We start from the raw sequence: 53488 nt of genomic DNA on the forward strand, positions 1-53488 counted from the left end.
AATCGGTTAGATCTAGCTTATTCATGGTTGAATGAAGTCAAGAACATGAAGTTCTTGATGAACACCAAGAACACCATGATGACATCACTCAAGAACACCTAGATCTTGGTGATTTCATGGTTGAAATTCAAGTTTTGAAAGATAGAAAGGTGGAGAATCGATTAATGAACAAAAACGTACAAGGATTAGAGCGAAATACTTACCGGTTTGAGAGAAATCTGAGATTTAGTGAGAAGAAGAGGCTGGTCGGTCAGAGCTTTTCCAAAAGTGGAAAGTTTGACAAGGACAGCCCTATTTATAGGCTTCCAAAAGAGGAAAGGGTCAGCTGATCGAACAGCATCCCTGATCGAGCAGCTGCTCGATCGAACAGCCTGTTCGATCGGCTAGCCTGTTCGATCAGGTTGCCCTGTTCGATCGGCTTGCCTGTTCGATCAGGTTGCCCTGTTCGATCGGCTTGCCTGGTTTAGAGTGTTTCGCGACGATTTTTGATATTTCGAGTTTGATGAACGATGATTTGAGAATGATAGAATTCCTAATCAAATTACTTTTAGTCTCAACTGCTATATCTAACATACGAGCATCCTTACAACCATTTCGGGTTCGATTTCCATTGAGTTTGATTCACCTTTGAGTCTTGGTTGATTTGATTGATTCACCACACACTTTAACATAAAAGTAAACATGCACAAGTAACACATAAGGCACACACACACGTATAAAAAGTACTAAAATCCCCACACTAGAGTTTGATGATTGATTTGATTAGCTTGATTATTGATTGACTAGCTTTATTGCATTGTTACTTCCTATCATTCACAGTCGGTCGTTGATTCACAGTTCGATTATCGGCCGATTAGTTTGATTACACAACACTTACTCCAAATAATACGAAAATCAAAATGAAACTAAAATAAAATAAATCTTCATTGATCTTTAATTCCAATAACAGTCAACCCTTGACTTTGACTTTGACTTTTGGAAAACACGGGGTGTTACAAAAGGCCTTTATAAAAAACAAAATATAACGGATGTTTTAGGGATGAAGTAAAATACTCACTCAATATCCTTAACTCTTATGTTCAATCTCTTGCCTTTGGAACCATCTTTTTTATCCGTGTCTTCCATATTAAAGCAGACTTCAACATACCCTATGAAATCTATATAGAAGGGAATAATGGTAAATTGGAAAAACAACCAAAACGAAACATACTTCAAACATAATTATAAATCTTGAGTTAAAATATTTACCAACGGTTGTGCCAACATCAACTTTATTTTCAACAACATCTTTGAAATTCACAAAAGAGAAAGAATACTTGGGACCACACCAATCAACACTTTTTTCAATCTGACTGAACAGAGTAAATGTTAACTTCCGCTTATCATTGGTGTAGTTGATAGTTGCATTATTTGGAGCAATAGATGCCCTGCTAATGAGAAGAACTTCGTCGAGTTTAAAATGATGATCAAACCTTGGCAATATCTTATGAAGACAATTTGCCAAAATCATATCACCGTGAAAATAAATAAATAATTATAAAATTTTATGTCAAAACCTATTAATAAACACATCAAATGTAACTAATACACTAAATAATTTAACAATATAAAAAACAATATTCAGTAAAAACCTGTTCGTCCATGCATATCATGTCAACGCGATATGTCACATTGGGGCGTCCATGCATCATCTTCCGCCACAACGAAACTATCTTCAACCTCAATGTATAGTTATTCGACATAGCATTAACCTTAGACAACATGGTTATTTTTTTGGTTTCCATCGCGAACTAAGTTTATCAATTTTGGTAGAGAGAATAAAAGTGATAAAATGTGGTGATAATGAAAGTTTACAACAGTGTATTTATAATCGATACATACAGGTATACAGAAAGTTATTTTAAGAAAGTGTATTGACATGTAAAATAAAAATCAAATATCGAATATGTTAATATTGCCTTTGGAAATTATTGAAAACTATGTTTGGAAATTTTCAAAAACGATGACTCTTTAATTCATTAATTAACAACTCTAAAAAAAAATTTTAGATTGGACGAAATCTTGAAAATGATATTTTGTAAAGGTTGACCATAGTTAGTTTCCGTAAATAACAAAACTACCTTGTAGACTTTTAACAATTTTCCAAAAAAACCTAACAACAACTATGGAATCAAACTTAAATTTAGAAGTGATTAAAGTTAATCTTTAATTTAATAGCCAACTTTCCGTTTACTCGATGTCGTGTTAGTTAAATAATGGATGTGTATTCAATAATAATATTTTTCACTGACTGGGATTTAATAATTAAAAAAAAAATTGGATACTAACTTGTGTAATGATACTTACATTTGGAATGGATTGATAATTAACTTTAAATTTGGAAGTTAGAAAACCATCATATTTTATAATTGATATTCGACAAATATTGAAATCTACATCTTTATCAAATTAAGAGTAACCAATTAAAAATTTTGTAATGCTAACTTAATCCAATTTTTAATAATTCAAAAAATGGTCGATTAAATTAAAGCATGGAGGTTCCACCTTCTTGATACATTATTTTTTGATTGAGAAATTAATAGAGTAAATGAAGATGATAAAGTTACCTTATTAATACATCGTCTATTAAAAAAGTGTCCATATGTATAGTATATTTGTTAAATATTTTTTCAAAAATACACCTAGATAATTTTTTATTCGATATACTAAACCGCATAATAAGATAGGTATAATTTAATGTTTCTGATGATAAATAATATGGTCAATGAAAATAAGTAGCAAACAAATTTCAATACAAAAATTGAGAATACATAGTTTAATGGATCTATGTATTTGTATAATTAGATGTATTTCTCTTATTTTTTTTGAAATTAGATGTATGCATGTCGTAATAATCATTTATAGTTGTATAAACAAACATAAAAATAAACATTCAAAATATACACAACACTTACGCCCCATACAAAAATCTATTAGGAGAAAAGTCCATTAAGGTACATGTTCAAAAGATGGTTACCAAAACAAAGACCAAAACGTTTTTCTTGAGACAGTTTAACAAAGATAGGTGCACTATCGCTTAGACATATCGGACATTTTTTAAGATGACGGTCTTCTTTGAAGTCAAATAAGTAAAATCAAGCATGTCACCATCATTTAAATTGTTTTCCGTCATAAATAAAGGCCAGTTTATGACTGAATAGCGTAATGCACTTCCGTTTTTTTCCGGTTTGACTTCATAAACAGTAACCTGCCCCTGCAGGTTTTCAAACTTAAGTGTATGACGCTTCTTTGAAAACCCAGCACGGTTTGATACCCCGACAGGAAGACGCTGCATGTAACAACGTGTATCTAACATTTTACTCTTTAAACATCCAATAATAACATTAATTTATTTAAATGTAAAGATTATCTGAGAAAAAAAAATACCAGCCTGTATTCCCCTTTACGTGTAAAATTCAAAAACTCTGGATCTTCATGAATAGTGGGTTTTCTAGATTTGTTTCCATGCAGACGCTTCTTAGTCTTGGAACTACCAGCAGACCTTATATTTTCCTTTACCTTTATGATTACCAAATTTGTTAACTTCTCAACGACACCATATTATAGTTAACAAATTAATATTATTTGTATAAATCTCATAACTTACATCATTTTTGAGAGATTGAGATCCTTCATCTATAATTCCTTTGGAAGTACAATCAAACTCATGTTGTTTGGCTTTAATTGTTTCTCCAACTCGCTCCTTCATGGCAATAGCATCTTGTTGCTGAATGCAAAGATCTTGTTAAAATGGGACATTTTACATTAACATCAAAAATGTACATGAGAACTGTTATTGCTAAATATCATATGAACATTATGTAAACACATACTTTTATATAAATATACGATTACCTGGTCGACATTTCGTTCTTCATGTGAAAAAAAGAAACCATAATCTTTACGTAACGCCTAAAAAGGAAGATTTGGTAACTTAAATACTGTAATATATCAATTAACGAAAGACAAGTTTATAGATATTACTACTTTACCTCGTCTACTTTATGAACGTACTCATCACGAGATATTTCAAGAACATCATCATCGGAATTGTCCCCCATTATCAACACAACCAGAAATTGAACTGCCAAAAGTGTTAAGCGTAAGAGAGCATTAGAAATATTATTAAATATAAATACATATTCATCATACAAATTACTTTTAACAAAAATATTATTAAAAAAAACCAAATCTTATAGTTAACTTATGTCATACGAATTTATCTTTTGGATAGAATACCAAAAAAAAATAAATTTCTCAACTGTATAAAAAAAAAAAGACAAATACATACATCTATGTCTGTTTTTTGAACCTTATATATCAATATGACGACATGCATACAAAGAAAAAAATAATTTGATAAAAAAATTATCAATATATTAAAAAATAAATCACAAAAAATTTCAAATAAATATCTCCTTGTATAAGATCCAAGACATAGATTAGTGCACATAGTAAGATAAACAAATCTTCCATAAACAACCATCAGCTTTAAAAAGTAAAATCAACTTGGTGAAAACAAAAGAACAAAGTGTTTACATAATGCCGAGAGTTTCAAGATTAATCAAAACTAAAATATTAAAACGAATAATATTTCTATCAAAACCAGATCCGTCATTAAGAAATAAGATACAGCAACAACAAACTGATACGGAAGAAAAATTCTAAAAAAATCTTCATGAACAAATGCAACCAAAATAACACTACGTATCAATAGTTAAGAACTTACCGATTACGATTTTCTTGAAGATTGGAAGTAGCGGTTGTAGAACAAAGGGTTTCTTGGGTGTAGTGTAGGATAAAACTAATGATATAAAACCAGATGAACTTTATCTCATGTTTAGATGGGTCGGATCTTTGAATAACCGGTAGGATTAATATTTAAAAAAAAAAAGAAAATTGTAAAAGTACTTTGACAAGATATTGTAGAGGTAATCATTAATTTACCTTACCAATGTTAGATATTATGCAACTACCAAGTAATATATATTAATTTAATTCGAATCTATATATATATGTATACTAAATCAGATAAAAAATAATAAGTGTTAGCCGAAAGAATTATGTTCTATGAGTAATAATTTAAAATCTTTCTAAAACATATGTTTATTGTTAACGATAATTGTGGTGTTAGAAATTAATATCTATATTTAGAAACATCAAATATATATAGATAATATCTATACAACTTTTGTATTTTTTTTTTGGATTGATTTAATTTCAATTAGGGTATTTGGTAATAAAGAAGGCATGTTACCACAATGAATGATAAAATATGTAATTTAATACAGCAATTTTTTTAAAAAAAATTAAACATGACACATAATAGACTTAATTCTTTTATTATTAAACTAAGGAAAAGATAAAACGCAAGATACTTGAAACAAATTACATAGTTCGATAAACAAAAGATGAAATAGTATCAATTTAATTAAATTTTTCTAACAGAAAGGCGAAAGGATTGTCTCGAAAAATAATGCGCCTTTCGGTCCGTTGTAGCAGTCAACATGTTGAATATACTTCAAAGAATCGTTGCAAAGGATAACTTCAACAGTATCTCCCCAAATACTGGTTATAAACCACTTGTTGTCTTGAATTATATTTGTCCTTTCCTGCGGCTCCAAATGTTCAACAATGCGAGCCTTATTGAAAGAAAATACATTGATCCAGTCATTCTGCTCATACTTGACCAAATCTGCAATTAGTTCACCTGCATATTGAACGACAATGACATGTAGCTTGTTGGAAATTGATAGAAAATGTGCTTGGCAAGGATTGACTTCAATACGCTCGGGAAAACGAAGTATACTAAAGGATTCAGATATAACATCAAAAGCAACAATGTTCCTTTCACCAGGTGGAATCCAGTAATTGGAAACAGTGAAGTATATTGTTTTTCCCGAATAAATTCCAGGAGACCATGAATAAAAGTTTGAACCTAACATAGATCCGTTCAAGAAATTCAACTTCCTCCATGAGCCATTATGTCGTGAATATACACGAGCAGTAACTGCCCCCCAGTAACAGTTAATATGAAGCACCTTCAGATCGTTGTGCTCGTCAACGAACATCCCACCCGTATCGTTGTGTCGACCAAAATAACGACTAAAATAGTCGTCCGATATCAACTTAAAACGCCTAGTCGTTGGATTCCAAAGGACGAGCTCATTGGAATCAGTCCTCTTAATGCAAAGTAAAATAAGTCCGTTAAACGAACCTATAATGCTTAATAAGGATGGCTCGACATCGTATGGAAAAGTGACGATTTTTCTGGTATCGACTTCCAAGTTGCCAGATACTATGTCGTCAACGACAATGGAATTTTCATTCAAGGAGATCAGCTTCTTTTGTGGTAAGTTTGAAACTCGTCGAGTATGTATTAAAACAAACTTTGGTGTAGATAACTCATAACACCATTGTTTAGAAACACATTTGAAACGACAAACTGCCTTTGCAGGTAGTCTCGATAAGATCTCTTCAAAAATCATGTCATCCCCAATACGTTCCATGATTCGTAATAATCTGAAACCTAAATAAAAAAAAAGGATTGTATAAAAAGTTATTGTATAACAACTTGACAACTATCAATGGAATATAAAAATTTGAATAATACATTATACAATACCTAACCGTGAAAGTGGAGGTGTTGTGTATAAGAATTGAAGAATGAGAAAGAATTACACAAAAAATTGGTATTTATAGGACTTCAATTATATATTGGAAATCTGTTAGTATTAAAAAAAATATATCAAATCTGTTTCATATATATAAATGTTGCTAAAAAAAGGATTTAAAAAATAATTATATTAAAAGTCGTTACTTATTACTTGTTTTAACAACTTTTTCAATAACTATTAACAATCAATTTATGTTTCTGTTCTAATAAAAAAATATCTTTGGAAACATTACAATTTACTATACGATATATTTGATATATATTAATATAGTTAATTTCAAAAAAGTACAATATCATCAACTTAAATGTTGGTATATTATTTGTAAAAAACGCGTATTTTATGTAAAACTATTTATGATATTATAGAATATTGCAATAACATTTAACAAATAGATGATGAAAATTTATTTACATTGAAAATGTATTTAAATTATGTATTTACATATTTTGAATCAAATAATTCAAAAGTTATGAAATATGTATTCATATAGTCAAAAAAAAACAGAGCGATTCTCATCTAAATACGAAAGACTTATGGTTTAGGTGAACTTGATTATTAATGTTTGTATTATGATTTTTATGGATATCTCGGTTGAAATTAGATTGGAATTCAATCGAGATTCGATTGAAATTCAGCACAAAGAAAACCAACACACAATATAAAAAACCTCGGTTCAATCCCAAACATTGATATTGAAGTACCAATTTATTTTGTCAATAGCATGTAATGATTGATAAAAGTTGGATGATTATCCATACATAATTGAAAACATCTATTTATTCAATAAGAATAACACAATTACTCAAATTAAGCGCCGTTCATATTATCAAATGAGATAAGGATCCGGATAAATCCCTTCTTCAAGAAGTTCATCCAATCTACTACTAACACGGGCAGAATGCTTCATCAGAAACTCAAAACTTCGTAGTGCCTCATACCAATCCTTACATACAGTTCTGAATCGACCAACTGATTTGAGAGGAAGCCTAAAAAAAATTTCCATGAGCACCAAATCGAACGGGATATTATCCATAGTACCAACAAACCTATGCAAAATAAAACACATATAATAACATGTCATAACTTATTTTTTTGAAATCAAATTTGAATTGAATATTAGATAAAAGATTTTGAAACAACCTTCTTGAAGAAAGACAAAGAGATTAAAAAATATGATATATATTGGAGGGAAATGTTATTGTTTCCTATACAAATCTTTATTTATAAATGCAATGAATGATGTTCAATGCGATAAGAATATGTTTAGAAATTATTGTGAATTATATTTGGAAGTTTTTTTAAAACATATAAGCTCTTAATGATTGGTAAAATAAATTTGATTAAAATGTCAATTTGATTAGCTTGATCATAAAGTTAATCCATGAATAGAAACAATATATTTCCAAAGATAAAAACATTTCTGCAAATGTGTGTAAAAAATATGGAATGAAGTTTGAATATCGTCTGGTGAATTTATTCGGTATTCAATATCAAGTTAATTAAAGATTGAATTTGTTATAAATAATATATAAAACGTTAATAAGCTCTTAATGATTATTCGGTATTGTAAATTATATTTGGAAGTTTTTTTAAAACATATAAGCTCTTAATGATTGGTAAAATAAATTTGATTAAATTGTCAATTTGATTAGCTTGATCATAAAGTTAATCCATGAATAGAAACAATATATTTCCAAAGATAAAAACATTTCTGCAAATGTGTGTAATAAATATGGAAGGAAGTTAATATTCGTCTGGTGAATTTATTCGGTATTCAATATCAAGTTAATTAAAGATTGAATTTGTTATAAATAATCTATAAAACGTGTTACATATAATATGATATAAAATTCTTACAACATATCAATTAATAAAAACTTATGATTCGTACCATTATCATACAAATAACCAAATTAGTAGCATTAAACAATTAAGAAAACATCATCCAACACGTTAATAAGCGAAGATAAAAACAAATGTACAATACATGAAAACCGTAGTAATCTGCCCTATCGTTAGTAAAACAAAAGTACCGTAGCAACATAAACACACGTAGTTCACAAAATAACCAAAGACAAAAACATAAATCCATTGTTTTGTAATCACCAAAATAGCGTTATACGGAATTTAACCACTAACACATACCATCTAACTTCACCACCTCAACGGTAAATCAACATACCTTTACTCTTGACATAAACCATATTAAACTCTTCATCCCATCCCAACTGTTTGTCTCGAACGAACTGATTCATGCCAGAAACGTTGTACCTCGGACATCCTTGAGAGTGCTCGACACCAATGGATACGTTCCAAGTCAAACCAGCGGAGTCCTGTATAATCAATTCCATCTTACGATCCAAACCATGGGCTTGTGCCCACTTCTTTTTCAGACGCTACGAATGCCAATAAAACAAAATAAACATTAAAGTAATTAAAAAGGAATAAAAAAATTATAAAATATATTAAAACACAACATACATTAGTACTATGAAAATGTAAAAATATATAACTTACGTAATGATTGTCCACACGAAATACAACCGGTACTTCGTCATCCATATTTTCTTCAACACCAACTACAGGAATGGGTTTGGGCAAATCATCATCAGAAACTTCAATCAACTCATCGATAGGTTCTATTTTTGTATCATGTAGTTCTGGTGGTAGAGTTAATAGGGTAGGCTTGCAACAGAAAACACTCAAATCATAGTTCCTCAAATCAACCATCTCAATTACAACCAAATGATGATCAGTAATAGACATCTCCTTTTTGATGCGACTCCAACCAGTTGTGATATAAACTTCATCGTCAAAAACCTCCATACGGACCAACCATTTACGATTACCTGACGATCGTACCACAGCAGGATATCTCGGAATAGTATTGAACATTTTGTGATGAACAAACATCCTATCCACATACTACACGTGATATGCAAAACACATAAAGAAAGTCAGATGATGTCCATACATAAAATAAAATGTGAAACAAATGTTCTTTAAATTGGAAAAGTACCATGCAATTATCTCTGTCCTTTAGATGTCCAGGTTGGTAGTGGAAAAAATCAGACGGCGCAAGAGATATATCTTGATAAAAGTAGATGAGGCGAAAAGAAGATAAAGCTTCTTCAAATTGAAAAACCAACCAGGAATTGGATGGTAGCTTCAAAGAAGTTACCATATCAAACCAACCGTTATAAAGATAGTAGTTGTACGCGAGCTTAATAATTTTTACTTTAAAAATCCTACCATCTAAAGTGCGGATACAAGCTTCCTTTTCTGGGTAGTCAAATTTTTTAATCCAGTCCCCATACAATGCCGGAAGTGTCTACACACAAACATAGAAGCTAATGTTAATAGTAATTATAAGATGTATAATCACAGACAACATTTTTAAAGAATAATTATCCAGGACAAACATTGTTATAGGATTAACACTAACCAACGATTTCCTGACGTTGTCACGGATACACGCAGCGAATCCATAAACCATTTCAGCTTTCGACTGATGCCTGGAAAATGACACGATAAAATATATAATTAGATCATCAACACATAAGTAGTTCAAGAATGATAGTTAAAATAATATCTAGAATTAAGAAAAAAGTTGAATACATTAACAAAATCCCAATTCTCTTTCAAATACAGTATGCAACCAACAGAAAAATTCAACTTAATCAAAACACAATCCATTACTACAAAATCAACAAATATTAACCTAAGTTTATATCATACCCACTAACATCAACAATAAACAACAAATAATCTCCACAATGGTTGCCGGTTCCCGTTGAATAATAAATAAAAGATCAAGAACAAAAACAGTTCGTTGTATAACATTGAATATATATAAAGTAAATCGGAACGGAATCAAACACTAAAAGTAATCTCGTAAAACACACAATTTTTCAAAAACAATCTGCTCATACCAATAACAGCACAAACACAGAAGAACAAAACAAACGAACATAGTTTGCGTTTCCGGTTTAATCAAAAACAAAGGAATAAAGAACAACAACAAAATCCATTTATAATACTGCTAATAAATAAATCAACAATATATGAAACGGAAACAAAATCATTGAAAATGCATTACTTAAACAACATAGAGAAGAATGATATTAGATTTCGAATAGATTAAGATTACCGATGAAGATCTCCGACGAACAATGTTTTACTGGTAGAAGAAGAAAGGGTTTCTTGGTTGGCGTGTAGGAGAAAGATCAAGAATGATATTTTAAGTGAATATTACGAACCAAATCTACTATATATATGGATCCGAATTTGTTTGCATATCGGGTCGAAAATAACTAATCCGGATCCCGCCTAACCCATTTACATAAGAAGGATTTTTTTGGAGCCAAAACCATTTTCAAGAAGCCCTATGGTGATGCCACATCATCTCTCAAGCCCTTACAACATGACACCTCAGCCCTTATTTAGCATGTTTATATATATATATAGATTAAGTATAATTATATCGCCATTCATATTTGTATTATTATGGGTTAAGTTATTCTATAAAGGCTCCTAAAAATAAGAATTGTAAGAAGACATTATAACCTAAACACCTACCTAGAGGTGTACAAAAAACCAGTTTTAGAACCGAAACCGGGAAAAAAACCGAAACCAGTTGTTTTTACTGGTTTTTTTATAAGCAGTTTTACAACCGAACCGCCGGTTGTAGACCGGTTAGGATTCTTGATCTGAAAAACCGGTTAATAACCGAAACATGTTTTAAAAAAACCGGTTAAAAACCGATCCCAACCGGTTACACCGGTTATTGTTTTGGACTTGAAAAACCGGTTAGTAACCGAAACCGGTTATAGAAAAAACCGGTTTTCGTTTGGTTAATAACCGAAACCGGTTTTTGAAAAAAAAAACGATTTGTACACCTCTACACCTACCCCAACCCAAAAACCTAACACCCCCCCCCCTCAAAAAAAAAAAAAAAAAAAAAAAACTATATTTCATCAAAAAAAAAACCCCAAAAAATCTAACCCCCACCCCTGAAAACCCTAAGAAAACCTAACAACCCCCCCCTCCCCCCGGCAGAAAAAAAAGGTGATGGTGGGTGGGGGATTTAGGTTTTTGGGTGGTCGTGGTTGTTTAAGTTTTTTTTTTTTTTTTTTTTTTTTTTTTTTTGGTATAATGAGTTTATTTTTAAGAGTCTTTGTACACTTTTTTTTTTTTTTTTTTTTTTTTTGGTATAGTGAGTTTAAACCATAAGTTAAAATATTGTTAACTTTGAGACTCTGGTACGTCCTTCAATAAAAACATGTATTTTTAGAAGTGACATAATATTTTAATATTCTAAACGCATGATAAGTTGTATTTTAATGCTTTATAAAAATAAACAAACAAACCTAACTCCAATAATTTGTATGATAAGCAAAGCAGAAACAGAAGCAAGATATCCCTCTTTGTTTGTGCCGTTAAAGATTCTTGTTAAATTAACTTAAGGCAATTTGGTAATTCAAGTTGCTACATAAATAAAAGTTGTTACATAAATAAATCATTTAGAATAAAATGATTTTTTATGTTGGTTTTATCTTGTAACTGATTTTGTGCTATTGTTGTATTAGTTGTATTGTTACAGGGGTTGAAGTGAAACATTTCTATAAAGTCGGTGCAATTGTTTGAAGTGAAAGGGCTTTATTGAAAATGTTAAATTGACTTAATATATAAGTCATTCAACAGTTGTTGGTGAAGTTAGTTCCGGAATCTTCTTCATCTCTCTCATCAGGCGATTAGGGTTTGGTGTATTTTGTTTAGATCTATTGTGATCTCTGGTTTGTTGTTTCTGATCTCTTGTGAGATCTTGTTGTACTTTGTGTATAGATCAACTGATATTCATCAGTTGATCATATCTTGTTCTTGTACTTTGTTATAGATCTCACAATCAGTGAGATCTAGGGTTTCTGGTTGGGTTTTTTGGTTTGGGTAACTAATAATATTTTTCAGTCACGTTTTGTCGCTATTCTGTTGTTATTCTTGAGTAGATCTGTTTCTTTATACCATTTTTACATGGTATCAGAGCTAGATCTAGCTCTTGTCTACTGATCTTTTGTTTTCCGCTGTGTGATAGGTTTTGTTTTAGGGTTTGTTCTTCCTGTTGTTAAGAAGAAGTGGTCTTGGGAAGTGTGCTGGTTCAGATCTATTGATTTCTGGTGTTCCAGAAGATTCAAGGAGTTTGAACAACTGGATCTTATTGTTTGAAGGCTGTGTTGGTCTTTGAAATCCTAGAAGATTTCAAAGCAAACTGACCAGTGTTGTTGGTATTTGCTATTCTTGTATGATCTGTAACCCTAGAAGGTTACAGAGTTATACTGCTTGGATTGCAAAATCTGTAAGATCGTTTCATTCTCTCTCTTTACTTTCTGTTGATTGGTTGACTAGTTGAAGTCGGGGTAGTGAGGACCGGCACCCTTGTTTGTTTGTTTTGTTTTGTGATTTGTTGTTTTGTGTTGATCTTTTAGGTTATGGCTCCTGGGTTAAGACATGTCCAGGCACCTTTTGAGTGATGAACCTGGAGTCTTGACACTGACCCAGTTTCGCCTTTAGTTGGTGTTTCTTGTTTCTGTTATCTCTGTGATAACATCTTCTTGATTGTGTTTGTTTGATTATTGTTTTTCTGTGCTATCTGTTGATTGATAATGGGTGATACTAGTAGTACATCTCAGACCTTGATAAGTAAACTTGATATAAGTGACCCATTATATCTTCACCCTAGTGACTCTAGTGCCTTGACCATTGTTAGCATAAAGTTAAAGGGCACAGAAAATTATTCTGTTTGGTCTAATGCTATGAAGTTGGCTTTAGAAGCAAAGAATAAATATGGTTTCATTGATGGTAAGTGTGTTAAGTCTGAAAGTGATGCTGTGTTAGCTAGTCAATGGGACAGATGCAATTCTGTGGTTCTTACTTGGTTACTTAATTCTGTGTCTGAGGAGCTTTACTTAGGTCAGGTTTTTTCTAAGTTAGCTTCTGAGGTTTGGACTGATCTTAAAGAGTCTTTTTACAGAGTGGATGGATCGATTGTATATGATTTGTATAAGAAAATAAATTGTGTTTCACAAGGTGGTACACCTGTTGCTGAATATTATAACAAGCTGACAACAATGTGGAAGCAGTTTGATGCTATGCTTCATCTGCCAACATGTTCTTGTCAAGCTGCAAAGGATTATAATGATTTTACAACCTTAATAAAATTGATGCAGTTTCTAATGGGACTTGATGATGTTTATCAATCTGTTAGAACAAATCTTTTGACAAGAGATCCATTACCTACTGTAAAAGTGGCCTTCTCTATAATTTCTAGAGAAGAATCACATAGATTGTCTAGTGGTGGATCAAAACCTCAGAATGTATCTTTTGTTTCAAAGTCAAATCAGGGTGTGGATCAAAGAAGAAGAAACAATAGAAATACTAATACTTCTTTAAAATGTACTCACTGTAATATGTTAGGGCATACTATTGATAGATGTTTTGAACTTATTGGGTACCCTCCTGGTTTTAGAAGAAGAAGTAATAATAGTAATCAGTCTGTGAATAATAATAATAAATCAAATATAACTAGTAATAGTAATAAAACTAGTTCTGTGAATAATGTGTCTTCTTCTGTTGGAAATTCTGGTTTGCCCTTTACTACTGAGCAGATTGCTAAATTGTTAAGTTTAGTAGGAGAAAAAAGTGGATCTGATGCTCAGAACCAGAATGTTGGAGGTGAGAGTTTTTGTATGTCTAGTTTTGTAAGTTGTTCCAGTTCTGTTAGTTTCAGTATGAGTGGGTGGATTGTTGACTCTGGGGCCAGTCAACATATGGTTAGAACTGATAATAACTTGATAAATGCTATTGATGTGTCTGAGTTTAATATAACTGTTGGTCACCCTAATGGAACAAGTGTTAAAGTTTTAAAAATAGGAGACTTAAAATTAACAGAGGAAATAATCTTAAAAGATGTTTTCTATGTTCCAGGCTATAGTGTCAATTTGTTGTCTGTACATAGGTTGTCTAAGGACAACAATGTCAATGTAGTGTTTAATGAAACAAATTGTGTGTTTCAGGATTCCAGTTCAAAGAAAATTCTGATGAGTGGTAGTCAAGATTGTGGTCTGTATTTTGTTGGCAATTCTGGTAATTTGAATAATGTTTGTTTTAACAGTTCTGTAAAAACTTTTACTTGGCATAGTAGGTTAGGTCACCCTTCAGACCAGGTTTTAGCAGTATTAAAAGATAAACTTAAAATTCAGTCAAGTGAACATGATTTTTGTGATGTGTGTCATAGGGCTAAGCAAGTAAGAGTTCCTTTTCCTTTGAGTGAACACAAGTCTAAGTTTGTAGGTGATCTCATACATCTAGATGTGTGGGGTCCATATAAGGTAACCAGTTATGATGGTTACAAATACTTTCTAACTGTTGTTGATGACTTCTCTAGAGCTGTGTGGTGTTATTTTATGACTAGTAAAAGTGAAGTTTTTGAAAATTTTAAAATGTTTTATGAACTTGTGTTGACTCAGTTTAAAAGGAAAATTAAGATAATAAGAAGTGATAATGGAACTGAGTTTGTAAATAGTCAAATGGATAATTTGTGTAAAACAAAGGGAATTTTACATCAAACTTCATGTTCCTATACACCACAACAGAATGGTGTGGTGGAAAGGAAACATAGGCATTTGTTGAATACTGCTAGAGCCTTGATGTTTCAGGGTGGCCTGCCTTTAAGGTTTTGGTCAGATTGTGTCTTGACTGCTGTTTATCTTATTAACAGGTTGCCTTCTTATGTGTTAAGTGGTAAGAGTCCTTTTGAAATGATGTTTGATTGTGAACCCTCATTGTCTCATCTTAGGAACTTTGGGTGCTTGTGTTTTAGTACAATTTTGCATGATTCAGATAAATTTTCATATAATGCAGAAAAATGTGTGTTCATTGGTTATTCTAACTTTAAAAAGGGATATAAGCTGTGGAGCTTGGATAGTAAAAAAATTTTTTTCTCAAGAGATGTAAAATTTTATGAAAGTGTATATCCTTTTAAAATAAAAACATTAGATAACCAAGAACTTGAATTTGATAAGCAATTGAATCATGCAAATTTCTTTGATGTTGGTATACCTGAAGTTTCTAACATGCCCTATGATGAAGAGGGTACTAATGGTGCACAAGGTCTTCATGGTGATGATCAGCAACCATTGATTCCCTCTACATCAGCCCCTGATTCAGGAGTTGAGGTGGCTCAACACACTGAACAGGTGAGTAGTAGTGGACTGGGATCAAATGAGAGGGCAGAGGACACCATGAGGTCTGATGGTGATCATGACCAATCTGAGGGCAATTTGAATGTTAGAAAATCTTCAAGGAACACTACTATGCCTAGAAGATTTGATGATTTTGTTGTTGAGGGTAGAGTTAAATATGGGATAGAAAAGGTAATAAACTATGCAAATTTGTCATATGAAAATAAGTGTTTTGTTTCATCTTTGAATAAAACCTTAGAGCCAACATCTTATAATGAGGCTGCTAGGGATGTTAAATGGGTAGAAGCTATGAACAGTGAGATGGAAGCATTATATAGAAATAACACTTGGGTTTTGGTTGACCTTCCAAAGGGGAGGAAGCCAATAGGATGTAAGTGGGTATATAGAGTTAAATATAAAGCAAATGGTGAGGTTGAAAGGTATAAGGCCAGGTTAGTGGCTAAGGGTTTTAATCAGAGAGAAGGAATTGACTTTGGTGAAACTTTTTCACCAGTAGTCAAAATGGTAACTGTTAGAGTGGTGTTAAAACTTGCTGTGAATAATAACTGGCCTCTTTATCAAATGGATATAAACAATGCTTTTTTGTATGGAACTTTGTGTGAGGATGTTTATATGGCTCAACCTCAGGGTTATAGTTCAAGTGATAATAAAGTGTGTAAGTTGGTAAAGTCTTTATATGGGCTTAAACAAGCCCCAAGACAGTGGAATGAAAAGTTAACAACTGTGTTAACTTCTATGGGTTTTGTTCAAAGTGTTTGTGATTATTCATTGTTTGTTATGTCTAAAAACAATGTGATTATTATTTTACTTGTATATGTTGATGATATAGTTGTAACAGGAAATAATAAAGATGAAATTGAAAAGGTAAAGGCAAGCTTAAGAGAAAATTTTAAAATCAAAGATCTTGGGGTACTTAGGTATTTTTTAGGAATAGAAGTCTTGTACTCTGATAGTTGTGTTTGCTTATCACAAAGGAAGTACTGTCTTGAGTTGTTAAATGAATTTGGTTTATTAGGTTGCAAGCCAGTCACAACACCAATTGAGCAAAGTTTTTTGGTTTCTAGTAAATGTGATAAGGATGCTAGTGTTCTTGAAAATATAAATGGTTTTCAAAGACTTGTGGGCAAACTGTTATATCTGTCTTTAACAAGACCAGATATCAGTTATACTGTACAGTTTTTGAGCCAGTTCATGCATAGTCCTAGTAAGTCTCATCTTGATATTGCTCTAAGATTACTGAGATATTTAAAGCTTTCTCCTGGAAAAGGAGTTAGCTTTAAAAGATCTAGTGACTTAAAGCTCTCTGGGTTTGTTGACTCAGATTGGGGTAAGTGTCTTAAGACCAGAAGGTCTGTTACTGGGTTTGGAATATTTGTGGGAGGAACACTTGTTTCTTGGAAAAGCAAGAAACAGAGTGTTGTGTCTAGATCAACTGCAGAAGCTGAGTATAGAGCAATGTGCTCAGCTGCCTGCGAAATAATGTGGATCAAGAATGTTTTGTTTGAGTTAAAGATTACTTGTGAGTTACCTGTTAAACTGTACTGTGATAGCAAGTCTGCTATTTCTATATCTCAAAATCCTGTGTTTCATGAAAGAACCAAACATTTTGAGTTGGATCTGCATTTTTTGAGAGAAAAAATAGCAGCAGGTATTATAGAACCAGAAAAGATAAGAACAGATTTGCAGGTGGCTGATGTTTTTACAAAGGGTTTGAATGCAAGTCAACATCAAACTCTTTGTGAAAAACTGGGACTTTATGACATGTTCTCAACTTGAATTATGGGGGCATGTTAAATTAACTTAAGGCAATTTGGTAATTCAAGTTGCTACATAAATAAAAGTTGTTACATAAATAAATCATTTAGAATAAAATGATTTTTTATGTTGGTTTTATCTTGTAACTGATTTTGTGCTATTGTTGTATTAGTTGTATTGTTACAGGGGTTGAAGTGAAACATTTCTATAAAGTCGGTGCAATTGTTTGAAGTGAAAGGGCTTTATTGAAAATGTTAAATTGACTTAATATATAAGTCATTCAACAGTTGTTGGTGAAGTTAGTTCCGGAATCTTCTTCATCTCTCTCATCAGGCGATTAGGGTTTGGTGTATTTTGTTTAGATCTATTGTGATCTCTGGTTTGTTGTTTCTGATCTCTTGTGAGATCTTGTTGTACTTTGTGTATAGATCAACTGATATTCATCAGTTGATCATATCTTGTTCTTGTACTTTGTTATAGATCTCACAATCAGTGAGATCTAGGGTTTCTGGTTGGGTTTTTTGGTTTGGGTAACTAATAATATTTTTCAGTCACGTTTTGTCGCTATTCTGTTGTTATTCTTGAGTAGATCTGTTTCTTTATACCATTTTTACAATTCTATCTTTAGCAATAAATGCATGCATGTTTCCTGAAATTATTTATGACTCTTAATGAGGTTATATTTTCTGAAACAAAACAGGAAATCCTAGAAATGTTTATAGAAGGTTAAAATAGTGTTAATGCAAACTAAAATCTTTAACTATATATTAAAAAACCATATAGACAATCGACAGTAAACCAATAGCTTGGCTGATACTACTGGGGTTGGTGCCCAAATGGGAGAAGCAAAGTTTTAAGAACACCTAAGTTGGAGAGGTCATAAATTTAAGTCGTACAAGAAAGAAAAAAATGAAATTTTCCGTTAAAGAAAGAAAGCTAGGCTGATTATTAGTTTAGCCAGTTCAAGCGGTCAACTTGTTCTAAATATTGGGTTGGCCAACTATCATGTGGTAAGTAAATATTGCTATTACTGCATGATATATAAAATAAATGATATGCTTCAAAAATTTATCAATAAACATGATTGTTGTTAACGGACCGTAGAAATAATGACAGAATAAAAAAAAATTGTTAAAAGGAAAACTAATAGAAAAGTATTGCTGCCTCAACGAATTAATGGAAATAATTATGGCTCAAAGTCTCAAACAAATCAAACTCGCCTACTGATTTTTGTCAATTTCACTGGTTTGATTTAGCCTAACCAGTTTTGTCGAGTTAACCGGTTATCGGTTTAGCCGATATTTTATATCATATGGATAAAATAAAAAACATACACGTCCTTAATGGTAAAAACTAAATTAAAAAATAAAACACTAACACCTAAAACTGAAAGAGTGAAGAATATAAAATCATAAGATCCGAATGCTGCTTATATAAAAATATTGATTCCCGCGTGGCCAAAATTTAGATCCTTAGTGTGTATATATAATAAAATTGAGTTACTTGCAATAAACAATTTCAAAGATGAAATAAAGAAATCAATCATTGGTGACTTATATCTGTTTGATTTTGGCGCATGCCTAAACGACGGCGTGACAAGCATACCTTCTTCAGTTCAACATCACACGATGTGAATGAGTTTGAAAATGGGGTATTATGCGATCACGTAAATCACGCGTCAGAATGAGACGTGGTGTTAAAACAGACGGTGTGGCCCGGGGTGTGGAAAAGTGACGTTTTTCGACACGTGTCACACACCTTTTGTATTATTTTATAATTAAATATATATAAAATGTATTAAAAACTTATACAAATATTAGTAGTAATTAAACAAATACATAACACTAAAAAAACATAAATTTTAAAAACATTACATAAAATAAAAATACAAAACTAAAAAACACAAAATTTAAATAAAAAAATCTAATGATTTCCCGCGATGAGCGGAGCTTGAATTCACGGTGGTGCTCGTGCCTAGTGTGGTCGGATTGTCCGCCAAAAAGGACCGCTCGAGCACCAACCTGGCGTGTGGTGGCTCAAAGCTTCGACCCACGACTCGCAAAGTGCAATTTCTTCTTCTTCGGTCCACGCAACGGCTGCAATCCTCGGTTTTTTTGGTGAAGTGGAAATGGTTGAGAGTTTGTATAAATTTGGGTAAAGTGGTGGAGTTGTAAAAAAATAAGAAGTTGGTTGTATTTATAGTGTAAAATTAGAATGTTTAAAAAAGTTAGGTTTTTTAAAATTTTAAAAGTTAACCATTGGGGTTAAACGACTAACATCCACGTCCATTAACCACATGCCACGTCGACGCCAAAAACTCTTCCACGCCGGTGGAGATTCCCTCGCTTAACCAATAACGCTGTCCTAAACGTCATGGACGAAACGGTGTGAACGACGTTGAGAAGCAACAACGCCATTTTTGAACGCCCACACCGTGTAGTCTAAACATCTTATTTTAGTTTTATACGGGATAAATAATGAGAAAACTAGTTTAAATGAGGAAACCAAAAAACTACCTAAAAAAACACATCAATTTTTTTGCCATTTTTAATTTTTAATTTATAAAAAATTAAAATTAATAAATAGTAGTATGTATTAATACGAAAATACCATAACCTTCTAACTCACCCCACACTGCCACTCCTCAAAAACCTAACCCCACTACCCCACAAAAAAACCTAAAACGTAAATCCCTCAAAAACTTAACAACCCCCCCCCCCCCTCCCTCAACAAAAAGCTAAACACCCCCTCCCCCACCTAAAAATTTAAATCCCCCAAAATCCTAACCCTGAAAGCTAAACTAAATCGAAACCCTAAGACTAAATTGCATATGCAACCTATACACATAATATGCATATGTACATATTTTTTTGAAAAAAAAAAAATTATACTCAATAAATAGTGATTTTTTATATAAAAAAAAGTTGGTGTGTTTTTTAGGTTTTTTATAGTTTTTTAGTTTTATCATTTATATCTAGTTTTCTCATGATCCTCTCCCTAACTTAATATACCTTCTTCAATTAAAACATATTATTTTAGTTAAACTAGGGTTATAGTCACCGGCGTGTTGCGCCTGGACGTGATTGAAATTTGCTACGTATCACACACCATGACAACCGATGGACAAATTCGTAAAATTAGACAGAATGATATCTGAATGTGTTAATGCTATTTGCATTGTAGCTCGACTCTGAACGTCAAAATAATCAGAAAAGATAAAATGATAAGGTAAATAACAAAGGTAAGCGTAAAAAGAAAACAATACGAACTCGGTCGGTTTCGGTGCACTCGATATAGCAAACGAAAAAAAAGTTAAAAAATATGTCCAAAAGGTTACATGTGCGTGTTTAGTTCGTTAAAAAAAGTTCAAAAGTTAAAAGTTGTTTTTATTCCATACCTATATCGGTTTTATTCGTTAAAAAAACTTAATTAAAAAAAGCGTAAGTTAGCAAAGCACTAAACTAAAAAAAAGGCTCAAGTAAGCAAAGCTTTCCTAGGGATGGCAATCAAACCCGAACCCGATGGGTAAACCCGAAACCCGACACATTTGGGACGGGTTTGGGGTCAGTCAATCGGGTTTGGGAATAGTTTTTATTTTTTTCGCGGGTTTGGGACGGGTTTGGGATTTAGTGATATACCCGTTTACCCGACCCAATTACCCGATAAAGTGTACCCGTTTACCCGATTGTATACCCGATATAATTTCTTTTATATTATTAATATGTATATATATGATACATCCATTTTTTACACGTATAGGTATTCTATTCCGTAGACATTGAAGTTATTTGATATATATTTTATAATAACAATACAAAATGTAACCGGTTAGTAGTTACCCGATAGATACCCAATGGATTTTGACATGAGTATACCCAACGAGTAATCTTTTTAAATTAACGGGTTTACCCGAAACCCGCGGGTATACCCGATACCCGATGGGTATTTACCCGCTAGAAACCCGACGGGTTTTGGAACGGGTTTGGGACAAGCTTATCTAATCGGGTTTAGGTTTGGAATTACCTAAACCCGTCCCAAACCCAACCCATTGCCATCCCTAAGCTTTCCACTAAACTCTCAAAAAAAAATACACTTAAGTTTGCATAGCTTCTAAGGCTTATATTAGCATATAGGCACCGCTTCATGTTAGCATATAGGCACCACTCAACTTCTTTTCTTTTATGCAATGTTTTAAAAACCGGTAAATACCGGCCGGTTATACCGGTATTACCGTTTTCAGATGTAAATCTGATATGAAACATCCCGGTAAATAAGTGAAACGGCATAAAGTTTGTACCGGCGGTAAAATCCGGTATACCGGTTTGAAACGTAATACCGATACCGGCTCAGGGTTATTTTAGTTTGGGTTGTTACTTATTTTTATTGTATATGTTACTTATCTTACGTAATTTTTATATATTATGATTATTCGTAACTAAAAGTTCTTATTTAATATTGTATGAAACGAAAATAGTTGATGTATTCAACAATCAAATGGCTTAAACATATCGCACATTTTCATTTAAAAGAGCTTGTTGAAAAATTGAATGATTTTCAATTATCTTTTGGATTATTTTTTTTATTATGGATTTACTTTTGAATCATCTTTTAATATGTAATCATGCATTATTGGATTAACTTTTGAGTTGATGTTGTAATTTATGAAATTATAGAGTTAGCTAGTCAACCCGGTTGAACCGCTTGGTACAACCTGGTTCAACCGGTTGAACCATTTTTTAATCTAATCTGATTTGATTTAAAAACCGGTTTTCAAATCATTGCTTTTATGTAGAGATAATATCATTTAAAAAAATAAAGGGTTTTATGTTGTATATAGTTAAATTAAACTAGCATTAAGACCCGCGCGCGTTGCGGCGCGGATTCTTCGCAAACATCGAATGGATTAGTTCAAACGTTATGTGATGCGTTAACCATATGAAAACACGCATTTTAACGTATTTGATTAAACTCAATGTAACCTATATAAACATTACGATTTGATCAAAACATAAAGTAGATCAAATTATAGAGTAAAATCATAACGTATTATATATGACCCGAGTAATACATAGAAAACGTAACGGGTATAACGCAAAAGTTGACAGGTATAATGAAAAGAGATTAATTAGAGCTTTTAAAAACGGAAAAAAGAAACCACAATTTGATTCCACTTGGATCCAAACAAAATTTACAAAACATTCATAAAATAATCACGAAAACATATTATATTTGATCCGACTCATTTTGTCGTGCTCGTTGTAGATTTTCATGAGGTTTTTTAAGATATAAAATTACTTGGATCCAAACAAAATTTACAAAACATTCATAAAATAATCACGAAAATATTCTAAAAGCCTTTACATTTTAGGACCCGTGTGTTGCGACGAATTTGTCAAATGGAGAAAAATAGACGCACTGCGATTAGCATGTCAAACGGGAAAAAACGTTGAACACTTGAACCCCACACGCACGTTGCGGCGTTTTGACTCGCAAAATATAAAAAGAAACGTAAAGCGAAAAACTTGCAAAAGATGAAAAATATGGGGGATCAAAGTTGAAAATATAAAAGTGTTGGGGTTAAATTGTAAAAGATGAAAAACTTTCGGTTAAAAGTAAAAAAGTAAAAGGGATTAAAATGTAAAAGATAAAACCCTTTGGGTTAAAAGTGGAAAATGCAACTTTTTTTTGAAAAACCACCAATACATACATTACAACAATATAAAGCAACAAGTTGTTGCAAATTTATAATATGGAAATATTATGGCTGTAAAAACAAAAATGATATTGATATCGTTAAAACAGTTTGAAATATTGGTTATTTCTTAATTTATTGAGAAATGAATAATTTAAAAAGTAATTAACATTTAAAAGAAACAATCAAGTTTTCATGAATCCTCTTTCGTATGCCACTTGACCTAGCAAAGCAATCGTTATGCAATTAATTATCATAAAATGTGAATCATCTTTTTGGTTATTATATTTATAAGTCTTTATATATTGTATCATTTGAAATGTGACAAAATTTAATTTGTCAAAGTGAACGACTTATTCCACTATAACTATTAGCACATCTCAAGTCCCAATCAATAATCAAATACACAAAATTATCACTAACTCCTAATATTATTAGATGAAGAAAATTACTCAACAACTTGATTCTTACAATCTAAAATGCTCAGCAAATGGTATTTATAAGCTAACTTGTCTTACTAGACTTATACCAGGATTGTTTATATAATTATCCTAAAGACATCCAAACCTAACTCATTTAGGATGCTAGATAAATATCTAACCAATTAACCAGGATGTTAACTCGTATAGGATGCTAGATTATTACAACAAATTATTAGTAAATCATAATCACATTTAATAATCTATAATTATCCATTCCTTAAAACCCTTCTTAAGCCTTGCACACCAAGTTGGTTTCATTGTTAGAAATTCCCAACAACATCAACGTGAATTACTAATGAATTGCAATATTTTTAGAAACCGAACTCACTAAACGGATATCTTTGCATCAATCGATTTGTCACGTATCAAAAACAAAGTTAACAAGTTTTGCTTTGATTTCACTTATATGTTATTCGCTCCATTAGTTAATAACAAAACCTATCACCCTCATTGTTCTTGTTTTAACCGCTACATTATTGTCTTGTTTTCAAAGCATGGATCACATAGGAAATGTTATCTCACCAAATAGGAAGCATGCAACCGTATGAATAATTACAAGTAAATAATGGTGTGTAAGAAGGCATCATGTTAAGAAGCGTTGTTTGGGGGGGGGGGTGTTGGTGCCACGTAACCCGCGTCAGTGGCGTGAACACACCATTACATGGGGGCGCCGAACAGGGGCTTGGGGCAAATCCACGGTGTGAAAAGGGAAATGGGTGTTTTTCTTAATATTAAAAAATATACGCACTCAATCATATCTAGCCCACCTCAATCCAATACCACATTACAGATAAAGCCCTACAACACTCCTTGGTGGTGTGAAGGGTGAAAAAAATGTGTCTACCTAGGTCACAACATTTTTTTTCTCAATGGAAGCTTTCCATAACACATAAGTCTTAGTGGAGAATTGAATCCATGACTTATTACTGATATCTAAAAAGTGAGTCCTAATGTAGAATAAATAAATAATTGCGTGTTATAAGTGGAGAACAATTTGTTTGGCTGCAATTGTTGCAAAAATAATAAAAATAGCAACTCAAATCAATGTCACATGTTATTGAGTCCTCTCCATTCTCCATCAATCATAAGTTAGAATTTGAAGCAAAAAGACCCAAGAATGCTCATGAGAAGATTCCGGAAATCATGTGATAATTTCAACGAGATACATTCCTGCTAGTCAAATTGATAGCCCCTGAAATATATATACATATATAATGTCAAATGAGATGAACCAGTCAGTCAAACTGGCTGGAAACGTGCATTCAAATGCTTCCAACCTCTTGAAAGAAATGATATCATTTCTTTAATAAGATTCTATTCTATCATCACCACAACCTGTTTGACTGACTACTTACAACTTATGCTTTCACACTTTTTATTTATTTTATCATAAATACAAACATAAACAAAAATTAAATATGTTGCTATTATTGGTAAAGGTATTATAACTGTATATTGTTATTTAGCAATCTAACCCCAAAAGTTACATAAATCAGGGGTGTGCAACTGTCCACCGGACTTAAAAGTACTAGAACCGAGAAGCCAGACCCTATAGTACTGGTTTAGGACCAGCTGGTCCCAAACTAGACTGTGAACTAGATGCACCGTTTGGTCTAGTGATTCATTAAAAGAAAAGAAATGAAGTCTGGTTTTGAACCAGACCAGAGCGGAAACGAACAACACTGGACTGAGAGTTGGACTGTACATAACCAGTCCTGGTCTGATGTGGTTACGATTTCGGTTTAATTGCCGGTTTCGAATATAAAAATTTAGAGACTAGAGATGTTACCTAAAATAGGAAGTAATTTCTAGAAAGAGGAACTGTTGTAGCTGCAGGACATGTGAGATGCACACCGTCTGCGGTAACTTCATATGTCTCTGGATCAACCTCAATCTTTGGTAGGGCATCGTTTAGTTTCATGTCGAGTTTTGTGAGATTTCTTACATTTTTCACACTTTTCACCTTTTTATTGAGCCCATAAAAGGTCTTTATATTGCAGTCCATAGCAGCCTGTTGGTCATTTATGATGTCAACTTGATGGTACATAGCATGTATGTATAAGTTGAAGTTTGCCCACTACATGTTAATGTGAGTATGCATACACACATACATATCTGTGTGCGCACATTCACATCTATGTGTGTGTGTGTGTGTATGAATGGAGAGATATGTACATGCCTTGCTAACGAAAGCAATGGAGTTGGCGCTTCCAGCTTTGCCGTATGCTCCAAACATGGGCCTCATTATAACCTATCACAAGTAGCAAGCTGAAATAAGTAACTTTATAATAATGAGTAGTGCAAATTAGTATTGAGTTTACATTTTCGTAACGTCTTATTCTTACAAACTTTTGTCTTATTATTTTATTTTATCATTTTCACAAAAATGATGATTTGTTCTCAACATAAAACCAATCATAATGAATCAAAAACACTAATCACTGATGCAATATGCATACACAGTTACATAACCCAATTGAATGGATTGTCAACAAATTGACATACTTAAAAAGTTACTTTATTGACATTTGTTTTAGATTAATAAAAAGTAAAGTATTACTGGTTCAGGAGTAGGGATGCTTGCGTTTGGATCGCCCATGTTAGCCCATGCAATATCGCCTCCTTTAATCACCATTTCTGGTTTTACCCCAAAGAAAGATGGCTTCCAAATTACAAGATCAGCCAGCTTTCCAGCCTGCAACCAAGTATCTAAATTATGTGCAGTTTTTTTCCAATATAGTTTTATTTGCTGTTCAAAAACAAACAAAAAAAAAAAACTAAAACACAGGAGTATTTTATAACGCACCTCAACTGATCCAACATGGTCAGAAATCCCATTAGCTATAGCTGGATTTATTGTGTATTTAGCAATGTACCGTTTGATGCGAAGGTTGTCATTATCTGGTATATTACCATCAATCGGGCCTCTTTGTAACTTCATCTTGTGGGCTGTTTGCCAAGTTCTTGTAATTACCTGTTAGCATCAATCAAGAACAGGTCAAAAAAGGTTTGGGTTGAAATGCGTAATTTTTATGGGTCAGTTTCGCTAGGGTTGAACCGCAAACACCTTTGTGTCTGATCTGAATACCTTTTACTGATAATTAACGTGTTAATTATTATTACAAAAACAAATATCAGAATATCGATTATTTCAGTTTCAGCTCACATGTAATTTTTAAACAGATCTTCTCACTAAGTCCACCCAGATGCGTTTAAACATATCAGAATAACATGCTTAATGACGAAAATGCCCTTAAAAAGTTTAAGAAGACAATAATACGACTGCATCGAGCTATAACTAAGAAATGATCCAAGGTAAAAAAATAGTGTATTTTTTGTCATTTCATTGTTTCGGCATTTTTAGCTTGCATTTGTTATAAACGAAATTCGATATCTGCTTGGGTGTCCTATATAGTATTCCAATATAAGTGCGGTTTTAAAAAATAAGGTTGAATGCTTCAGGGGCCTCCGCATATATGATCCCGGAAAAAAAAAGTTTGACAGCTTACCTCCCCAATGCGGCCCATAGCCTGTGAATCAGAGGATATAATGCTTATTGCCCCCATATCATGCAAAATGTCTTCGGCCTCAATTGTTTCTGCCCGGATCCGTGACTCAGCAAATGCCACATCCTCGGGTATGTTCTTATCAAGGTGATGGCAGACCATCTGTGGGATATCGAAAAAATTTTAAAGCACACAGCAATTGTTTTTAATCTTTTCTGAAAGAACCAACCTACCAGCATATCAAGATGTTCATCAATTGTGTTCTTAGTGAAAGGACGTGTTGGATTTGTTGATGAGGGCAGAACATTCTTAACACCACAGACTTTAATGATATCTGGAGCATGACCACCCCCTGCACCTTCACTGAAACAACAATGGCATATTCAGTTGTTCAACGTAAGTGCTATAACCAAGCTTCAAGAAAACAAAAGAGAAAGCTGCATGCTTTCATCTTTTACCTGTGGTATGTGTGAATTGTTCTATCCTTAAATGCAGCAATTGTGTGTTCAACGAATCCAGATTCATTCAAGGTGTCTGTATGGATATTAACCTGGATATCATATTGGTCTGCAACAGCCAAACAATTATCGATAGTAGCAGGAGTGGTTCCCCAATCCTCATGAAGCTTTAGTCCCATTGCACCAGCCCTAATTATTTCATGTATACCTTCTGGTTTAGCACTATTACCCTGAAACACATATATAGCATAATAATGATATATCATTTCAAATTCAAATTATGAAATTAAAGATGAAAGAGGAAAAAAGTAGGTATACTTTCCCAGTAAAACCAAAATTAAGTGGCAAGTCATCAGTGGCTTGCAGCATAGATTTCATATGTATAGGTCCGGGGGTACAAGTGGTCGCACGGGTCCCGTCAGCAGGTCCCGTCCCACCTCCTATCACTGTTGTGATACCTAAACACCATCACATCCAAAAACAACAAACAAACTAATTACGATTTGGGAAATCAAGTTTTCTAGAAGCTGATAACCCTTAATGGGATTTGCAGCGGAATCATCATATGGTTTTGATGCCATGTTTGCAGCGGATTAAAGACAATTTGTGTGTATCGAAAAGAATGGACAATTGTAATTAATTGTCTTGGTACCGAGATATGTTCCCGGTAGTTGATATAAATACATGACGAGAACAAACAGTTGTGCGAGCGGTTGAACTTGGCGGGAATAACCGCTATTTGAAACGTTATCAACCACTGTCACACATCCGTTCATTCATAACGTTTCAGACTTACATAATTAGCATAATGTACCTAAACTTAATAATAATAATAATAATAATAATAATAATACATAAATTATGTTTATGATTGTCTAATAGAAGCTTCATGTTCTTGAACAATTTTTGGTAGATTTCAAGATTATTTGATTGCCATCATCAGAATATAAATATAAAAAAGAAAAAACAAAGTTTCACTAGAGTTTATGTCAAGAAAAAGGTGGAGATGTTACCACTAGATATTGCTTCATGTGCCAATTGAGGGCATATGAAATGAACATGACAATCTATAGCGCCAGCTGTCACTATCATGCCTTCTCCAGCAATCACCTCTGTGCTCACCTGACCAAAACATATGGATCAAAACTAGTGGTGACCCATTAAACCATGATTAAGCAGGTCCCCTTAATGCATAGAAAGAAAGATGAAGCATCTGACAGCTTACCCCAATAATCATGTTATCAGAAACACCATTCATGGCATCAGGATTTCCTGATTTCCCAAGGGAAGAAATACAACCCCCTTTAATACCAATGTCTGCTTTAAAAATTCCCGTATAATCAATTATCAAAGCATTTGTAATAACTGTATCCAAACAATCAGCTGCAGAAAACCCTGCAGCTTGCCCCATTCCATCTCTTATAACTTTTCCACCACCAAACACACACTCGTCACCATAAACAGCAAAATCTTTTTCAACTTGTGCAAACAATTCAGTATCACCCAGACGAATTTTGTCGCCAACAGTAGGACCATACATATTAGCATAAGCCTCACGAGGCATACTATAAGCTAGCGGAGATCCTTCTATAATGATACCATTACTGCAAATGAAGTTATAAATGATACCATTCACGTTAAAGAATCAGAATATGAAGTTTTTTAAATCTTTTACCTGGTACCAGTATCTGTTGAATTGCCAAATCTTCTTGCAGTTATAGATTCCATGACTGTTTGGACATTGGAATCATTGGCATGGTTGTCTGCTATAGCATTACCTCCTCTGATAACTTGATTACCTCCAATCCTTACAAGAATAACAGGTTTTGCATCCCCTGGCTACAAAGGTTGCCAATAAAAAACTAAGGAAAAATAACAGTCATTGTCTCATAGTGTGATATAACTGTAATGAATTAATTTATGTGCATTGTTACGAGAAAAGAAGTAGGATGTATTTTGCTTAATTACATGTTTTCACATTTAAGTAAAATATTGTCTTATAATGCATCGTAACTTCACTAAAAATGCTACAAGTAAGGAACGCAAGTAATTAAGTATAAAATATGCGAAAGAGAACTCTACAAGTGATATAGGAGATCCCAAATGGTGAGAGTATTAATAAAGCAATCAGCAACCTTAGAAATATGTTTTTACTTTTTCCAGAAGAAATGAGAAAGAAAAGTAAAAGAACTACCCTAGATATATAAAGTTAATATGTTCAAAATTCTGACCTCAAACCGGGTAGCTGTTCCTGCTGGTATATTTAACCTCATGCCATATGATTTTCTTCGATCAAAAATCAAAGATGGATTGACCTCAATGAAATGATAATGGCTGCCAACCTGAAAGTTTTGTGATCCTCGTTATTATGTGATGAAATACAATAATAGATGGATTTATACTGACAACTTAAGAAAAAAATAGAAAAGCTAAAAAATTTATATATTTTTATTAATTTTTGGCCATATTAACTTTAAAGATAGCCTTAATAGTTAATAACACTCATCTTGAAGTAGTAAAATTTATAATTAAAAAAAAAACACTAATATGTACAAAGAAAACCACCTGTATTGGTCTATCTCCATCATTAGTTACGTTGATTTTTACAGCCTCCCTTCCCGCGTTAAGCAATATATTTCCATTGCTTAAGATTAATTCACCAGGAATCTTACCACCTTCTATATCTGGAAACTTTTCAAGTGAAGGAACTGCAGAAGCAACAAACTTTCCATCAGATTGGTAGTGTCTGCAAAGGTATTTTGTAACCATATTTTAGGACCCAGGGGTATATTAAAGAGAGGGAGTGTGTGGGTACAATGGTACATTATATTTGCCAAACTCTGGAAAAATGCTTACGAAAAATAACACTTAACCTAATAGTTGTTATTACGGATAACAATAACATTATCGTATATATAATAACAACTGGGATAGACCAACAGTTATGAGGCTGGCAGGAAACACTTAACTTGGTATGGATATTCATGACTCCTTTTACATATAGATAGAAGTAGCCAAATTTGTGGTTTAAGAAACAAAACTCGAAAAGGTCACCTGAGATAGGTAAAGTAGATCTATAAAGATTGCTTACCTGGAAGAAAAGAGCCTTGTAAAGCTAGATCCAAGTTTCCATTTTCACATGATATCGGATCATGTACCGTAATTAACTTTGTACCGTCAGGAAACGTCCCCTCAACCTGAACATAAGCTTAACGGTTTGGTTTTGCAAAAAGAAAAACAAAAAATATGATATGATGATGTTCATATAATAAAAATGTCGTGTTTCATGCAATTGTTTGGGTTTGAATGGGCTATGAAGAATTACCAAGCGGGTTGAAATAGGCAGATAACTGGCTAAATGCACAGTAAAAAACAACCGGATCAAATTTAGTTTGTTAAAGGACTAACTCTAATACACAAAATTTTCCATTATATCACATTTTAAAGGTGCTAATTTTATTAATCTGTAGTAATTTTCATAATTTAAAAAAATCCAAAGAAGTCATAAAAAATATTACAGGTCAACCCAGGTTGACCGATTCTCAAATTCACCCATGTTAGCAGACCCGTCCCAAGCCTTCAACATTTCAACCTTTAGTTCTAAGGATGAAAGAAAAAAGCAAATGCAGATTAATGGTAGCAAAATGGAAAAGAATATAGTGCTTGTGTGATACAAGTGGGAAATGGGAAAATTCGTGGGAATTAAGTAAGTTACCTGCACAGAGTCTAAAAGGTGTGGAACAGCTGGAAGAACTTGCCTCCTATTGACAGAGAGAAGGTATGGTATGTAAAAAAATTCAAACATTTGATTGAATGAATGAAGTATATTAAAAAAAAAAAAAAATCCTGATTGAAAACTAGAACAAATTCTTTTCATCTAAATTGTCAGGCACTAAACATGAATGTATAGTATAACAAGAGAGTTTGTAAATGTAGTTGTTCACCATTGTGTAAGTAATATGTTGTTATTACAAGGAGTGGGGTGGGGTGGGTACCTTCCTAAAAGTTGTCTCCCAATATCCATTAATTCAGCGACGCTCTTGTCACCATCATGTACAAACTCCAAAATCTAACAATATATATATATTTTTTACCATGCCATGCCATGGATGAGTTTAAAAAAAGAAATGTTGATGATATTTGTACGACTAGCTAGCGTAGTACCTGAGTAGCGATAAGTGCAACAGCTTCAGGGTAATTAAGCCTTTTGGCACGAGCAAGACGCTTTTGAGCCAAGAATCCAGCATTGTGTAACATCAATTTCTCCACCTCCCTCGGTGACAGCTTCATCTCTACACGAACACAAACATCACCGTGACTGACTGGTTTAAAATGATGATTGATAGAATACAAATTCGAGAGATTCGAAAACTGGAATGGAATTCTGACCGGCGATTAGAAGTAGACGCTGGCTTCTGTGATAGTATAGTGAGTGAAGGATGCGTTGACCTCGTGATATGAATCGAAACTGTTCTCTCTATAATGGATATGGATGTCAGTTTTCTTTTTTAGTCCTTCAAAAAGATTCTTATCTATGTTCACCAATCCACTTCTTACACTCTATTCGGAGTCTCACTTTGGCGGTATGGGGCGGGGGTTAGCCAAAAACGTCCAAGTCATCACCCTGGGTAAGCTTGGGTTTTGGCATGGTCCATTGGGCGGGGGATTCAGCCCGGGCGTTCGGCGGTCTATCAAGGGGACATGGCGGGATCTGATTGACCAAGACAACTAGCCGTTTGGGCTACCCGTTGGCCAATGGCTATGTGTAAAAAAATGATTTTTTCACTATAAAAAAACTCATTTCTATTCATTTGTTTTACCACAACTACTCCCCCTCTTCTATAATCATCTCTATCTGAAGAGGTATGGTCCCAATTCCCTGCCTACATGGCAGGGACCACACCACTTTTGTACACACAAGGCATCCATGTCACCAGAACATTCTAGAAGCTTCCAGAAGACATCTGGGCGGTTCACAGCTGGCATCAAAGATGCTTTGCCCAACATAAAGGACAACACGTGGCACCATTGACAGAAGGCCACATAGGCCTGCGACAATCCAGGGAGCAGGGCTGACATGACCAGTACGAGGTACCCAGCACAGGCGAATGCAAGGACGCCACGTGTACCACTACACCCTTCGCGACAGAGCAGACCAAGAGGATATTCCCCTCGGTCGGACAGCTGGCGCGCACCTACAGCTGGCACAGCTGCTTCCTCCTTCTCCACCCTCCGGCTATAAATAGGACCCTTCATCATTCAGGTTCGGGATCTTGGCTCTCTTTACTCACTCTATACACACACTGTTTTATTCCCCTCAGAACAGTACCTATTCTCACGCCGGAGCCTGGTTAAGAGGGAAAACCCCCTTTTCCCCTCTTAATGAGACTAACGGTGTTTGCTGTTTTGCAGATCTCAGGCCACCGATACGAGTAAGAGAAGAGGTTGAACCCCATAAGTGAAACGACCCTCTTGGTTATCCTTGTGTTAATCATTGTTTCAACATTGGCGTCATCCGCTTTTTTTGCAAAACCACTCTCACCTCTTTTCTTTCCTAAAAAACACTCGTAAAAATGGCAGACCAAAATCATTCACACCCAGCTGACGGAGAAGTTTCTTCCTTTGAACTCGTTTCGGACACGGCACACGTCCAAAGGGGTCAAAGGAACGAGACCATCCAAGAGGGTCAGCTGAACAACGAGTTTCCATCCATCTTTGGAAGTGCGTCCAGGGCTGTTAGCCAAACCACAACTGGACCTACCTTCCAAACACCAGCAAGAATCATCACTCAAACCACAAACGGAGCTGCTCTCCAATCTCCAGCGGGGATATTACACCAAACACCTCCGCAGATGCAGACTCTAAGCCATGGAGCAGGCCCTTCTGCTCCATCGGAACAAGCACAACTCAACTACTCTGCACTTTTAGGGCTACCCGAGGGAAAAACTCTGGCTTCCTGGTATGCCGAACAAATGGCGTCCATAAACCTCGTTTATACGCAGCTCAGCGCACAACAAGCCTTGCTCCAAGCACAGGCTAACCAATCAGCATTTGTAACTCCACAACCAAGGTCTCTGAGTACACACACAGCTCAGCAGACAAACGCGTGGAACTTACGTCCAGAAAGAGGACCAGTGCAAAATGTAAGAAGACCTAGCGTACAAGACACGCGCGATACTTATGCCGAGACAGAGAGCAACTTCGTTCAAAACTCCAATCTACAACGAAGGCCGATCCAAACCCGTTTGGGCGCACGCAACATGAATACGGAATGGGAAGAGGAGGAAGACGACCCAACTTACAAGGAAGAATCCACAGTGTTTAGCAGACTTCCTCCGGAGCACGAAGCATACAAGCCAACCAAGCGCGCAGGGTATAACCCCAAAGCAGAGCATGATTATACCTTGAGCTATCGTCCTGAGGACATGGCTGAAAATTCAAAATTCATTCGAGAAATCGCGTACGCGGCCATCGACAAAACGAAATTACCACACAACGTGGGTAAATACAACGGGTTGACGGACCCAGACGATCACCTCCAGGTGTTTAAAGGCGCATGAGCAACAGGCGGATGGAACTTACCAACATGGTGCCACCTGTTTGCTCAGACATTCGTTGGCGCGGCGCGCATTTGGTTCGACAACTTACCGGCTGGCAAAATCAAATCATGGGTCGATTTCCGAGAGAAGTTCCTAGCACACTTCTCTCAGCAGCGAAGACAAGCCAGAGATCCAGGTGATTGTTTGAACATATGGAGAAAAGACTATGAAAGCGTAGAAGATTTCATTACAAAGTACAACAAAGAATGTTTAGAGATTGGAGACATACCAGAAAAAATGATGCGCGCACACTTCATGCGAGCGGTCAAGTGCGACGACCTGGTTAAAAGTATCAAAGGGCGAGATGGAGGACCCAAAGACTGGGAAACCTTCATCGAAGCAGCCAAGACTATCGCGCAGACAGACAGGCAACTGACCGGTGACGATCACCGTCAGTGCACACACAACCATAACGATCGAAACAACAGAAGGGGCAGAAATCAACCCTGGAGGGCTTCTGGGCACAGAGAAAGAAGCCCCCCACGGGACGATGCACGCCATACGATCAATCAGATAGCCCATCGAAAAGAAGTGAAGCGCGAAAATAGAGAAAAGCAGTGGACTCCACTAACCAAAACACCTTCTGAAGTTTTAACCACAGAGAACCATCAGTTCAAACCACCCTTGCAGATGCGCAACAAAAGGGGTCAAGACCCAAATCTCTTCTGTGAATTCCACAAAGATACGGGCCATTTAACCGATGATTGCTTTAGCCTAAAGCAAGAAATCGAAAGAGCTCTAAGAGACGGAAAGCTCACCCACTTAGTCAAAGGTGGAAAACGCGATTACCGCCAGATACAAAGAAGAGACGAAGAGCCAGACAATAAGAAGCTCAGAAAGTTAGAAACTCACATGGTGCAAGGAGGTCCACGGCGACCAAGAAAACATTACAACAAGCGCGCGCAAGATGATTCATGGCGCGAGAAACAAGTGGTTTTCCCAGCTGTCAGAGGGGGTCCAAGAGAAAAGCGGCCAATAGTCATTCCAGGGGTGATCGGTCACTACCAGACAGATTACATCTTTATCGATCCCGGGAGCACTGCGGACATCATATATGAACAGTGCTTCAATCAATTTGACCAAGAGGACAAGGCGCGCCTAGAGCCAGTCGACTACCCATTAACTGGTTTCTGCAACGAGGCCGTCTTTTCCCTAGGACAAATATCATTCCCAGTATTACTTTCCGATGGAAGAAATTCAAGAACCGAAGAAGTCACATTCATGGTACTGCCGGCACACTCGAGGCATGACATCCTCCTAGGAAGAGAATCACAAGGAGATTTCAACATTATCTGTTCCGCACCACATTCCGCCGTAGGTTTCCCGACCGAAACAGGCGTTGCATTGATATACGCAAGCAAAGAAGTGCTGGCAACAGACGAAATCAGGCCAGCAAAATCAAGCAAACACGCACCGCGCTTAGAAACAGAGAAATGGGTGTTGAATAGCGCGTACCCAGAACAAACAGTCACTCTGGGGCCCGCAATGTCTGATCTAACGCGCGCGGCGCTAAAGAAACTATTGCACGAAAACATGGACGTGTTCGCCTGGAGACCGGCTGATATGGTTGGCGTACCACGACACATAGCAGAACACCGGCTAAATGTCTCAGAAGACGCAAAGCCAATAGTGCATGCTAAACGACACCTGGGAGATATCAAACATGATGCCATGAAAGAACAAGTGTTGGAATTACTAAACGCAGGGATCATCAGAGAAGTCCGGTACCAAACGTGGGTAGCAAGCCCAGTAATGGTAAAGAAACCGAATGGCAGTTGGAGAATGTGTGTCGACTATAAAGATCTGAACAAAGCATGTCCCCGTGACTGCTACGCCTTACCAGATATATATGAGAAAATCGACTCTTTGGCAACATTCCGGTGGAAATGTTTCTTGGATTGCTACAAAGGGTACCACCAGGTCCAAATGGCCGTCCAAGATGAGGATAAAACCGCATTCCGCACGCCAACAGGGTTGTATTGCTACACCAAGATGCCGTTCGGCTTAAAGAATGCAGGTGCAACGTACCAAAGGTTTATGAACGAAACATTCAGTGACGCCATCGGTAAGTACATAGAAGTGTACATGGATGATCTGGTAATCATGAGCAAGGAGGAGAGCGCGATGCTGGTAAATATCCAGAAGACCTTCAACACGCTGCGAAGCGTAAGCATCAAACTGAATCCAGCAAAGTGCTCATTCGGAATGTAAGAAGGAAAGTTTTTGGGCTTCATGGTCACTAAAGACGGTTTTAAGATAAATCCAGAAAAGGTCCAGGCCATAGAAAGGATGCATTCGCCAGCAAACGTCAAAGACATGCAAAAGCTTGCAAGACGATTGGCAGCACTCAATCGGTTCCTAGCTAACCACGCTGCAAAATCCTTCCCATTCATCAAGACCTTGCGCAACTGCATGAAGAAAAACCAGTTCCAATGGACTCCGGAAGCAGAAAATGCGTTCCGCGAGATGAAAGACTGTCTCATCAAGCTGCCAACTCTAACCGCACCAAACAAAGAAGAACCTTTGGTCCTGTACCTCTCAGCTTCCGATAAGGCAGTCGGAGCCGTACTGCTTGTTGATCGTCAAGGTGTCCAAACGCCTGTATATTACGTGTCTCGAACCTTGACCGACCCTGAAACCAGATACGCAATTGTCACACCCCGAATTTCCACGTGTCACCGGTGGGCCCGGTGGGGAGTATCGTGACGTAGTTGATAACATCATAGTCAAACAACACAATTTATAAATGCACAGCGGAAGCAAAAGATAAATATATTACAATCCGAATATAAAGTAATATCAAGTATTACAACGGAAAGTAGAGGATCCACAGGCGGATCTTAAAACTTAAATGTTGTTCGACAGACTTTAGGCGCCTAGAACTTGCAAGATTCCTTATTAACGCCCTGAGCAGCTTCCAGCCTATTACGTACTTGTACCTGTCACTTAGACTTTGGAAAATACGTCAGTTTTCACTGGTAAATACACTCAACTGACTCATTTGAAAAGAGTTTATGAAAATTGGTTTAGGCGCACAAGGCACAAAACTATTTTGACACTTGATTAAGATGCACAAGGCAAGATTAATCTTTTATACTTGGGACAAACTATATCTCATGTTATCAGTTTTACATAACTTGCTCTACATACGGGGCCCGATTCTATGCCGGTTCAAGATTAACCGACACACCACTATTCCCTTATTGGGTATAATTGATTAATAAGCATAAAGCATCTGTCAGGTGTATGCCTACACCCCGTGCTTAGGTCGTGGCCATTGCATTTAATGAGTCAAGGATATCCAGGACACGGTCGCATTAACCCCCAATGTTTCAGTCAAGCAATACGAATTAAAACAGGTTATTTGGATTTCCCGACTCATTGGTCTTCGAATCCCATACCTGACCATGCGGTATTTATATTACCGTATCCCAAGCCCGTAATAGGGAAAATAAGTCAAGAGTATTTACCTGAGCTAGCTCCTGTCTTAAATAGCAAGAATTATAATAACTCAGCCGTATTCACTTAAGTAAGCGTAGGTACAATTTACCGGGAGGCTCTAGTCTGGAACGATGGTGTAAATAACCAATTAGAATACTAACGGGTCTTTAATTAAGCCTAAACTTAGACCGGTTAGTTTTAAGGAAATATACGGTTCAAGCGCACGATTAAGCGAAGACCGGATAGAATGTGATTTAGACCCGACAAGTTTGAATACTTGTATAATATGGGTATACTAAATACATTCTGGATTTTGAGACAAAAATGATAACGTTTGACCCGTTTCGGTCAACTTATGCAAGCTAGTTACATAAACCGAACCGAACGCTAAAAGAGCAACCCGTCTGTTCCACTCAGAGAAGTCAGCGTCATCCAAACAGGAACCACGTCCTGGATGACACCCATAATCATGTACTTACAGTCCGGGATACTTCCAGAGAACAAAGCTGAGGCGCGAAAAATCCAATATAAATCAGAACATTATCAGATGGCAGACGGGATACTGTATCGAAAGTCATATCTTGGCCCGCTGCTAAGATGTGTTGATGCCGACGACGCAAATTATCTGATTCGGGAAGTACATGAAGGCATTTGTGGTATCCATGCCGGGCCGCGAATGGTACTGGCAAAAGTAATGAATGCCGGATACTACTGGCCCGGGATGCACCTCGATGCCGTGAAGAGTTGAGAAAATGCAGTGGCTGCCAGAGGCACGCACCAAAAACCATGCGCCCCAAAAACGAACTGGTACCAGTAACAACCGCATGGCCTTTTCAGCAATGGGGCATAGACATGGTGGGCCCCTTCCCAGAAGCTCCAGGGGCAGTTAAGTTCATCATAGTCGCGGTCGATTACTTCACCAAGTGGGTAGAAGCAAAGGCACTCGCATCAACCACGTCGGCAGTCGTTAAACGATTCATATGGGAACAAATCATATGCCGGTTCGGCCTACCACTCAGAATCATCACCGACAATGGAACAAACTTTGCAGCAGATGATCTCGAACGATGGTTCAAGGAACTAAACATCGAACATACCTTCTCGTCGGTTGCACATCCGCAAGGGAATGGTCAAGTTGAAGCGGTCAACAAAAGCATCGTCGATGGCATAAAGGCAAGGCTCGGTGAAAAAAGACGTGGGTGGGTCGATGAACTACCCAGCATATTATGGGCCCATAGAACAATGCCAAAAACAAGCAATGGAGAAACACCGTTTAGCTTGGTCTATGGGTCCGAAGCTGTGATCCCAGCAGAAATCGGGCTTCCATCTCCAAGAATGCTCTCCATGAACCTGATCAACAACGAAGAAGAAAGGAGGATCGACCTGGACCTCCTAGAAGAACGGAGGGAGATGGCAGCAATCAATGAAGCCAAATACAAATCAAAGCTTGAAAAGTATTACAACTCCCGAGTCCGGATCTGCACCTTCAACCCAGGGGATTATGTCTTAAGGGACAATGAAGCGTCGAACGCAGAAAAACCGGGGAAACTGGCTCCCAAATGGGAAGGCCCGTACATCATTGATGAGGTCCTCGGCAAGGGGGCATACAAGCTACGCACCATGAACGACAAAGAGGTTCCACGAACCTGGAATGCCCAACAGTTACGAAAATGCTACATATAATGCAAACATGTAATCGTACAGGGCGAATCGCCAACACATTTACCTAATACAAGAAGTGTTTGGCTACCTTTATTTCATGCAAATTTCTTGTCACAACTGCATTTATTACTTTGGGCGTACACGAAAACATCAATGGCTCGACCATAGGAAACGTTGTAGACCTCCAAGGCTCGTCACAACAAGTGAACAGCCGGGTCAGAAACACAACCAAAGCCTACAAAACGCCAAAACATAACTTCGTGCCCACATAAACACGAAAATATCGATAGCAAGGTAATTAAACATTGCAATGCTCCCAAGGCTGATTACAGCTGAGCTCACACAATAACCTGCAACTCGATCACTTCGTATATCACAGACAAGCGCACATACTTAAACGACAGAATAAAAACGTTGTAGTAACACAACATCACCTGTCAGCGCCATCACTCATTCGTGACACCTAATCAAAGTAATTAAACATGCACATATTATGACGATTTCAAAATTTGCATAACCAAAAATCAAAGTGGTAAAATATATGTCAATACATACAACCACAGTTAAGAAAATTAAAATTGTCTTAAAACACCCATTACAAGCCCATTCAGGGCCATACACGGCACGCAGGCCGAAAACCACCTATCAAGTATGGCTGGAGCCAGCACCTCCCGCAGCACCATCGCCATCTTCTCCCAAAGCTTTTTTCAACAAAGCTACTCCATTCGCTTTGTGAGCCAACTTCCCAGCGGCCCGAACAACAGCCAAATCAAGCATCGCAAATTCTTTTCGCTTCTCAGCATAAGCTCCGTCACAATCATCTTTATACAACTCAAAGTTGTAATCCTTCTCATTGTTGGCGGCCGCAAATCTGCCTTCAGCATACCCAAACTTGCGTCCACTATTATACCCTGCCCTACCCAATTCAAACATATAGCGGGCAAGTTTAGAAGAATGCAAAATACGATCAGCAAGCTACATGAAAAACAAGATCGAGTAAGAACAGAAATATATAAAGGCAAAAACAAAATGAAATGAGAAAACAAGGCAAACAAAGAACGTTACCAAGGGAACACCGCGAGACAGCAACCACCTACTATCAGCCGAAGCCTCCTCAGCAAGAAGCTCAGAAGCACGACATTCAGCCGTCTTCTCATCAAGAAGGCGCTGAACAGTCTCACACTCCGCAGCCTTCTCCTGAGCAAGAAGCTCCAGCTTGTCAATCCGAGCAACATACTCTTTTTCCTTTTTCTCCGCAGCAACACGCACCTGCTGCGCCTCTTCAGCAAGGGCCGTCTTCTCACCAGATAGCCGCACGATAGCATCACGCTGCGACTGCATCTCTAAATTTGTACGAGCACAGGCAGATTCCCAATCTTTCTGTTTTTGCTCGTTTAACTGCTTCTGCTCTTCAAGCTTCCGCTCAGCTTCAGCAACCCGCCATTGCAAGCCTTTTTTCTCCGCATTAAACTTCTCTTTCTCTTCGGAAAACGACTTCTTTGCCTCCTCAAACTCAAGAGTTTCTTCCCCCATCGACCTCCATTCGCGAAGAATCTCTTGTGATGTGGCAAAGAAGTGAACCCCAGCACTAACATGGTCGTCTATAAGGGCAAAGCGGTTGCGATTCTTCTGGAACATCCTCTCTGCAGGCGGAAGTGACAAAGAGAAAAACTCGTGACAATTCTTAACATCAGTCATTCGAGAGCCCTGAGTAAGGCTCCAGCGGGGGACGTGAGGCAAATCATCACAAGCTGGGTTACCCCATGAATCATCAGGATTATGCTCAAAGTGCGGGCTTCGCACAAGGCCAGAAGTGGCTCCACCTCCACCAGGAGGACGTCTAGTGTAGATGGTTTGTTGCGGAGTAGTCTCACTAGACTCCATCTGCACTTCAACACCTTTACCCTTATCACCTCCAGCATCTCCTCCAACATCACCCCCAGTCGCATCGCCTCCTTCAAACGTACCTTCAACAAACCCTTCACCACCCCCCACGTTTGCATCAGCACCATCACGCGGAGGGGTCAGACCAACAGTCCTCGACGGAGGAGAAGTAGGTGGAGTAATCCGAGAAATATCCGCCGCCCGAGGTTTCTTGCTAGTCTTGAATACTGCCATAAGACAACAATTAAAGAGCAATCCAAGGAAAGATACGACAAACGTACAATGAAAAAAAATTACCAGGAAGAGGAGCAGAGGCAGCATATATCTCCTCCAACAAATTCCCACGACCTCCACTAAACACGCCCAAATCAATCTCAGACTCCGAGGGCGCTGGGGGGGGGGGGGCTCTTTTTGAAGCTTTGCCTTCTTGGCAGCAAAAACAGCAGCAGCCTGCTCATCAAGGCAACGTTTGTGATCATCGAGAGCTTTTTTCTTCATGTGCTCAGATAAGGTAGCACTGTCATCAAGATCCGACTGTTGACTCTTTTCACCAACCCCTAAGCCAGACAACGTATCAGAAACTACCACATAACCTAGACAAGGACGAGTAGAGGGTCGCTTACGAGAAGAACCAGCACCTTTACTCTCAGGCTTCTCCTCTCTCCTTCCAGATCTATCAGTCTGTGCTTTCTTTCTCGTCTCCAACTGGGCAGAGGGATCAACAGATGCTTCTGCATCATCCTCATCACCGACAACCTCATGCACGGGCTCAGCAGCGCCACCATGCGCGGTACCTGCACGCGCGCAATGAGAGGTTAGATCTCCAACATTCTGGTCAGAACTCCCACTAGAAAGTATGATAACTTCCTCTCGACCCGAATCGACAAAGTCATCCCAAACATCTTCACCTAGAACTTCATCAGCATATCTGCTCAGGCTTTCGTCGGTGGGATACAAAAACCGACCACGTATCTGATCCAACCACGTCGGATTCCCATCAGCCTGGATAGCTTCAACCATGGCACCCGCTGATTTAGGGTCCAAGGCATTCAACAAACTGTAACCAACTGCAAAATGGCAACAAAAATAAGGACACATAGTAAACATAAAGGGAAATAATCAAGTGGTAAGACACGAAAGAACAATACATTTGCCCTTATGGCTATACGCAGGTTGACCCAGCGGATGTTTGGGCACCCACAACAAACTCATCCCTGCACCAACTAAAGCCATCTCATCCAGTTGAGAAATAGCAGTCGCCTTCGCAGTTATCTTCTTGTACCAGTCTTGAGCAGCAACGTTTGGAAGAACATCCACCTTAGGGATCCCGTGACTCACTTGCCGATATAACATATCTGTTGGAATCACACCACGACGGATGTAAAAAAACTTTTGTTTCCAGTCATGGATGCCCTTTAACGGCACAGAACACACCGGAGCAACCCCTGCCCTAGCTTGAAAAGAGTAAAAGCCGCTGGTATACGAAACGCTGTAGAAAACGTTAAACATCTCAAAAGTAGGATCAACACGGTAAGACCTACAGACGAATTCGAAATGGGTAATCCGAGGAAGCCCAATCGCATTTATTTGAGAAATATGGAGCCCATAACCCCTCAACACAGCAGCAGTGAACTTCGTAATCGGCAACCTAAAATTGCCTTCACAGAAATAAGCAACATATAACGTGATAAAACCCGGAGGGGCATCCAATGCAGTAGATCCAGGAGGAGGGTACTGAGCTCCCCACTCAGAACGGAAGTTCATCCCCCTCACAAGATTCTGAAATTCCTCCTCTTTCCAGTTAATAACGGCTTGGTCTGGACCAGGAGGAGCCTTACCTCTATGCTTCCTTTTCTTCTGAGTTGGATTCTTTTCATGTAACATTCGTCAAAAATGGATTCCCAAAATCCGACCTGTTTAGAAATTCGAATCCTAACCTTTTTGAACCACGAAAATTTTCGCAAACAAATGAACAACCGTTCGCTAAAGTTAATTCAATTATTGATTTAGTTATTATTATTTTTATTATTTAATATTGTGACTTAAAATTTATCTTTTTCTTAACTTAATAGTTAAATTAGGTTGTAACAAATATAATCTAACAAAACATATTTTAATCTCATAACAGTTGTAAAGTTTAAAATAGATTTTCATGTTCATATTTCTTTTGATAAACTTTGACCAGTAACTTTCCATTAAAACTAATAAATATGGAGGGCCACTTTAACAATATATATTGTATACCTATATTAATTTGAAACATAACCGAGCAACAGTGCCTTAACGGTGACGGCGTCAGATTTTAGAATTTCACTGAAGTGTGGTTAGTGTTCAGTTTTCCCCCTCCACAGGTTTTCATACGCCAACACAGAGAGGCAGCTGACAGGACGCTCCGTCGGTCACGGCGGTCGTGAACGGCACCACGTCAGTTTCCGGCGTGTGCTCCACTCCTACATGCAGAAAGGAGGATGGGGAATCCAGCGATGGTGTCGGCGTAGGCGAACAAGCGGGTCACCTCGGTTCCGACGCAAACGCCAACGATGGCTACGGTTCCGTCGCTAGACGACGATGGCACCTACTCAAAGTCCTTTTCTCGAGAAATCGGAAGTAAGGTCTTTGACCGTGGTGTTTTAGGGTTTGACGGCGGATTTCTTGCCTTTTACTTCGATCAACTTTGATTTTTCGTTTTTGTCTTAGGCCACCAAACAGATCTGAAATGAGATTAAGATGTTAATCTGAATGGTTTTGGCTATATTTATATATAAATGAACTAATAAAACGTGATTTAAACTGTTAAATCATAGTTTAAACGGTCACCAAAAACTCTAGCCAGCATTTTTTTGCAGGAATTGAGAAAAACCAACGGAGTGGCGGCGGTTCGGTTCTGTAGAAATTGTTGGCGACGGTGATTTTGCACGTGCATTAATAGGTCAGGATGATCATAGAAGGCTACATGAGGGGCGAAATTTTGGTTTCGATGAGAACCTGCTACGACGACGGTGCCGGGGGTTGGGATGGGGGTTTTCTTTGCGGTGGTGAGGAGTGGTGGTGAGGAGTGGTTGGTTGTGGCCGGAATCGTTAACGTTGGTTTTTGTAACCGAGAAGAATACTGTGGGACTCTAGAGTTGTTTTACTTTTTAGTGGATTTACTTTACATCTGCAAGTTGGAAAAAAGGTAACCGAATTGAAGAGTTTTACATAAAATAATAAATTATTTATGTATATGTATTTTCCTAAAAGTGACACTCTAATTATTTTATGTGGTAAAGTAGATTTGGTTACTGGATGTACCAAATAGGAGAATATTAAAACTTTAATTAGCCAACCTATTACACATTTTAAAGGATTTTGGGTGTTGTTTTATTTTCCTTTAAATCTTGATATAATTTTACCTAAACAATAAATACTATATTTAAGGGGACCCGGGATGGAGGACAATTCTCCCGTGATGGAAAATTTTCACGCGTGGAAGATAACAAAACACCACTGCCACCTCCGTCTATCACGCTCCATTTTTATAACGTGTGGTATTTTTTATGTGTGATGGGGCATTGGGTGATGAGGGAAATTGTTGGTTGTGGAAAATCGTTGGGTGTGGTGATGAGTGATGGGCATTTCTACTAAAATGGTTGTGAGTGATAGAATAATAGTTGATGACATGACAAAACTTGATTAGAAGTTGTGAGTAAGTGATGAGTAATGACCACCCCTACCCCTTAATACATGATGAATCGAACATCCGCCGCAAAGTGCGGAAATTCCTACTAGTTGCTATAATTTCTACAAGTATTTTATTTACAAAGTTAACCAATCATCCAAAAAGTCGTCTCTTACTTCCCTTGTATTTTCCTTTTATCTTGGGACATATATAGAGACATACACTACGGACCAATGGCCACTTTTTTTTTTTTAAATAAAAACCTTTATACAGTTAAAAGAATTGCTGCCAAACACAGACGCGTACAACAACCATCATTTCCTTTTTGATTGCCCTAAACTGCCGAAATTTAACATAATTACACGAACTTCTTATTTTAAGGCCAATCATTTCCTTCATGCAAAAACAACCAAATATCGTTTCCGAGTTTACGAGATTTGCGAAGACCCTATATAAACCGAACCTTCATCACCAATTTTACAACCCTCACACCATCACGTAAACCCACACACCACGACACCCAGCGGCGGATCTAGAAAATCCGCCAAGCCGTAACGTTTTATAAATAAGCCGTAACGAAATCGAAAAAACCTCAAATTTTTCCAAAATTTACACTAATTTTTCCAAATTTTTCCGCGCCAAGCCGTAGCGGGCGTTGCCCCCCGGCCTAAGGTATATATCCGCCACTGACGACACCCTCGCAGCCTACTCGACACCCTCACATACACTCGCAACATATTTTCGTATCACTCACAACCCTCTCTCGCTTAACTTGCGACCTGCCGGAGAAAGTGCACGTCACCGGAGGAAGTTAGACGTTACCGGAGACACGAAGGCGTTGCCAGAACCGAAGAAGACAACCGTTACGCCCGTGGCCTTTCTCGTCGTATCTTCGTTCTCGGTATACCATTCTTTCGAATCCACTCGTTTTGTCTGTCTTTTATATGCATAAACTGTTGTTATGAATCATGAGTAACAAAGGAAAACGGTAATACGATGTTCTGTACATGGTCTAGAGTTCATTAAATGAAGAAGATGACATGTAGTAAGTGTTTCAATGACTTAAAAGTAAAATAATTTCAAAAACTAATGTTGTAGTCCAGTGGTGGGGAACGATGTAAACAAGCGGGAGGTCACGGGTTCGAACCCTGCCTCCGGATTTATCGCTGCATATTGATTTTGATAATATAATCAATAATGGAACTACCTTTCTACTTATATTTTTAACACTTAATTCCAAAATCGGGTTATTATTAGAGATATTTTTTTTTTATTTTTATGTTCTTTTTACTAAAACTTAGAAAATAACTGTGTGTTTTGTTTTGAAATTTATTTTTTTTAATTAATTATAAGATTAAGGTTTATTAAAAACCAAATAATTTATTGTTTAATAAGGAGATATGTTATGACATCAAAAACCGAATTATAAACCAATAATATTAAGGCTTTATTTATCCTATAAATAATAACGGAATCGTTACATGTTATTTTTAAAAACCTAGGATAATCGCTTTTGTTCGTTCTTTTGGAATTCACCATCTTACTCGTGCGTACTTACAAGAAAATCGCAACGCAATCTAAGGTGAGTATACATGACCCATTTTCATTTTACACTTTTGGGTGCAATATGTATTACATATCAAACATCAGAACACATTAAACATTTTATGCACACTCTATCCTTACTCTATGTGATACATTTTAATCATGTTAGACATGTTATGCTATTGTAAACACCTAATGACTATGTGTTCATTAACTTCGTACAAGCCTCCCCTAACAATGGTAGCGCTATAGGTTGAGAAACGCCCCTCCTGTTCTATGAGCAGGTATTGTTAGGTTAAACTATGTCAACATACTCAAACTCGTTTGGGTACACTTTAATTGCGTTAAACTTTGGTTTGGGCACATAGAGTAACATCGTTTCGAGTATATACTGTTAACATGATATTGTATTTCACATTTGGATATGAGCAAACATTTTAAACACGTATTATGCTATGTATGAAAACTTGTATACTCGCCAACATGCTTTTGTTGACTTTATTTTAATACATATTGCAGGTTGATTGATCAAGATACAAGAAAACAAGCTAGGATGGCTTAGAAACTCATTCTAGAAATAAACTATTGTTTGAATTTATATTTGATTGTTTGAAACTTTGTATTACCCTTTAGAATTTAATAAAATGATTTAATTCATATTGTCACATTTAGTGTTATGTTGTTTTGAGCAATTTGTTCGTCTCATCCCGATGTTTCCGCCATCGGTTGGGGTGTGACAGATTGGTATCAGAGCCATAACTATAGGGAATTAGGTAGGATTGCCTTACTTTCCCCTAGTCTATAGTAGGAGTACTCTGATACCAGATTGGTATCAGAGCCATAACTATAGGGAATTAGGAATGCCTTGCCTAGTCTATAGTTTACGAGCTTTCTCACTATGTGATGCTTAAAACAACTTCCTTTCTATCTCCTTCGCTTCCCTCTATTCTCTTGGACTTTTAATATACATGCCTTTCCTAAGGCTAACACAATACACACTTGGAGGCTTTGAAGACACTCTTACAACACAATCGAAATGATTCATCAAGACAGGGGTGATTCCCACACTTGGTGATGATTTTCACTCAGCTATACTTTGATTTTTGCACGAAATCTACCCTCAAGTTAGGAGTGATATCCAAACCTTGATGGGAGTTTTCCATTTCATATTCTAGTGGACCCTTATCTTAGGATAAGTACCAACCACGTTAGGGTACGATGTTATCAAGTTAGAGGTGATACTCGCATCTTGTTTAACTAGTCCCACTCCTCGATTTTCGCTCTCGCCAAAGTCTCGATTTCCCAATCGATTAAGAACGTGTAGTAACTGGAAGGGTTAGGTACCAGTAGTCGGGACGTCCTGTCTAGGCTTGGCATTCGTATAAATCCATTAAGGACCCGTTGCCTACCTGGGGACCATCGATGAGAGTACTAATACCTATAGGCCAAAGCACGTTTTCTTAATTCGAAAAGGACTTCGATTCACTTTGGAATAGTCTTATGTTACGTTCCGTGACAATCCATGTTTTATGTTTTAATCTCTTTTATGCTATCTCAAATTTTATTGTGTTTTACATTTGTACATTATATCATTTCAATCTAGTATGTTATACTGGATTCGTGTCACTGGGTTATTCTTATGTGATGAACTTGTCTTTTAACCCACACCTTAACATGTATAGCACTATGCGTAGTGCTATAGGAGTAGCGCCCGCCCGTATTCTAGTGGTCATGTTAAATTAACAACATTACACCCTCTTCGTTGCGACGATGTTGGGTAGTCAACTTTGCGGTACACGATGGGTTGACTTGTTTATTCACATGCCAGTGATACGTTAATCCTGTCAACTAAGTATGTCATGTGGATTGTTCTAAATTTTATACTAATACTCATATTTCCCAAAAATAGAAGCTTATCATCAAGATAGGAGTGATTTCCTTACCTTGACAACGTGCTTTGCTCAATTATCAACTTCATCAATGAGCTAGGGGTGATTTCCTTACCTCAGAGGTAGTTGCCAACTCTTATTCGTTCTCAACGAAACTTTATATTTGAATGATACTTTTATTTCAAGTTTGGAGGCACGATATGCACTATCTTCGCAATCTAAAGCAAATAATGATATTCTCTCGCGAACAAAGTAAATTTACGATACTTTCATTATCTATGTTACCCTACGTGAAACTCATGATTATACTATGTGAAACAATTTGAAATCTTTTAGGTGCTACGTGAAATTACATGCTTTGTGAAACTATTTGCTAATTGAACCTTTTATATGCTCTGTGACGCACTCATGATTGACCAAGACAACTAGCCGTTTGGCGGGGGATTCAGCCCGGGCGTTCGGCGGTCTATCAAGGGGACATGGCGGGATCTGATTGACCAAGACAACTAGCCGTTTGGGCTAGCCGTTGGCCAATGGCTATGTGTAAAAAAATGATTTTTTCACTATAAAAAAACTCATTTCTATTCATTTGTTTTACCACAACTACTCCCCCTCTTCTATAATCATCTCTATCTGAAGAGGTATGGTCCCAATTCCCTGCCTACATGGCAGGGACCACACCACTTTTGTGCACACAAGGCATCCATGTCACCAGAACATTCTAGAAGCTTCCAGAAGACATCTGGGCGGTTCACAGCTGGCATCAAAGATGCTTTGCCCAACATAAAGGACAACACGTGGCACCATTGACAGAAGGCCACATAGGCCTGCGACAATCCAGGGAGAAGGGCTGACATGACCAGTACGAGGTACCCAGCACAGGCGAATGCAAGGACGCCACGTGTACCACTACACCCTTCGCGAGAGAGCAGACCAAGAGGATATTCCCCTCGGTCGGACAGCTGGCGCGCACCTACAGCTGGCACAACTGCTTCCTCCTTCTCCACCCTCCGGCTATAAATAGGACCCTTCATCATTCAGGTTCGGGATCTTGGCTCTATTTACTCACTCTATACACACACTGTTTTATTCCCCTCAGAACAGTACTTATTCTCACGCCGGAGCCTGGTTAAGAGGGAAAATGTCACACCCCGATTTCCACGTGTTTCACCGGTGGGCCCGGTGGGGGATTACCGTGACGATGTTGGCAACAATATAGTCAAACCACACAATTATATAATGCACAGCGGAAGCTTAAGATAAATATATAAACTTCAACCTCTGGTTGTAATATCAAATGTATTACAGAAGTTGAATATATCCACAGCGGATCAAAATAATAAATATTGTTCATTCAGATGCAGCATCGAGTTTGCGAGACTATGTACGATGCTTAGGACGCCTATACCAGCCCATTTCGTATAGTACCTGCACTTAATCTTTTTGGGGAAAATACGTCAGTTTACACTGGTAAATACATTCAACTGACACATTTGAAAATGTTTATTAAAATTGATTTGAATGCACAAGGCACAAACTATTTTATAACTTGGGAAAATTATTAAAATCTTGTGAACGTTTTACATGTTCTTTTATGCGTTCAGTAGCCCGGGTCGTGCCGGGTTAAAGATTTATAGACACACCACATTTGCGTAAAACCGTAGTATAAAAACCAACGGCTACGTCTTTTAATTTAATGTCGACAATATATACCGGGTGTAGGCCTACACCGGGATGTCGATGGTCGTGGCCATTTCGTAAAATGATGCCAAGGATATCCGGGACAACGGTCATTAAACCCCCCAAAGGCTTTTAAGAAACAAAACTGTTTAAATGAGCCGATCATATTATTTAATTAACCACCTAAGCGATGGAAGAATATAATGCTCAATCAAGCGGTATTAATATATCGTAACCCAAGCCCATATAGGGGAAATAAGTTAAAGTATTTACCTTTGCAAGTATATTTCCTTAATTTGGATTAAATCACCGATAGCTTTTACTGGGGCTCCTAATCTGGAACGAAGGTTTTAATTAACCTCTTAGAATCCTAACGAGTCGTTATAATGGCCGTAGCCTAGACCGGTTGGTTCCGATATATATAGATATGGTTTAATCGCGTGAAAGGCGAAAACCGAGAATGGAGTGCGATTCTGACCCAACAAGTTCAGAGACTTGTTTTATATGGGTTTATGGTTCACACTCTGGATTTTGGGGTCCAAACAATATAATTTGTCCCGTATCGGCTAATTTATGAAAACTAGTTTCATAAGCCGAGCCGTGCGCGCAATAGGCGAAACGGTTAACCATGAGAGTCATACGCTTATTTCCTAAGTCAATATGCCTTAAAGAGGTTGTGGTATCCGTAGGATACCTTCCGTGATGCCCGTAACGAGTTTAAGTTAATATTATGCCCTGTAGGGGCTTTTTGGTCATTTTAAAGACTTTTAAAAGAGCTTTTCGAGTTCTACAGGAAATCTGAGTTTCCCGAACAGTTTATAAAGTCTTAAAATACTTTATTTATTATTTAAAATCAGTAGTAACTGGAATCGGGTCAAAAGACCTTGTAGAACTCATGTTTTGGCCGAAAAGGGCATATTCGGTATTTACCGAACCGTAGCCATAACCGCAGGTTATGAGCGAGGTAAAAATTATTAAAAATCTTTAAAATTCCCAAAATATTATTTTAATACAGTGGGTAAAAGTTTTGGTGACGAAATCTTGGTTTAGATGGTCGTTATGCTAATTGCGCCGTTAATTAATAAAGTTTACTTCAATTGCGCTTTTTAGCATAACTCTCATTCTAGACCTCGGATTGACGTGAAACTTTAAGGACATTCTTATAATTTAATAAGCAAGGTTCTGGTCCGTTCACGTGTCTGAAATACTCGTTTTATTTTCGAAATGGCGTTACGGTCAACTTTTAGGCGATTAACGGAAATGCGTAAAAGACTCGGATAACTCATGAACCGATTACAGAGGTTTATACCATCATGTAACCTGGTCCTAAGAGAGTCCTAAGTTATATCTATACCTCACTAAAACGGGTCAGAACTGAAGTCAAAACAAAAGTCAAACTTTTGCGACATTCGACTCCGAACCGGGTCAATATAGCAAATGGTCGATTCAAACGAGCGCAAACAAGTTTATATGCTTAATATCATGTTTTATGAACATCAAAACAGGTTTCATAATGTATACATTACAGATTATGCATAAATCGCTAAAATAGCTTTCTGTTGACTTTTTAACCGCACGTTTGACTCGATATTTGACATAGTTAGAATGGTGATCAGGGAGAACCCTTTTAGAGGTTTATTATCCACATTAATACCAACTCAAAACCACTTTTGATCCGTCATAAGACTGAACCATTTGTAAGTTATTGTAATGACAACCGTTAGTTACGACGGTTGTGTTTATAAGCTATAACTATGGAAATGCAAGACCATATTGATTGTGAACGACTTACAGAAGTTGTTTCTTGCTTAGAGAGCAGAAGGGAATGCTAGAGAGCTCTTAGAATGATCAGATAGAAGTGTTTGTGTTGTGGTGAATGTTATGAACCAATGTGCTTATTTATAGTGTTCACAAGCCCACAAGATCATCACAACTCAGTCTACATTTGATCATGGATCATGGGCAGGTGTCCCTAAGTGATATGGGTCGAGTAGGGGGCACCCATGCTCCATTAATTGGTTGTTTGGTCGTTCAAAGGCTCCAAAAGGCAAGATGTTACAACTTTCTGCATCTGGGCGCCTAATGCGGCCCGCATGGAAGTTCCATGTGTTTATAATGCGGGTCGCCTAAGATTTGAATATCAGGCGCGTATCTTAGGAAGCTCGCGGCCCGCCTCAACTTAGGCCAAAACACTACGCGGGTCGCGAGGGGACTGTTTTTCAGATTTTAAAAATCTTTTGTAATGATTATCAGAATCCGGTAATTAATAACGAAATCTTTCGTAATGATTTACCTGACCTTTCGGGTTTGAAGGGGTAACTTTGCGGTTTGGCCCTCGGTTATTTATCGATAGGGGCCTCGTGTTATTTACCCGCATTATTAAGTCCCCGATTAGTTTATTAATTATTCAGAAAGCCTTAACTTTCATTATTGACGCTTTTAACCCTTCTCATACGAATTTGAGTATAACTCTCTTGTTTTAAGACGGAACTTCGCGGAATTTGTACAGTATATTCTAGTGAGCGTATAGTACTGTTACGAAGCCTTGGGAACGTTAAAGGGTCACTAAGAGGTATAATTAAACATGTTGACACGGTTAACCCCTGTAGCTCGTAATCTCTCACTTTCTTCCGCGTTTCGCTTCCGTACGATCTAAGATTTATTCGTTTGAAGGTACCAGCGTTATTTAGGGTTACTATGCAGTATATTTACCCTTGTTGACGTTTATAACCCTCGAATTTATATACTTTCAAGGTTTGTCAAAATTTGTCCTTTATTTAATATAAATGCCACGTGTAATCAAATGACATGTGTTAACACATTATTGGACGCAAAAAAATTCGAGGTGTTACAGAAAACCCCTTTTCCCCCTCTTAACGAGACTAACGGTGTTTGCTGTTTTGCAGATCTCAGGCCACCGATACGAGTAAGAGAAGAGGTTGAACCCCATAAGTGAAACGACCCTCTTGGTTATCCTTGTGTTAATCATTGTTTCAACACTATCTTATTTAAAAAAAAAAATTTATCCAACCACAATACGAAAAATGAATCCTCATAATCGTGGTTTTGACCCGAACAACCCGTTGGCATTACAAGAAAATCCTAGCCCACCACCGAATCGTCCAATTGCTCCATTTTTAATACACTCCTCTATGCCCGATATGGCGGGTTATGCATCGTTTCTCTCGAATCGCGTGTATACTAACTTCCCTCACACCGACGATTCTATACTTAGCCCGATTTCACAAACGCCCATCAACCTTT

At 36.8% G+C, this 53488-nt stretch overlaps 1 protein-coding gene across 1 annotated transcript; it reads right to left on the reverse strand.

Moving 5' to 3' along the window:
• Positions 1-24806: 24806 nt before the first annotated feature.
• LOC110896120 (urease) lies at positions 24807-32393 on the reverse strand. The gene is made up of 19 exons (XM_022143557.2): positions 32256-32393; positions 32031-32158; positions 31862-31935; positions 31582-31627; positions 30958-31063; positions 30432-30574; positions 30098-30208; positions 29542-29705; positions 29092-29470; positions 28880-28988; positions 28185-28324; positions 27867-28096; positions 27642-27771; positions 27412-27570; positions 26709-26876; positions 26463-26597; positions 26082-26153; positions 25692-25913; positions 24807-25094 (listed from the first exon to the last, which is right to left on the reverse strand). The coding sequence occupies exons 2-18, from the start codon at positions 32154-32156 to the stop codon at positions 25692-25694; spliced, it is 2514 nt and encodes an 837-aa protein (XP_021999249.1). The 5' UTR covers positions 32157-32158; positions 32256-32393; the 3' UTR covers positions 24807-25094.
• Positions 32394-53488: the final 21095 nt, after the last annotated feature.

Source organism: Helianthus annuus, chromosome 12 (assembly GCF_002127325.2).
Source record: "Helianthus annuus cultivar XRQ/B chromosome 12, HanXRQr2.0-SUNRISE, whole genome shotgun sequence".
Lineage (NCBI taxonomy): Eukaryota > Viridiplantae > Streptophyta > Magnoliopsida > Asterales > Asteraceae > Helianthus > Helianthus annuus.

Excerpts from the sequence above, each read along its gene's own strand:
- LOC110896120 (XM_022143557.2), bottom strand. The coding sequence starts at position 32,156 with ATGAAGCTGTCACCGAGGGAGGTGGAGAAATTGATGTTACACAATGCT. Across the intron at positions 31,064-31,581 it reads ACCTTTTAGACTCTGTGCAG|GTTGAGGGGACGTTTCCTGA; the intron begins GTAACTTACTTA and ends GCTTATGTTCAG. Across the intron at positions 26,154-26,462 it reads GCATCCCTACTCCTGAACCA|GTTATAATGAGGCCCATGTT; the intron begins GTAATACTTTAC and ends TACTTGTGATAG.